This window comes from Falco cherrug, chromosome 3 (assembly GCF_023634085.1).
Source record: "Falco cherrug isolate bFalChe1 chromosome 3, bFalChe1.pri, whole genome shotgun sequence".
Lineage (NCBI taxonomy): Eukaryota > Metazoa > Chordata > Aves > Falconiformes > Falconidae > Falco > Falco cherrug.
The window spans coordinates 40,204,115-40,276,203 of NC_073699.1; the positions used below are offsets into that span (position 1 = coordinate 40,204,115).

Here is a 72,089-nt window from a genome sequence, read left to right on the forward strand (position 1 = left end):
CAACTGAAGTACTCATTTTTCAAACTGTAGTTTAAGTTTGGAAGTCTTATTACCTCCCAGCACTTTTTATTTCTTGAGCATCCTAAAAGTAATTACTATTACTACAAATTCTTAGGAGTCTCTCAGCCTTTGGAAGTAATTCCAAAAAGATATGCAAGCAAATCTAATGCAAGTTCTTGTACTTATTCTAAGATGATATTCCTAATAAGGATATTGTCTTATAAACAACATTCATTCAGAAATAACTGCAAACACACTAATTAAAGTTTGTTAAACTGCATAAGCAGTCTTTATATTAAATACAGTTTCAAAGAGATTACTGTTAATATTGCTGGGTTTAGCTATGGTAATTTCTGTTCAGCTGAAATATACGTGAATTCTTTGAACAACTAAATTTCTTGTGAAACAGTGTGTGCTGACATTCTGATTTTGTTATAATGCCTATGTTTTAAATAAAATTAGGGCATTCAAAAGTCCAAGAGTTCTTGCCATTGGCAACTGAAGTCTTTTGTGTGTATATTAAAAGATACGGTATTCCTGTTGCTTGGCCACTGTATCTCAGTTCTTAACCAGTAACTTTGCTTCTAGCCTTACCCCATTGTTAGTAAAGCCAAAAAAAAAAAAAAAAAAGATACAGCACTGGGGGCACATACTGAATTGAATAATTAGGGTAATTATTACAGAAAACAATGTGAGATAGTAAGATATGGAGCATCATGACTGGCCATTTTGCCTGCATGTTCTTTACTTCCCTCTTTTGATCTCGTATTTTCCTGTGCCTTACTATATTGAGCTCATCTGACTGGGGGGATTTTGCTAGCTTCTGAAAATTTAAGACTCATTATTAGTACTTTTTGCAAAGTGCTATGATGGTTCAATGATGTAGGCATCTGCCTCCTAGCAAACAGGCTAAGATAAACAAGACATGTAACACAGGTCATTGAACAGCTGGTGGCAAATTTCAGGTGTCACATTATCATCCTATGTTGATATCATCCTATGAAGCAGGAATCACATTTTATTGTATCTTCACAGCCACCCAGTACATTACAAGGACTTCTAACTTAATAACAATATCAGTAATATCAATAGTGACCATATATAAAATACTATTCCAATCATTTATTCCTGAAAGCAAAGACATGCTCAAGCTAAGGCTGACAGCATGGCTTCTTTTCCCATATGCACAATGCATGTCTTTATATAGCAATTTTCTGAATACTGAAATATGGTATCATTTGTATATCTAAAGCTCTCTAAGATGCATATTATACACTGAATGAAACAAAACTCTTCAGGCTCTTCATTCCTTGTATAATTCCCTAGAGTTCCACAGATGCTATAAAAAGCCTTAAGACATAGAAGTGTGACAGTACAGTATTTCATACAGTATTTATATAAATTTCCAAACAGAATATTGCACTGTATGAAAAATCTTTGTAACGTCCAAATATTTATGTTACTAAACCTGACCCTTTGTATGACTACAGAAACTGCAGGAAATAAACCTTCCCTTGTGTATTCACAGGAAAATGGGTTATCTGAGTTTTCAGCCAAATTCAAAACACACTTCAAAAGCAATTGCCACACAGAAGACACTGTTTATGTGAGTAACTTGGTTACATAGCTGCCATATGAAGTGAAGTGCAGTGCATTTCCCTAAGCACATGTATCAATACATACAGAAAAGTGATGTTTTCTTCTTTTAAATCCACTGAGAATCCCTACACAGCTGACAGTCTGACATTTACATAAAACCTGAAACCAAGTACTTCATCAGTCAAAAACCTGTAAACTGACATAGATTACCCCAACATGTGTATCAGGCTTGGCTCTAAAAATACTTCATGTATAATTTCTAGATCAGACTGTCCCCTATGCAGAAATCAGACACAAGGAAGTCTGTAAACTGTCTAAAATACCTCAGTATCCACAAAATTTAGGATTTTTTAGTTTCCTTAGTTTATGTCCAGCTAGTACTATGAGCTGTCTGCTGACATGAGTATGGGTCCCCAGCTCCCTGTAACTAAAGTATCCTTATAAAGCTATCAAAATCACAGGAGACTGTTAAAGAATTATCTGTTTGAGTCTGGCCAATTTCTTTTGTACCAGCTCTTGTTTAGTTATGAAAATAGCTGCTCCAGATGGAAGGGATGCAGCGTTGCAGAGAAATGCCTTAATTGATCCTTACTAAAAAGCTCACCAGGCAAGTGAACTATGCTTGACAAACATTTGACTTCTCTCCAAATGATCCCTATGCTTTTCTTTTAAAAAGATTCCTCATGGAGCAAGGGAAATACCACAGCACTATGCAAAAAGGTTCAAATGTACTCTACCCTGCTTCACACATGCTTTTAAGGGCCTTTCTGTATTTAGTGGGTTTACATTTCTTGATATTTTAACCCTTTCAAAATTATAAATGGCATGTATCAAAGTCCTAAAACAGCTCTTTTTTTTTTTTTTTTTTTTTTTTTTTTTTGGCAGAAGATTGTGGTGTATCAGTTGTAGTAATTCTTGTTGGCTACTTATAGGTCTTTCCTGGAAGCAAGCTAAATATTATGACTAGCATGAATTAAGCTTTACTTTCTAATGGATTATCCCTTTTTTCTTTTTTATTTCAAGTTGAGAGCATAGTTTTGTAACTGTTCCGTTAACCAAACAATTCTTCAGCATTTAAAAGCTGACTCTCTTTTATATTTTTTTTCATGAGGCTATAAAGAGTTCTCTGATATTGCTAGTTACTCATTTGGGCTTTCCGTTAATTAGTTGTGACCATTTGACATAGAGTTGCCTCTGGTGCGGACAAAAATACCGATGTGTAGCTCCCACTCCACAGATGCTTGGAAATGCCTACTCACTGACTAATTACTTACAGTAAATACAGAAGATAATTTCTCAAAAAGCCGATGTTAGCTGGAATATTTATAACATGATAGAATCATTGCATGTGGAAAAGCAACAGGACTCCAAAATTTGTCCAACGGAAGATGAGGAGAAAGTTACTTACCTCCCTTTCTTCTTGCCTGCTAACTTGTTGGTTAGTAGAGCTGCTCACAGCAACCATTCACACACCCTGGAGATAGCCCCCACTTCTCCTTCCACCAAGGACTAACGTTGTTGTTATGAAACCAAGGGTCCACCTTTGCCCCCTTGCACAGGAACTCCCAGCAAATGTAGGCTGGGCTTTACAGATGAAAGTGAGGAGAGGAAGCAAAGATACACAGAAGAACAAAAAAGTCATCACGAACAAATGGAAGAAAAAGACAGAAATTTGGTGTGGCAGCTGTTTCCACATGGGACCTCAGTCACCCATCTACTCAAAGTGAGGAAGCTGTGGTTATGGCTGAAGGTGCAACCATCTTGTCCTCCCCCTCACCCCAGGCTCTGCACTGCCCAAGGGAAGGGGTGCGCCCTACTGCCTGCTCAGCACAGCAGGGAGCTAGCTCACCACCCAGCCTGTGCAGCACCCAGTAGGCTTCCCATGGGCTCCTGACACCACTGCTGGGGACCATGGGCCTGGCAGGGGACATAGCTGCTGGATGGCAAGGCCAGGCTGCATGAAAACATCTCACCTGTATGCAAAGGAACACTACTGTTGCATTCACACTGTTTTGTTTCAAATGTCTCCCTCAGCAGTTCCGCTATATGTTCTGATAACCCCAGCTGTAGGTATTGCCAGGCTAGAAACACAGAAAGTGCTGCTGTTTTGGTGCTTTTAAGGAAAGGCGGTGCAAGTCCATCTCAAGCCTTTAAGTGACTTGGAGACGCATCACAGTCAAATTCTATTTGCACTTTGGTTTCAACTCTGAAAAATGGTTAATGCTGGTATTTGCAAAATCTATATAAAGCTTCTTTCAATGGCCCCTGCCACCACCTGCAAAAAAAGGGGTTATACATCAAACACTCTTTGTCTCCCTCATCAATTAAAAAGATTTCCCAAATGGCACTCCCAAGTTGGCCATTAGTCTTATGAGTGAAAAAAAGAATGTGTAATACAAAAATCTGCTTGTTTCCAACAAATGTAGCTAGGAACGTTCACACTAGAACACATTTATCACAACAGCAAAGAGTTGTACTGAATAAAAGGTAGTGGCTGTTTTGCAATCACTTCCTGACACAGAATGCCCCATTAAAATGAGGCAGCAATCTGTTCCCAAAGACCCTGGTCAGAACTTAAAAAAAAAGACCATAAGATTTATTCATAAAACTCCCAAAGCAATTAATGGAAGCTGTGTGCTTTAATTGCCTTTACAGCTTTTAGACCTCAGACTATTGTCTACTGCTTGGTTCTACACTTGCAATGTTTAGGTCAGTAAGAAAAAAAAAAAAAAACAAAAAAACAAATGGAAATTTTGTGTGGCTGTTATTTTTGTCTTCTTGAGGCAGGGCAAACAATTAAAAAATAAAGGCTGTCAAAGGTACTCTTACGATGTAAATTAATTTTATTCAAAACAGATTAAAAAAACTAACAAAGCTTGCCTAACTACATGAGGTAGTACATGTAGCAAAATGGAAGGAAGAATAGAGTATTCTGAAATATGAAGAATACAAGTAAGTTTACAAGTTGGAAGGAAATAAATTCAACAACAGAAACAAAATATACCAAAAATAAAGTTTTAACAGCTTTTCAGTCTTAAAGCACCAATACACTTTTCATAGAAAGAAACATAGTATCACCACTACATGTTCTTCATATACCATAATATGGTAAAATTAATGCACAAGGCTGTTCACCATAAATGAATTTTTAAAAATAGTGAAGCAACAAATGACATACTTGTCACTGGGCTCCGTACCACTATACTTCCTGGCCTGCAGGAGTATTTGCCAGGTCATGAGGAGCAAAGTTAACCTTTGTTACCATTTTCTTTAAGGTTTTTTTTAAACATTTACCCTCATATTAATGTAATTGATGTATAGTATATGGATACCATGTACAGCTTAAGGTCTCAAGCTTGCAAATTTTTATGTATGTTTACAAGTCTACACTTCTGCTGAAAACCAATTTAGGTAAATTGAAGGAGTCACATGGCAAAAATAAAGCATGAGTATGTGCAGAATTACATTGCAGAACTGATGGCTTATTCCTTAATTTCAGGTTACTCCACTACTCAATACAAAAATTTTATCAGACCCTTCAAAGTTACATACGTCTATCTCTCACTCACCCATCCCAAGACAGCTGGATATCTGTGAAGGACTAGGCCATAATGAATTGGTTATTCAAACTAAAGAGCTTAGCAGCATCCAATAAACATTTCATCAACATATTTAAGAAATAATAAACATAAATTGCCCAGTCTCTTAAATTAGAGGAAAACATGCTAATATGACCCAGGACTTCCCTATATTTTAAATTTTCTATTTTATTTCAAAATATGTATTTGTACGTGTTATGATTAGTATGAAATTAAAAACAGTCTAGCTCTTAATTTATGCTTGCATGGCTAATGCTACTGCAAATCATCAAGAAGTTATATCTATTGTAATTTCACTTTAAGGCATGATTTATTTTATTGAATTATTAGGATGGCTTCTTTTATGTACACTGGAAATAAAAATCCAGGCCTCCCTATGGTCTAGTTTTAAGGTTACTGTTAGTGGCATATATAAAGCACCATACAATAACATATTCAGATGAAGAAAACAAAGAACATTTATGAGCTTTGAATTAACTGTATAGGAGTAACTGCTAAGAAAATATAGCAATATTTAACACAGGATTCAAAATACTGTTATATATCATTATAGATTTTCAAATGAATTTTTCTCCCATGTTTACTTTTACAGATTTTTTCATTAAGATATATATGTAATTTAAACTTTTTGGTGGAAAGCAGTATACATCTTCTGTACAGTAATGTTACAGCTTTATACACATTTTAGGAATTATAAGAAATGGCCTTTATTATTCTCTTCCAAGTGCTATCGTTTCACTTGCCTGTTTTACATTTTACTTGCTAGACTCAAACAACAGCAAATACTCTGAATGCCTTGCTTCCTGGAGGATTCTGTAAACTGAAACATAAAAACATTCTTGATGTTATTTTTAAGGCTGCAACAGTCCAATGACAACTTCTTTGAACTGTTAAACACAATTCTAGGATCCTGCAACATTTCTTGTGTCTACTCATAACTAACTAGACTTTTTTTTAAAAAAAACCTGTTAGAAATAAAAATTACATAAAACTTCAGATCAATTTTTCTTCCAAGCAGCTTATTAGGAACATATCATACAATAAAAAAAATCAAGTAATCCTTTGTGATGAGGGATTCTGGTTTAAAGAAGAAAGCTCTGTTGAAGCAAAATAGTAGAAAAAGTTTTTAGGAAAAAGAGAAAGCATGCATCTTATGCTCGCTCTTCTAATAACTATATTTGGACAGAACTTGCACGCACAGCAGATCACTTGTTTGTTAGTTGCTTGTATGCTAATGAATAGATTTCTAAAGAGAATTCATATTTTACAAAAACAGAGGAAATGCTTTCTGAATGGATCAATATCTGGCTTCAAAAGAAATGAAACAAAAATACCCAACTGCAATGAAATTTTGTTAGAATAAATATTTTTGTCTTATGAACTGCACTAGGATGTCATATTTAATGGCCCCATTGTCTTCTCTTTTGCAAACCCTGCCTGAGGCGTATCTGGGAAGGAAAGGGACGTGGAGGTGAAATTAAGGGTGGGCACAATGAAGCAGGTTGCCTACGATGGCGCTACAACTGGTCATCTGCTTCACAGATAACTTGCATGGGACTCTTTTCCAGACTGCTGTCCTTCCATACTTTACCACGGTAAAAGAGAAATAATGATTACATTTTCAACACTCTTCCTGGTTCTACCTCTAGTCAGTGAGCAGATCTATATGGGGAACAAAAGTATCAGTCAGGAAGCACTCTTTCTGAAGAAACTGGGTGGTCATGGGGAAAGGCCAAAGAATATGTAAATTAATCCATCCACTAAGCAAAGGAAATCTGTATTTTACAAGTTTCCAGGTATGTTGAAAGGTTTGAAGGAAAGAGGCAAGACATACCCCCACGCCTAATTAAAAATAAGAAAAAAATACTCTAACTTTTCCTACTTCCAAGTTCTCTACAGAAACTTTTGGAGGTTTTTCCCAGTCAAATTTATTGAAAAGCCTATGGTTTTAGAGGTAACAAACATTTGCAGGACTAAAAGACTGGAACAAGATTTTTTTAAGGTAATTTTTCCTTCTTCCTTTAGAACCTGGAGAATTCTTTCAGGGATTAAATTTAATCTGCAACATTCAGCCATTTGTTATCATCATAGAACACATGAATACACTGAATACAGCTAAATGAAATTTCAAAGCATATCCATGTCTTTCAGAAAAAGTTTAAAAAATCAAACCATTAAAAAAATTTTAAAAATATGTTTTAACAGTTGTGAATTTTCAAGTTTGTGAACACTATTTATGATCCAGGTTCACTGGCTTGATATCTTGTCAATCAGTAATGAACATTTCATCATGAACCAATGAACCTGCACCAGCTACAAGTACCCGCATATTGCAGAACCTCTCACTTGGACGGAATAAATCAATAATGTAATTTTTAAAAAATCCCAAAGAAAGCAAAGGGAATTTTCTTATCAAATATTGTGTTAGTTGCAACAGAACCAGCAAAGTAAACAAGAGAGTTATTTTATTTCATAAGCAGCTTTTTAGAGTAATGATTTATGAGCTTAGAGGAGGCAGGCAGCTCTGGTACCACAGCTTCTCCAAAGTCACCACAGCTGTTACACAAGCTCTGTAAATCACCCATATATATTGGTCTATTTGTTTGGCTTCTAGCACTGCCCCAGGTACAAACAGACACAGTGCAAGGCACTGTAAATCTTATTAGAGGTGAAGGGTGTAATCTTTGAAATTGGGCTCTGTACCTTTCTGAGTATATCCCATTTTGAAAGGAAGCAATGTACACCTTCCTTTTGTCTACTGGCATGACATCAACATAACCACCCTGGTTGCGGACTACACCAGCATGTACTGCTGCCCGGCAGATACTGGATATCTAAGAAAGAACAAGGAAAAGATTAGTTTTCATTCATCCTTTCATTTCAAAATTGTTTAAAAGAAAACTAATACAGACATTTGAACCAAGTTCTAGAAAACATACAGTAATTATATTTAACGCATGACTAGTTTTATTAATCTTACAGTATTTGAATTCTTTTCATAGGAATTAGGCCACTCTATAGGAATACAGACACCACCTCTTCAAAGATCTCCTGCGCCATGACCCCAAAATTATTTATTTCAGGTTATTTCAGGTCAAAGAACCTGTTTGAATTCTTGAGCCTTTCAAAATGAAAGGCTCTATCAGCCTTCACTTCAAAAGCAGAGGTAGTAAAACCCAAACTTTAGTCAATTATAGATCAGGAGATTCAGTTCAATCTCCAGCCAGAGCCAAACAGGGGAACTGTAGAACAGCAAAGGCACATGCACTCATACATTTCTAGGATGATGTCCTACCCCAAAGATGAGGGATAGATGCAGTACTTCCATCTCTAGGTGCAAGACCTCAAACAGCAGTGAAATGATCCACGTTCAAAGGGAACATCACAATTTCCTATCCAGGCATGGCAAATACTAAAAGCTAATTAGATTAAAGGCATAATGTGAGCATCAAACAGGAGACAGAGGTCTAAAATCATTCCCTGGATATGACAGATGATTAATGGCAGACTAATGGCTTTAGCTCCTCCACTCTGAGTGAGGAAATAGAGTCAGAAGGTGAAGACTCTCCAATTGCTTCAAAAGAAGAATTTTTAAATCAAGATCTAATTCCATAGACTTTACACAGCCAAAATTACACAGCACTGTTAGACCCCAGGCCTTAAAGAACAAAAATCCAGGCAGACACAAACACAGACTCACTGTCAATGAAGGAGGAGTTGGCATGTGAACTATTAAAGGAGTTTGACCGCTACCAATCGATGAGCCCTGACAATATCCACCAGAGGGTGTTAAGAGAGCTAACCGCTATCATCGTGAGGCCGCTCTCCATAATCTTTGAGAAGTCACAAAGATCAGGGGGACATACCAGATGACAGGAAGAAAGCTAATATCACTCCCGTCTACAAGAAAGGCTTAATGGAGGATCCAGGAAATTACAGAACCATCAGTCTTACTTCAGACCCTGGGAAAGTTACGCAACAAATCCTCTTGGGGGCTATCACAAATCAAATGCAGCGTGTGATTGGGAAAAGTCAGCATGGATTCACCAAGGGCAAATCATGCTTGACAAACCTGACCACCTTCTATGACAAAGTAACCTGCTCAGTTGATGTAGGGTGAGGGGTGGACATTGTCTACCTGGATTTCTCCAAGGCTTTCGCTAACAGTTTCCCACAGCCTCCTCCTAGAGAAACTGCCGCATTATGGTCTAGACAAGTGGTCTGTGCAGCAGGTGGGGAACTGGATGGCTGCCTGCACCCAGAGGGTGGTGGTAAACAGCTCCTCTTCAAACTGGAAACTTGCCACAAGTGGGGACCCCCAGGGATTGATATTGAATCCAATGCTGTTTAATATCTTTGTAAGTGATCTGGATGATGGGATCAAGTGTACCCTGATGAAGTTTGCTGATGATACCAAAATGAGTGAGGAATTAGACACTTTGGAAAGGAGAGCCACCCTGCCGGAAGGCTGAAAGAGTGAGCTAACAAGAACCTTATGACGTTCAACAAGGACAAGTGTAAGGTCTTGCACCTGGGAAAACATAATCCAGGAGTGCAGCACTGACTGGGATCTCCCCAGCTGGAATGCAATGCAGCTTTCTGGAATAGAGACCTGGGGGTCCTGGTGGACAACAATCTCAATAGGAGTGAAGTGTGCTGCTGCAGCGAAGAAAACTGACAGGATGCTGGGTTTCATCAACAAGGACATCACCAGTAGAGATAAAGAAGTCGTTATCCCACTCTGCTCAGCAGTCGTCAGGCCACAGCTGGAATACTGTGTTCAGTTTTGGTCCCCAATATACAAAAAAGACATAGACAGGCTGAAGAGGGTCCAGGGAAGGGCCACAAAGATGATCAAAGGACTGGGAACCTGCCATATGAGGAAAGGCTGAGAGAACTTGTTCAGCTTTGAGAAAAGACGGCTTAGGGGAGATCTTACCACAATTAAGTATTTAAAGGGTGGCTACAAAAAAGATGGAGACTCTCTTTTTACAAGGAGTCACATAGGAAAGATGAGGGATAATGGGTACAAGTTACTCCTGGGGAGATTTCGACAGAACACAAGAGGAAAATTTTTCACACTAACAATCAGCCATTAAAATAATTTCCCCAGGGAAGTAGTGGATTCTCCAACACTGGACACTTTTAAGATTCAGCCGGACAAGGTGCTGGGCCATCTAGTCTAGACCATGCTTTTGCCTAGAAAGGTTGGACCAGATGATCCTTGAGGTCCCTTTCAACGTAGTATTCTATGACTCTATGATCCTGTGAAAATTCTCTCTGAAGTTAACAGCAGTTTCATCTGACCGAAACCTACATTCTCTGGCCACTAATTCCTCTCATGAACCTATGTAGCATAAATAATATCCACAGAAGGATTGCTCAGTGACAATCTTGATAATGTTCTTCTAAATAATTGATGTAAACTTGCAGTCATCTACTATTCTTTCAGCATTTAAAAAATTAATCGCCAAAAGAATGAAACTTCTTAGACACTCAAGAATGTAGGTCCTTATCTTCAATACACAGCACAGCAAAATGTACTTCCAGCTACAGTGAATCTCCACTTACAGCCAACTTGTTTTGTGGAAAAAGTCTTCACTGAAATAGGTCTCTCCACATCCAATCTTAAAGACATAGCCAACAGAAATATCAATAGCTGGTCACACAGACCACTATTTAAACAAGAATTGCATTTCTTCCAGTTATAATGGGAATAATTTATATCTGTTACCATAGTTATTCTGTAATCTCAATATTATAAAATCACAAATTTAAAATAGCAATGATTTTCCTACTCTCATTCCAAGCACAGAACTTGCCAGTTTCACTGTTTATAGTTTGTCTTTTAATGTTACAATATTCCTAGGAGTAAAGATTTGAAATTGTTTATGCAAAGAATCTTTTGCAAAGATGGTTTAGGGTTTTTTTTTTTTTTTAAACTGCTGGCTGCAGTTTTTGAACATGCCAGAAGGGATGTCATTTATGTTCATCTGTACTTTTTCTCCTCCTTCCAAGGCTGAAAGACTTTTATTATATCCTGAACACCAGCAGTTCCCTTATTTTTAGAATTATAGCATCCTTTATGTACTCACACTATGAGAGTAACTCAAGAACAGACTCATCATGTGCAATTTCAAACATACAGGGGGAAAAATACCTTCTGCAATACAGGATAACAGTCTAAAGAAACAAAAGATGAGGTTTACAAGCAATTAACTACAGTGAAGAACTAGAAGAACGCTATTAATTATTAGTAACATAATATAGCAACTTTGTTTCAGTTCACATTGGAGACATAAAAAAAAGCTATAAGTATAATTGGGGAAAAGAAATATCAAAGCTTTTCACCTCTGTAATAGTAAACAAAATGCTACATTTTGTGTACGTCATGAGATAGGTAGTTACCTTCATAATTACATTTGAAGGTAGCTATTACTAGTTGTTCCAATGTCATTTGGAAGTTTCTAGTCAAGTTTAAAAGGAAGGAAAAGTCAAAGGATGAAAACTTTGACAGAGGAGGCTGACTACTTGTTGGAAACTATCTCCAGTAAAGGATGGGTTCATTGACAGGGTTGATACCACAGTTCGTTTCTGGATCAATGAAGTACAGCTAGGCTAACACAAAACGTTTTTAAAGCTAAAGGCAAGAAGCTTATACAGGAGACGTGAAAAAGGTGAGGTCAGAAGAATGGGGTTGATGAGGCCAACCCAGAGGCTATTGTCAGATGAAAAATAACCTGATATTCTAATGCTGTTTTCCAGATGAGACTGGAGAACAAATGTGCATACTTTTTAAATATATAAACAATTAAAGGAGTATAAAATCCTAACTATGAACTAGCTTGTAAGAATAGAGATGAATAAAAGCATATAGTTTTATCAATATATGTGGAATATAATTTTTTTGATAAAGTATTATCTGCTTTGAGCTTTCAAGAACTTCTCATTGGCTTGGCAATCTTCACCTAAATGAAATCAGATTCCAGTACTGATACCACAATATTTCCTATACTTAATAATATTATGCCATTCTGACCACACTTCCTTGAACTGCTAAGGTGAACGTCCTGTTGATTTAAGCAGAACAGGATTTAACACTCAGATCTATCACAAATTTCAGCATATTATCAGTATTTTACATAAGCAGACTTATGCCACTTTCTGGAAGTCTTCATCAGAGATTTGTGTTTGTTTCTTAATTTTCATTAACTCATTCCAAAGGATATATAAGGCAGTATTTTTAAGTTAACATAAACATTTCATACAGCATTATATGACCCTGCTTTTTGCTGTGCTTTGAACCCTCCAAAATTCATTACTATTTAACAGGTCATAGGATCTGAATACCAGGTTGCTTAATTATTTTCCCTTTTCAGCTACTCGGAAAAATACCAAGTATCTACCACAGCACAGCAGTACTCTACAAAGGCATTTTAACCACAAATGTCTCTCCCTCACCATCACAGGATTATAGAACTATTTAATAGCTTTTTTACATTGCATTGTTTATATTTTACCACAGCAGAAAATTATGAGTAATTTTGCAGAATTGTATTAGGGATATTAGGGATACATTATATTAGGTTATATTATTATATTATAGTATTAGGGATATATTTCCATATATGGTTACTGAAAGGAAAAATTGATATAGCCAAAGTCCTCACATGGCATGAAATTATACAACTCCATCAAATTCTTTAGATAAAAGACCTTTGTTCCTTTCTAGCCCCCAAAAGGAGTCTCAGGTTTTTTCTAGAATTGCTCAATCAACACCCATAATGTAGTCACTACCAGTAAGAGATTGTCTTTGGCAAAATGCTGCCTACTGTGAAAACAACAGGATAAATATAAACCTTAAACTCTTCAGAAATTCTTATAAGACAACTGGAATGTAGTTAAGAACTTCTATCATATACACATCTAATGTGTGTCCATTAAAATAAAACGTTACCAAAAAAATCTGCAGGTGAACGAATTTTCAGCTGAACTATCGTAGCTTCTCCTTCTACGAAAATGTTTGTTATTTTGGTACCTTGATAAGCCAGGGACTAACAGCAACAACAAAGGACAATCTCTGTCCAGGCTGGTACTGCAACATCATCTCCAACAGAGTTCAGACAATCACATTGGTCCTGACATGGTTCAGTTCTTGGGAAGATTTTTATTTCATAAATGAGGTCATATTGGAAAGTGTTTTAAAAATACATATATTGTTAAAATGCTTTGTCAATATCACATGATTCTGAAATTCCAGAAATAAGACTCAAAAAGTTTTAGACAAAACCAAAGTTGAAAGGTGGAACCAACTCTTCAGCACGAGGTAGAAGGAAACTTTCTTTTTTTCCTGGTCTGCCAAGAAGACAAAGCATTACCAGGTGGAAACTCTCAGCAGTGGGGCCACCAGGGAGACAAAGCATAAAGGTAGCAATGCGTTTGGTCCATATAAAGAATGAGTAATTTATATTTCTCTCTGCTGAGAACACCACATACTATAGTTCTTATTCACACCATAATAGCTCTCTTCAGAAAAGAAACTAATTGTACCATAAACTCAGAATAAGAGATGCTTTTGTTGCAATCTACCTCAAGACAAGTGAAACAAAAGGACATCAACAAGACAAGTGAAACAAAAGGAGATCAACTGAAAAATAGAAGGTATAGAGCACAGAGGGATGGGTATTACATGAACACAAACACAAGTTTATAGATGTTGGCTGTATGAACCATGGCTGTGATTTATCTGCCACAGACAAAGAGACAATAGCTAGCAGACTGGAGGAACGGTGGATGAAATAATGGGGAGTTTTGTTTCAATTGAGTTAGGGATAGTCATTGCAACATCAAAGGAAAAAAAGAATGGGAAGAAAAAAAAGAGTAAAAATTCTGGGGCACTACTGATAAACCAGAGAATAACCTTTCTCAGGATCAGGGAGGAAAAGATACCACCGTAAAATATGAAATGAGTTTAAGAATGAACGTCTGATCAGATCAAAGCCAGAAGAGGAACGGTTTAACTAGATTCTCATGAATACTACAAAAATGGTTTTGTAAACATGTATTTTTTGCATTAGTGGCATCTATTAATGCTATTTGCTTTTTCTTCTTAATATTTCTACAAAATCTTCTTAATATTTCTACAAAATCTTCTTAATTTACTGAATGGAAGTGGCCTAAGCCATAGTGCAAGTAAACAGTCATGTGCATATATGCATACATCCATATACATATATATGCATTCTGGAAACGAAAGAATTTGCACAATGTCACAAAAGCCCCATCTGATTTGTGGAATCAGCCAAGTAGATCATGAACTGCAATTTCAAATACATTTTGCTATGAGAAGTAGCCAAATGAATTATCTGTATCTATGAAAAAATTTGCCTGTGAATACATGAAAAATTGCAAAAGGGGTTATTCTCTATAAATACTTCACCTGAAACTACACTATAATGCACAAAATAACCAATCCTATTATTTAGTGAAAATATCAATTTAAAGTATCTTAGTTATAAAATAATTTAAAGGTTAGCATCAAAGGAACACTGTAGAAAATCGCATAATGCTGATACCATTGATGGGAACATCTGTACAAATATAGGTAGGACATATCTGTCTACATCTGAGCTAGATGCCCTAGGACCCTTCTGCAGGAAATGGAGAGGAATAGACATCTCTGTATAGGCAATTCATCTCATACGGAGGTGGACACTGAAAAGGTCAAATGAATTCCACTCTGCAGATGCCTATTTATCTCCTTTACAACTATATGCTGTTGTAGATAGTAGATACCTACCCTGACAGCACCTGAAGTTGCTAAGAAGACTCCCATCCCTGGTTTCTTACCTGTATTTATGTCCATTTTTTCCTAAAAGCAGTATGGCTGCACACATTTCTATACAATGGAGATGAATAATGAGATGGTACAACTAAAATAATTTTAAAGCATAGCCCTATAATATTAATTAAAGTTATCTGGGACTTCTCCAATCAAAGCAAATACATATTCTGGGATGATCTCCCGTGTGAGTTAAACAGAAATTGTTCTTTCTCCTACAGAAAAGTCTTTTCTAACTCACTGAGAAATGTTGGTTTTGCTTGCAATCGTAGAACTGAAAGAAAATTGTCTTCCACCAAACGGACTTTCATTGAACCTATTTTCACTGCCCTTCTTAGACACATGAAGAACTCATGCACAAATCAATTACCTGCCTGAACTGGAAGTACCTCTCACACATGCAACACTACTTACAGACAAGAGTATTTTCAGGACGGGTTACTCAGGGAATCTGATGGGTATTAGTTAGTTTCAAAATAATGATGAGTAAATATTTGCGTATTATTTTCACACATTTCCATGTGCTGATAAGTAGTAAAAACAGTCATCTGACCCAGCTGGTTGCCAGCATCCTAGCTTCTCCATAGAGAGATGACAAAGGAGAAGATAAAGAAGAACTCTCTCTTCATCCTTTTTACCCACTTCAGAACTAAACATGATGTAGAAAAGACAGGAAAAGAAAGCTGACTAGGAAACAAAGCAACACCACCCCCCACCCCAACAGCAGTCTGTTAAAATAATATGACAATGTGAGATACTTTACACAAATATATCAAAATCCTGCTGCAAATATTTAGCTATCTACACAGATAAGAAATATCAAAAATAAAGAGACTGTGGGCATTTATTTTCAGAATAATTTTTTCTGTTTAGTTTAATCTGTCACAAGTTATGGTGGCATCAGGATCTAAAGAGCAAGGGTTTAAATGAGAACACACTGTGAATACAGAAGAAATCTGTGGGAATTTTGATAAAAAATTGAAAATATGGGCCCTGAGCCTATTGAAGTTTTCACCAAGTTTTCAAATAACTTTCTGTATCTTTAGCAGCCGAGTACTACTAATTTAAATGGGAGCCTCTGAAAAAGAACTTTTCAAAAGACTGTAAAACATCAGCATATAGAGAAAAACTGGATATCTATATTATATCTTACTATATGTTATAGGTTTTCACAGAATTTGTATTTCATGATATAATGCAAAGTAAATTACCATACTTACATCAGAATAAATTCGTGTTCCAATTACACGAGCATAGTGCGGATTTGCCTGCATACAGTTGTGAGGACAATACACCCTGGAATATCAAAAATAAATCGCACACAGTTAGGAAAAATGGTATCAGAGTATTACTATATCATATTCAGCATCAGCATTATCGAGTATAAATCAAGTAGATGATGCATACATATGAGTCTATACCGATACTAAAAGGCTGTCAGTTTTTAAGGCTTTGACAAAATGAGTGAAAGCATTACTGATGTAAGTTGTTGCAACAGGTCTGGTCTTCTTCCCTTCGGATAAGCAGATGGTATTCTTGTTCAATGAATGTGAGACCACTGGAAAAGCCAGTGAGAAAGACTCTTTACTCTCATATTATTATGTTTCTACACCACCCTGAACAAACCATACAGCTGAATGCCTTCTCAGGAGGCAGATCTGAATGAGGACCTGCTATGATCCTGATGACCTGGTGATGCAAGCCAATTTAGAAACTTACAGTGAGGGTCAGCACTTGGCATCTGTGGCTGAAATGAAAGACTCTGGAAAGTAATGAGATTCCTAGCTGATACTAGGAGATCAGAAAGCCACTGAAACAGATTGTCTTTATTCAACTGCGTTTTGTTAGCCTTTGAGAAAAACTCTCTGTGATTCATGGCTGCTACAGCTCCAAGATGCACAGAAAACCATGTGGGAAGCTAACAGTAGTATAGAAGGTGTCAAGCATCTTATTTGGTAATTGCAATATGCTACAAGGAAGAAGTGTCAGTCACCTCTAGGTCTATTCTGGGCCGTTTCATTTATAAAATGGGTCATGCCCTAATGGCTTTGAAGACACCCTACACGGGGCAGCCCTGGGCAAGCGTTCTTGTCCGGGATGCTATCCATGTTCCAATCAATACTCAGCATGTCACACCACTTGGGCATGCTACAGTTGTACCAGATGGGTAATTCAAACAGGCTGATGCAGCTAGGAAAGAGACTTTTGTCTGAAGGAAGCAAGATGTCAAAGAGGCCTTTTGAAGACCTGCTGATTTATGATTAGGGCATGAGAGGAAAAAATGAGGTTGTGCAATCAATACCATAGCTGACTACTGCTTGTAACTCCCGAGACTACATTTTCAGATTTAAAAGCATGCACAGTATCTTGAATGAATCACTGCTGTTGTGATGTTATGTTGCTGCATCAGAATTAATCAGTCATTTTTAACCTTATTTTCATTTTTAAATTTTCTTAAATACAGACCCTTTTTTTCTCTTAATACAGCTAGTTTTATTTTTTCATAATGAAGAGAGAAAAAAAAGAAGTATGAGATTGTTCCCACCCATTTCTGCATTCCACTCCTTCGCTTAGTTCACATCTTCCAGCTAGAAAGCCAGAAGTTATAACCTAACACCAAACAAGTCCACGGACCCAAGTGCTACATGAAGGGATGTTTTCCTAACAGTTCTGGCTTTGTACTTGCTTCCTGCATTGGCTGTAGGATTGCTATGAAAGTAATCTTGTGGATATCTCCAGCTCAGTTTGCGGTAAATCATGCTGCAGTGTATTTACCTTTGACTCATCTATGGTTTTAAGAACTGTTACCAATTTCCTTCCTCAAAATACTGTGGCACAGGCTCCTTTAAAGGGTTAAAATGCAGGCTTCAGAGAAATGGCCCATATATTTAAAGCTGTTAACTGACCTGCGGACCACACCCTACCTTACCTTAACCATACATACTTCAATTTTTTTGCAAACGTATTTGCTCACTCTGTCCTCCAGAATTCCAGAAAACTCCAGAAAAAACAAGTCAATAACTTATACGAAAGTTATCTGTACCATATTCTTTTATTGTATCTGTTTTACTAGTAAATAAACTTAAATAAAGTGTATTTTGCCCAAGATGCATACATACAGTAGTGGACAATGAAAAATAAAAATGCATTTTTCTTCATAGTCTATAGTCTAACTAACAATGATTTCGCTAAGATTTGCCAAGGGATCTATCTGTATGGGTAAAAGAAAGTGAGATTCTCATAATGAAAAAGCCTGTAGATCATCTTTACCTACCTGGCCTTCTACTTAGATCAAAGACTGAAATACCAGTAAAACATTTCTCACTTCACTTTTCCAGCTACTGCTGTCACCTTCATCAATGACAACTACAGATAATTAGTAACTGACAGGAAATATGGCAGCACTTTAGATTAATAAAAGTCAAAGAATTTTACCTTGGACAGTGTGAGGCTGGTTTTTTAAATGGGCAAAGTTGTTCCACTGTTGTTTCACAGGTGATAGCTTGAACTGAAAAGTAAAACAGAAACAAATAAATGTGTGCTATTGAGAAGAAACAACTCAAAGTAGTACTGGGTTTATAAGAAACAAATGCTAACCTGTTACTTTAGACACAGTGAAGGAGTTAGCAGACTGGTATTTTCTGAAGAAGAAACAATAGAAATAATCAGTAAATAACATCTCTCAGTGATTTCTTTTAGCTACACGAATTTTTTTGTTAGAGAATCTAGAAATAAACTCAAGGCGTTATCCCCAGTCAAATTTTTACTCACGGCATCCCCTCTCCCCAGCTGTGAATCTATTGCAATGACACATTTACTTTGCAGTCCCAGTGAACCTGTTTGAGAAACAGGTGTGCGTGGTAAACTCTTTCAGTAATTAAATTCACTACGGAGTAAGTGTGTTAGGAACAAATCATGCAATTTGTCCCTCAAAATGCAGCAACCAAAACCTGTGCTTGCTCAGAAGCATCCACATACCAGAAGAGATCATCCACTTCCCCCTAAAGATTCCTTCCTACAAACAGCTCCAACACTGAAAAGAGTTTCTCCTGGCAGCCTTTTTGAAAAATTTCATTTATTTCACTTTTGTATCTTGTATCCATGTTAAATTATGACCAGTATCACTAAAAAGCCAGTATAACATGTAAAAGTCTGCGTTTCTTGGTAATCAAACGGTACCCAGATGTATCCGTTTCTTATTATATGAAGTCAGGTATATGCATTCTGTTGTTACATTGCAATTGATCAACTCTTCTATTTTATTCCTCTCTATCACCTATTTTCCTCCTCTTTTAATTCATTGGATATGGCTCTGAGACTAGCATTTTTCATCTGTAACAAAGAGGCCAATGATCCTTTTGGCACTCATGAAGTTATTTACTATTTTAAAAAAATCCAAGGAAATTATTCCCTATTCCCTACTCATGACAAAAATGCACCAGGTGAAAAAACATCTGTATTAGCAATTTTGTTTATAAATCAAAGGAGCTGAAGATTAGGAAGTTTGCTGTATGTTGCACTGACATTCCATTTTCTGTCTTTCTGTTTTGCAATATGCACTTGAGTGAGATGCGCTGCATTTCATCTGTTCATTCAATAGGTACGTAGTTTATGCAAGGCTCCATCTAGACACTGGTGAGTCAGGTAGCTGCAAGGTATCCTTAGCCTTATTGATGGACCTTATGAAGATTGAAACTTTGGTAAATCATCTTTATTTAGCCCAAAGACTTTGATTTTTATAGACTGACTTATGAAGCTGATGTCTGATCACAATACGTTGTAAATTCACTCTGAAAGGTGATGTCCGAAATACTATACGATGTTAATGAACAATTATGTCACCTGCACACACACATAGTTGACAGGAGTTTCTTCAAATATTGGTTGTAGATTGGAAGGTATAGATTTGGTCCTTTAAGTCTTTTCTCTATAACATAATTTTTATTTTTTTTTTACAACCTCTGAATCACAAAACCAAACCCATTGGCCATTACTGTTCAGCAATGATACAGTTACCCATGCCCATAGTAAGAAAACCAAGTGTTAATACCTCACTCTGAATTCCAATTCTCAGAAGACAGGTCCTAAACACACTCTGTAGACTGGACACTCATAGTTATGTCTCATATGGCACAGAAACACAGAGATTTCAAGTGACAGGAAATCAGTTCCCTCTAGTCCGAAAACTTTCTACAGTTTAACTACTCCTATGTTTGTTAGAAAGCTGGCTTTAGAGATATTTGTCTGCATCTTCATTTTTAGGAGGGGTAACTTAAACCACAGTCAGATCATCAGATGACCCAAAGGAACAAATTGATATCAATGCCTTAAGTGCTACCCAGATTCATTGAATTTAGTCTACCTGGTCAGTGTTTCTCTCTGTTCTGGGTTAGGTAAATCTGCTGAAAAGAGAAACTATGACAAGTGGTGTAGCAGGTGGCATGCACAGCACAGAGTGAGAACACAGCCTGTACCAATTACCTATCTCTTTATCCTTGGGTTCACACCTGAGCCAAATACATCACTCAGCAAAATTCTATGTTCTTTCAGTTCAGTATTACTCCTACATTAACTGTTACACACATACTGCTATTATAAATATACTAAATATAGACAGAAATAAGGACAGCAACATACAGCTCCGCAAAACACATTTATTTGAAAATACTAATATAGTCTTATATTCAAACATATCAATATTGATGTTGCTCTATCATTGAATAATTACATATGGAAACAGTCAAGTATTCTCCACTTTTATGCACTGTTTTAATGTTTTTTTCTTTTAGCATGTCAACAGGCATTTGGATCTGTTATCACATACCAATCTTAGGGCAAGCATCCAAACCTTCACATGAAGTTTCCACAATATGCACTATTATTCCATCACTGGCCAATGCAGAAATTGTACAAAATATTGGCGTAAAATATTGTAATGTAAATTGTGTAATTGTGATGAAACTATCAAACATATAGGAAGAGGTGTATTTTCTACTTGGTTCATATTGTTCGTATGCACAGTACGAGTGGGTCACTTCCAAACACAAACTAAGATTATTGCCCTGTTACCTGTCATAGATTGCTGTGTCCATGGTTCAATCCTGGAAATATTACCAGTTTTGTTGAAAACATGTACAACAATCTACTTCAGTGCCAGTATTCACTAGTTTTCCACAATAAATATATACACTGAAAAATTAATTAATTGAATACTCCAAATATTGAGATTATTTAACTAAAAATACTAATTTACTTATTTTAATTTTTTTTAATTTTACTTACTAAGCCCAAGTGATTTTGTAAATTATTTCCCCTTCTTTCAAATCATTACTGTGCCACTCTTCTGTCCATCATTAAACACTGGGTAAAGTTTCAGAATGGATACAATACCTGCATATGCACATGCATTGTTACAGAATTTTCATATTCTTTATGATCAGAAGTATGAATAAAATGTTATTTCTGTGGTATATTTTGTGTGAAATAAAAAGAATCAAGTGAAAAACATTCCATTAATTTTAATCTTAAGAAAACTTACCCAATTGACTGAACACCATTTCTGTAAGACTTGATAAAGTAATTTTTCCTTCCTTGCCTAGTGACGTCAACCCAACCACCTTCATTGTCTAGGATGCCATAATGTATGGCAGCTTTACAAATACTGGATTGCTGAAAAGAAGAGCAGGAAAAGCAATTCCATGTTAGACAAAGTCACAATTTTACAATATAATCTATTTGTGGAAAAAAATAGGTTTTAATTACAATGTGTCATCAAAAACTTGGTAGTCTATTAAGTGTGATGTGGTCTATATAGGTATTATTTCAAACAAAGAAAACGCCACTTTGCCTTGCTCAGAGATAAAACTATACTCATTTACAGTTTATTTGTTTACAGTAGCTGTTACTTCCTATATTGTTTTTCAGTTCTACAGAAAAAATAATTTATTTTCAGTTAGCATTAAGCTCACACAAGTAGGCCTACCTTACTGAAACAATTTCTGAGTGTACCCACAAATTGCAGTATTTCTCCTTAAGTCACACCTTCACATGTGGACATGAAAATTCTACTGCTGTGCATGTGTAAGTAGTATGAAGTCCATTCAGACAGTACATGCAGAACAGCAGATTCAAATGTAGATCATCTGATGCTATCTTAAACATTTGGGGTAAGCTTTTATTTTTGGTGAATACTGATTTCTTCAAAATCTCTTCTTAATACGATTTTAACTAGTATTCCAACAGAAAAGACATTTTATTGAACATTCTCTTGGTATAAAATCTGATTTTAAAACATTTACCATTTCATAATGTACACTGCCAATAACTTTGGCTTTACTATCCAAACAGCCAGCAGGACATTCATACCTAAGAAAATAAAATACAACTTGGTTTTAAATCCTGGGATTACAAAAAGAGAAAAATTCCAGCTCACATACAAATATAGCCTTTTAGAATAATCTCAGAATGACAACTGTAAAATTTACCATACCTATTGCAAGTTGTTCCTTTGCACTGATCTCTTAGCCTTACTTCACATGAAACAATCTGAGCTAAAACAAGCAAAAAGCAATTTCACTGCAATGAATTTGATACTATATAATTAAAATTTGTTGACCACTTGCAAATCACGTAAATTCCTTACACATTTGCTGTGTGCTTATTACTTCATTTTTCTCACTGTCATCACTGCCTGTGGAGCCTGAAGGTGAATGAGTTCTTGGCCGACTTTGTGCCGTTGCATCCTGGGCTTTGGATCGCTGCCGTTCAATCTCATTGGTTTCCTCTTCTGGTTCGTGGGGAGAATAAGGCCTTTCTGAATCCTCTGTTTCAGAAAATGGGCAAAAATATAATATCTCAGAAAAAAAAAAAATCAGTGTTGGTGGACTGTAAATCCTTTACCATGTTTTGGTAACATGGCTTTGTTCTCATAAAATAGTGGATGAATAAAAGCAAGAAAGCACGGGAAACTTTCCAGTACTTCATGAGATGAAGACTTCAAGATTAATAATACATCTCAAGTATGTTTCTGATGCTGACAAAAGGTAGATTTTTTTTTTCTAGCACAGGCAGTGCAACTGAGGTATGAAACTGCTCTTAACATTACTGGTTTAGTATCTTTATGACATCAGAAAACCAACAGAAGAAAGCTGATACTTCTATTATACACTGGAAGTATTTTACCAAGTTCACAGATAACTGGTAATTAAGGAAGCTGATTTCAGAAAAACATATCTGAAAATGAGGTCCTTTTATACAAACATAATGAAAATAATTTTGAAATATTCATGACTGAATCTACATTTCTTACTTAACCGAGAACCACAAGGAAGGTATTTGGGCACACTCGTGCCGCTTTTACAGTCCATATGAACTTTCTAAAGTTATTAAAAAAAATTGCAAAATTACTTGTACACAAAGAAAACTACAAAGAAATAGCAGCTTCATAACATGCTGTGTGTCAATGCCGGAAGCATGAATAGCATTACAAAAATTGTAATAAGTTAATAATTATCCTAGCTGACATTTTGTTTAATTAATAATGTCTTCTAGTCTTGTTCTTGATTGTTCCTATAGTAAAGCACATGAATATGTCACTGAGATGTTTCCCAACAAACAAATGACTGTGTAGATGTCCACTAGTTACAGAAAGACATACAAATAGCACACGGCAACAGTCTACATCTTTGTGTACCAAAAGCCCTCAAACAGCACTCAAATCAGCAGGAGTTCAGTACGCTCCACTCCCTCTGGCGAGGCTCAGCCTCATGTATCACAGGTACACGATCTCCTTCATCTCAGCAAAGTGGGCCCCTACCAGGTCTTTGGGCACACGCATAATATATTCTATCCCACTATGTTGAAGCATAATGCAGAAAGAAAGCAAAAGAAAGGTTACATTTCCCATTTATAGATGTACTGTTGAAATAGTACATACCTCTGTAACAAAGATTTTCTCTGCAACCTCCTCCAAAACTAGGAGGACATGCGGAACATGGGCGGCCGGGTTTATAAGGAGCATGACCCCACCAGTTCCCCCTTTACACAAAATAAATTAATAAATTAGTGAAATACCCCTTAATAAATGAACATATAAACATTAAACAGCATTTAACATGTGGACAAATAAATGATGAAAACTAGCAGACACTTATTCTGTAACTTTATTTTGATATTCCAAGTAAGAAGTGATGAGAGGAAATGACCTCAAGTTGCACCAGGGGAGGTTTAGATTAGATATCAGGAAATTTCTTTTATATTAGATTTTGGGAAAAAATTTCACCAGAAGGGTTATCAAGCATTGGAACAGGCTGCCCAGGGAAGTGGTTGAGTCACCGTCCCTAGAACGACGCGTAGATGTGGCACTTAGGGACACGGTTTAGTGGCAGACTTGGCAGTGCTGGGTTAGTGGCTGGACTCAATGATCTTAAAGGTCTTTTCCAACCTGAATGATCCAATGATGCTATACCAAATGCACAAGAAGTAATTGAAAAGTCCATGAAGCAAAAATTGAAGTACAGCTGTAAGCTGCTGCAAAATCTAAGACTAAATTTTTCCATTATATGAGAACAGGCTCTGCTCTCCTAAATGGAGTATACTATAGAATTTGATCTTAACCGTGGGCTTCAGTGTCACACATTCCTTAAAGCCACAATGGGGAGATGCATTTATTTTGGGGGCAAATACCACACTACAACAAAGATCTCTGATGTTGTATTCTAAAACACAAGCGAGAAAACTGAAGCTCTAGAAAATCACAAGAGTATTTGTGCAGCCAAGGCTGCCCTGGGAACAATGCTTTACTTTGTAACAGTACAAAGTAGAAAACCCAGACTGATTACCTTTCAGATTATTTCCTGTATTATTATAAAGTATCTTACCCCCTCAAGACATTTTTGGGTGTCAGCCTACTTACTTAGGAGAATAATTGCATACAAGATAGACTGCTTTCGGCCATATCTGCCCCCAGATGTTCATGTTATGACACAAATTAATTGCACAACCAATTCTGCTACTTGTAGCCCAAACAACCTATGGAAAAGGAAAGAAAAAGATTTGAGAAAACCAAAGCTGATTAACATGAAATCAAAACTGTCTCCAAACTTCAACATACAAAACTCAAGTAATGAAAGTGATGTTATATTCCCCTCCATTATAAATGGGTTGAAGTGAACTAATTACAACTGTCAAAAGGCCATGTGGTCATACTCCTATTAGAAAGAAAAGCTTTACCTTAATACGAAAGATATGGCTTTAATTTTATATAAATGGTCTAAGCATGTACTTGACAGTGTAGTAAAAGATTTACAAAACGTGGCCTGAAGAACTGATTCTTGGGATTACAATTAACAGATAATCATGAGTTAGAAGCAGTTAGGTTCCTGTGCATCAGTTCCTAGTTCTCAGCACAACCTAAGGACCCAGAGGGTTTAGCTAGGTTAGACTGAGAGGACAGATATTTGTCAGCAGTGAAAGGAGGTAACTATAAAACTTCACAAAACCCTGATATACCGAGAACACTCAAGTAATGGATTTTAAACGAATATGCTTCCATGTCATCGTAGTCTAAGGTGCCTGTGTTCCTTTATTCATCTGTTGAAAAAAATTTCATTGCAGATCTCAAAATAAACTGAATGACAAAGGCTGGAACATTCAAATTAGAAAATATGACAGGTGGTAAACTTATACTAATTCAAGATAAGCCAACTGTCTAGTTCCAGCAGGATTTCAGAGTTGAACAAGAGATGTACTGTGAAAAATCAGCACCGCAATATTTACATGTATTGTGGATCTCGCGTGTAATAGGCAAGTGTAATTACAGGTATTTTTACAGAAATGGTAAATAAGAATATGGAGTTAATTCTGTCTTAACATTAGATACAATTGTAAAGTATGCTAGTAAACAGAAAACAAATGTTTAAATATCAATCATTTTGAAGTTTTCTAATATTATATAGAAAATTATACGTGGATTTTGGATTTTTATACGTGGAACATGGTTTCACTGAAATGTAGACTGGTTTCCCCCTGGAAAAATTCAGGCTAGATACACAGATTTCAGAAGCACCAAATAAATTAATTCTTATGCAATTTCAAAATCTCACTGAACTTCAAGCAACATGTTAAAAACTGTTTTTTGATCCGAGGAATTCTCTTAAGAAAACTTTTTTTTTAAAAAAATGTGCTGTTTCTTCAGCATGCCAGCACAGAGACTGGATTATTCAAAGTACACTGAGCAGTAATACTGAAGTTTTACACTCAGCTTTGTTGAGTTTTTACCTTATTCCTGGTAAGGAAGTGATATATATGAGGATGAAATCTGAAGATTTGCATGACAACCCTACTCTATGTCACCAATATCCAATGCTTGTAACTATGGGGTCTAACAACAACATGCCCCTTTTGTCCTTCAGTGCTATGGTATAAACTGCAAGATTAACACATTCTACATGTCATATAGCAACCTAACTGGAGTCTTGACTGGTTTTTTTCCATAGCTGACAAAAACCAAATCCATCTACATACCTGTGTGTAATGTGTACAAACAGGACCCGAGCATTTGTAAGGACAATATGGGTTGCATTCGTGAGGATGGGGATAAGTGAAATCTCTCACTTCATCATACCATGCTTGGACATGAAATGTTGGAGGTCTGTACCTATGAAAGCCAGTGGTAGTCTATTAGATCATTCAAAAGCTGTAGCTTCTATCATTCTTCCGTTAAGCAAATTTTGTTAGATTAAAAAAAACCACCCAAACATATATATTATAAAACAGTATCTTAAACTACCTTCCCCAGTGTGCCCCCAAATTCTGTCCAATGGACGGAAGAAGGCTTGCAGGCCCATGCTCCCATAGACAGGTTTCAGCCCATGACTCTGCAGATCTCTCCAGTTCTGTGTCCCATGTCTGAAATTTGAAAGAAAATACAGGGACATCTTCTTAGAAATATTTGGTGTGTCTCTCTCATACTACTTAAAAGAAAAAAAAAAAAAAGAAAAGAAAAAAAAGGATTGCCCATTTTTAAAGCTTCGGTTACCAGGGCAGAAGACTGAAGAAAAAAGTGAAACTTGACAATTGTATACTCCATTTGTGTTACACAAGAAAAAACCAACACGTTTTCAACAAGGGGGAAAAAAGTTTTAATCCCATCACAGTGTTCCCTTTAGAAGCATGTGCAGCCATGCTGCAGTGAATAAAGCACAAATATGAAACCGAAAGGCTTAGTTCAACTGCCCAAGCTAAATTAAGTGCATTTTCTGTCTTGTGAGATTTCCTTTTAGTAATAGGCACTTTTCTTAGCCAAAAGAGTATTATCCAACATACTTCCAACATAAGGCTTTACTTCCTCTAAACCAATAGTTTATCTGAAATGAAAGATATTTTCTCTCCCTTTTCTATAATCAGCTTTTTCTGAAATCTTACACAGTGAAAACACAAAATATGAAAACTTAGAGTAAGGTTGTCCTTCATTGATTTTATGGCTAGGCTGGCAAAAAAATAGGCACTCATGTAAGTAACAGTCAGGCTTAGGACAAGTTAAAGAAAAAGAATGTGAATTATTGTTTACCACAACTGTTTATATTTATTTTTTATTCTTAAGGGACATGGAAGAATAGGCTTGTACCTGAAATGCAAATGCAAGTTTCTTCCTTTCAAAAGCATAGTAAAACCTATTCTTCTTGAAATAAATTATACCATACTGTGTATGCACAGTTTTTACTGCGCTAAGCTGGGGTTTGCTCGAAGTGGTCCCTCTTGTACAAAGTAACCATACCGCTGCTTGACTTTCTCAGTCTTCCGATAGTTGCAGAAATTGTTTCCAGACACCTGACTCTCTGATACCAAGGCTCAGGTTGGGAAACTCAAAATATTTCCAGGAAGGAAACACATTTCTTGATACAGCCTCAATTATTTCACCATAAATTCAGACTAAGTTTCTTAGAGTGAGCCTGTGTTATATAAATAACAGTAATCCAGTATTTCTAAGCCCAAATTCCCATGCAGACACTGGAGATCATGTCTAAAAATTTTTGGCACAGATTAAACGTAAAAAACTCCTTAACACAGCCAAAGAATACTCAAATATAACAGACAAATTCCACATGCTAGAATTTATTTTTCTATTGATCTTGACATGGAGTTTTCACCGTCTAATCAAATTACTCATTAAAAACAAATATGTCCTTGGTTATGCAAGACCATGATTATGCAAAGATGTTAATATCAACTTAATCCTAGAACATCTGTTCTTGGTTCTCTTCTTCAGAGCATTGAATTCCATTTTGTCTGTTATTATGAATATCATCGGCAAGTAAAAAATTTATAGGGTACATTTTGACTCCCAAAATGTAACATTTATTTTGACAGAATTACTCTAACAATATAATAATGACACAATAAAGCTTTTAACCCTCATATGGATACAAACCCCACTGACTTTAGGAAACAGTAGGGATTTTCTATTTACCCTACTGGGCCAGTATTTCAGTGTCATAAGCCATAGCATTCTTTAATAGCCATAAGAAAATATTCTAATCTTAAGTCAGGAAGTTTTATATGACAGTTTGTAAAATCTTTTCCTCTTCCATTTTCTTGTCACATTATCATAAACAGCTCTTCTTCCAATTGTACCCATTATAGAAAACAAAGATTAACACACTTCTTCCACATGTATGTTTTGTTCTTATAAATTGTCATACAATTGCTTCATCATTCTACAATGGAATCATGAGACCATAACATTTTAAAATAAAAGCCACCATAGTTTGTTGCATATAGTGTGCGACATTAAGTCAGCTCATACTTAGAATTAGCTCTGAATATGAACAAGTTGTAAAGTTAATATATTTCTCAAATAATTTTTGTTAAGAACGGTTTTACCAACTGGATTCCGGCATACAGATTTAGAGTAAATTGGACTTATGCTAGATCGAAATGGAGGCACCTGATCACTTTTAGAGCTTCCTGCCTCTAAAGCCAGCTAAAATGTCTTGTAGCTCTTATGAACCTATGAGCCTCAGAACCCCACAATACATTCTCTTGTAAAGGATCTGCCCACATTTTCAACTCTTAAAACAGCTGTCATGGTTAAAGTAATTGTACAGTTGTTGTGTTGGTTTTTATTTCACGCAAGTTTCAAAATACATTATGCAGCTATTTTAACTGAAATAATGAATTTTTTGAAGATCAGAGCTAGCCCGTCAGTAGTACCTGCTTGAATCTATTCCTCAAGCTCATGACGTAATCTTTAACAAAATTTTCTTTTAAAGAGTGATGATGGCTATGCATGACAGAGCCATCCAGAACTCTGCAAAAATATCCTTTTTGATGAAAAACTTAAATTCATCATTAATCCTCCTGACAGATGAACACTCACACTCCAAGGTACTGTTGAGATTGGATATGGTCTTCAAAAAATTCCTTCTTCCTTAACAATTTCTCTGCCTTCATCCACAGTATAAAATACTGTCTTTACTCCCCACTGCTTACCTAGCCAGAGATGAGCACAATTCCCAGTTTCTTGGCCACAAGCTTAGCTGCAGCAAAGAAATAATCTTCATGGCTGAGCAGATAGGACGCAGCACAGCTCTTTGCAGGAAGCATAGCACAGAAGACAGTTATAGCTATGAGGAGCTTTGTGTGTTTGGATATTTTTGCCAACTGCACAGTCACTCCTAAATCCAGGAAAAGTTGGTTTATAAGCCAGGGAGCCAACTCCACTCTCTTTAAGAAAGGGTTTATGTGTCCAAGATTATCTCAGGCAGGAATCTGAAGAATTAGTTAAGGGAAAGAGGTCATAGCTTAAGGCTCATCATGAGGTAATCACCCTATTTCTTCTTACGTTACAGAGTTTAAATCTGCCCCGTTGGTGCTTTCCAGGGTTTTTATTTATTATTGCTTATAGTGAAGTGAGCCCCATCATAGTGCACTTTCCTTGGAGCAGATTCATTTACGATTCTGCTCTGGAGTCCTCTAAGACAGTGACAGCATCAGCCTTCCTTGGTCACTGCCCTTCCATATCAATCATAATGACAGGTCTAATGACAGAAACTCCACAGAGTCATCAGTTTATGGCATACAGGAAAGAGGAAGAGGAAGGAATAAAGTAATGGGGTTGTTAGAGCTCAGCTAATCACAATTTTTGGCAGTTTTCATTGAAAGCCAATAAATGTAATTCTCCAACAGAGGATTAAAGCAGAATTTTGTTTTAATTGAAATTTTTCAATTTTCCTTTCTCTAATCAAAATTTAAAAGTAATCTAGTTAGGACCAACAGGCTAGACAACTGTTTATTAGTGTCAAAGAAATAAGAAATCTTTAAAATGTACTAAGAAAGTAATTTTTTAGCATCATGAGATAAATTGCTTTAATTAGCCATGGTAATTTTTTATATAAAAATATTTTTACATAATTTTTTCAGTTATCAACTGTTCTCTAATAACAGCTTTAGCAATCTAATCTTTATGACACCAGAGAAAGAATATGACTTAAAACCTGAGTAATTCACATTTCAGTACCTTTGTAAAATGTCTGTGATAATATCTCATGGGAACTGTCTCCTATATCAGAATTTAGATACAAAAATTAAGAGACAGGTATCTTTTTAGAAAAAATACACTACAAAATATCAAAGCAAAAAACTCAACTATTTACTTGCTGCTGCGTAAAGATTGAATTCACCCAATCATACTGCATAACCCAAGCACACAGTAGGCTGATCAATTAACAGATAATCCCAACTTCAACATGTTGTGAGACATGAATTGGATGTCAAAACACCTGCATATATATATATATTGGGTTTGCAGCAAATGATGTGGCATGTCTTGCTTTTCTCCTCAATGCATGTATCACACAATGAAGTGACTCCAGAACAGCCAGCTGTCCACAAAATTCTCCCTGTGTGCCACACAGGAAAGGACTCATACATTTGTTCCTCAACCTCTAACACTGAAACCCTTTATTTTTAAAGCCAAATATAAAAACTACCTAGCATGGATATCATGCACATACCTAGCACAGTTTGTTGTCAGAAAATGCTGCCTGTTATCCTGACACCCAACATTTAGTTTGATCCAGGATTTTTTTGGATGAGAAAAGATCATGAAAAAATATCAGCCTAAAGTGCAACTTAACACTGCTGCTTCTTCATCAAGGCTATGTTTCAGTTCAAATGTGCTTAAATATACAATGACAATTGTTGCTAATGGAGTCAGTTATTTCAAAGCTACTTCAGGTGTCTCAGTGCCAAACTGCAGTCCACAGGATGGAAGCACACCAAGCAGATTACCAGGATATAGCTTAATTTCTTCTTCATTTTAATTAAGTATTGTTTTGGGGGGTGATGGAGTAAATACCAAAAGCATACATATTCAGATGTAAAAAGTCCATCAACTGTAAATTGCACACAGGACACAATCTCTTTAATTGCAGTACTCATCATCCAACTGTCTCATTTACTCATCCAAGCCACCACTTCTGAAGTGTCTGTAATAGAAGTTAGAATTACAATAAAACCTGTCTTAAATTACATCAAATTTAGGAAATATCCTAGAAAAAATTACCCAATGACCCAGTTGTAAAGAATTTCCTAGAGAACCAAGTTACCTTCTTGATTGCCAGTGACTTCCAAAGGCAAAAAAAGGCAGTAAAACAGTGCTAACCTCCTAGAGCCAGTAAAAAAAAAAAAAAAAAAAAAGAGGTAGAAGGGATTAGAAGTCACAGTTACTTGGGTCTCCAGCCCTTACCAAGGCAGAAGCAACACAACACAATCACTCTAATGATGTTTAATAAAAAAGGGGAAACATATCCTAATCCCTGATGCAATTCTTTGGAAAATTTTATCTTGAATTTATATCTGACTACTCCAGAGTGATGCAAAAAAAATTTACACACGTGTTAATAATGTTATGAACAGGTATAAAATTTCTGAAAACAAATGAAAAACTTGTAAAAGAAATCTGACAGACTGCAATCCCATATCACAGTTAACATAAATTAGCTTGAAGGTACTTTTAAATGTCATTTGTACAGTTACATGTAGCTGTAATTTAAACGATTCAAAAGGTTTTCTACTGCTTTGCCAACATGCCTAATCATTGCTTCAGAGACTGCACCAAGAACAGGAAAAAGCTACTTTACACTAGTGATGACACCTTGATTTTCATCCTTCTCTTCCAGTAGTTAAAATAGGTGATCCAAATCTCCCTTCTAAATTAATTGTTCTGATTAAGGTTACATGAAGAATAAATGTGTATCTGATTTTTAAGGATTAAGTAACTTAATTTTAAAGTATTTTCTACCAATACAGTCAGACTAGTTCCAAATATGATGCATTTTACCATATTTGCTCTGTGTTTGCTCATATAGCAGGGTAAATGAAACAAACATAAAATAATCTCTGTAAGTATATAAAAACTACCTCCTCACTAGAATAGGAATTTATTCTTGTGCTCTTAATACCATTCCCTTGTTTCACTTACATGATGGCAAGCTTTTGGCTTCCAACAATGAAAGCACATCCGCATACAAAGATACATACACAGGTTTTCATGTTTCATTCAATAAAATTTAAAAGGTTTTTGTTCTCCTAGTGTTCCTTTCCTCCTTAAAACAGTAAAGCAAAAAGATAACAGCAGGAAAGCAAATGTATAAGGAAGGGTTTCCAAAACCACATTAAAATGTCCACTCAGAGCAAGTTACGCAATGAGGACCTTCAAACAAATGTAGAACTAATTAGTGAATCTTTAAAATGCCAGGGTGCTTGGCTTCTTTTAAAAAAAGCCAGAATAAAAATGAAAGAATATGAAGTCACAGCAACATAGGTATTTCACATCCTACCAATGTAGATATTTCTCATACCTTAACCACAATATCATTACTGATACTAAAATCTGGCTACCGAAATGTACACTAGGCTGACATAGTTCTGATGCTTTAAACTTAACTGAAAATGTTCTTCCACAACATTCATCATCAGCTTGTATTTTACATATTTAAACCAAGGACGTTTCTAAAACAACTCTTTGAAATAAGTGGTACAGAAAAAGTTTAAAAGAAATCTCTGTGTAGCTATAGGCAATGATCCTTTTGCTTGCTGATAATAAATAAACCCTTCAAACATCATTACTTAAAAACAGGAAGTTGTTTCTTTTCATAAAAAGGGTGAATCTGGTCTTCTGAAATGTAGATACATGCAGCACCTGATTCCTCATCTGTGAGTTCCCTGCTTCATGCGCTGACATTACCAGCTTTCAATGACTTTGCACTACCAGGTTTCTTTGGTAAGTGCAGGGTGCTGATGGGAGCACAAGAAGCTGCAACTAGGCAGCCGATTCGCAGCTCTGACAAACATTTTGACTGGCAATTGTGTGGTACTATGTGCAAGGTAATTCAACCTGTCTATCGAGAAAAAGTATTGCTCACATTGTGGGAAAACTACATGTGGTCTACCTTTTGGATAAGGGATCATCATCAGGGTTGGCTTCCTACACTGAGACAGGTAGACACTGAACATATCACCAACTGCTCAGCAACACAAACCTCCTTGATTTCACACACAAACACACACCACCTCCAGAACTCCGCTGAGTAGCAAAAAAATGCAAAAGGAGCTGCTAGTATGTCTTAAATTGAAAAATCTCCTTCTACTTTCTAAATGTTACTTCCAAGAGAAGATCACTCAGTGATGCTAATTATAAAGATCAAAAGATGTCACCTAACAATGGGAAGACACAGTACTACTGCAGAGATGGGGAGAAACTAAAGAGGTTTTATTGCCTTCTCATCCATCAGTAGTCATAATATCAAAGTGGTTGCAGCTACCAAGTTATGTACCTCTCCTTCCCTCCATCTCATTCACATCTGCACCTGGCTTGAGAAATGCATGTTGTACTCTTCGGGTTTGGACATAAGAGAGCAAGGCAGGCATAAATCAGCGCATATTCAAGTCTAAGAACATGGTATATGCTGTACCATTTTGTGTGCCATTATGTCTTCAGTGCCATAGTTTCTTCCATGATACTACTGAATACGGGGTTATCATAACAAAACAGCTTTCTGCCTCATAAACTACATTTCCAAGAGTGAAACTTTCAAGATGGCCTTTGGTTCAGTGCTTTCTAACCTTCTGCATACATAAAAAACTGTGCACCAAAGCTACAGAAAATGAGTGACTGCCCTTTAAGATGTGAAATTTCAGTCTGTGAAAACTTGATCCCACTGTTTTAACACTTGACTTTACTATACTTAGGCATTGAATCCTTCCTAATTTCAGTTTTCACAGATAACTGTTTGTATCTAACAAATTACCTTCTTTACAACTGCAGTCTACAGACTTCAACTATCTTACAAGTCACATACATGGCTTTTACAAGTCATGTACCAAGTTTTACAAGTTTATGGACCTGGCCTCAACCAGAAAGACATTATCTCTTATCTTTCAATCTGTATCTAGTTTTTAATCTCTTTGACATTTTTCTTAGACTTTTCTTCACATCTGCTTTAAGGATGAATTATAATTAAAAAACCCTACTATTTTGATTAAGCTACAGATGGTGGTATCACCACAAGTCTACATTTGCTCTGTGAGCATACAGGCATATATTTCTTCGCATTCATGCAGCTGATTCAGATGTCTGGTACATTAAATGGTGCGAACAGGAAGGGGGGTTTGGGTGCCATTATGCTGACAGATTACAGCTCGAGTGTAGAGTACACACACGCTCCTTGACAACCGCAGCAACAAGTGACTTCAGACATCTAGGTTCTTACGAAGGCAAAGGATGATGTTCCTCCCTCACCCGTCATTGCCTACTGGTCTAGTTCCAAGTGGTGAAGATTCATTAATTCAGACCTTCCTCTATAGAAACAAATGGTGTTTTTTATTATTCTAATTGTTGGTTGTTTGTTTGGGGTTTTTTGTGATGTTCACAAGAGGTTGTCTGTGCTCTGTTGAATAAAATGAAAAACTGAAATGTTTGGCAGAGATTGCTGAGTGATAGCATAGTGACACCGACTGTAATTTCAGAGATGCTCATTGTGCATCAGATTTTGACATAAGAACTTCCAAATTCAGAAGGAGAGGACCAAAAAACAACAAAAGAAGAACAGCTAATATTGAGTTTACTGACATTCAAGATCAACATTCTGCAAGGTAGACTTCCTCAAGCAAGTGCTTCATTCAATACTTTAGATATTATCTTGATTAAGCTTTTAACCTTGCTAAACGTACCCTTCCTAAAAGTTATGCAAACACGACGAATACCCCTCTCTACAACAAACAATCTTTTCTTCTAATGAAACATGTACATTCAGAACAGAAGATCTAGACACTGGAAACCAGCTTCTTAGCCATCCAAGAGGACACATCTTTCTTCGTAGCGATCCAAGAAAACGTATCTTTCCCTGTAAAAAGTTAATGGCATAACAACTTCCCTTTTACTCACATATCCTCCTCTGTGACAGAAATGGTCTACATTAACTTCTTATGTATCATCACCGTGAAGCATGTTCCTCCATTGGTGTAATTTACCCCCACACACAAACCCTTAGTTCAAGGCTCAGTGCTACTCTATCTTTTATTTCATCATCTACTCTGAGTAGTCTACTACTGACAAGGTGGCATGGCCTATAGCTCAGATGCTTTTGCTATCCATAACAGTACACCTACACAGTAAAACTGCTATTTCAAACTTGTATTTGAGCCACCATTTACAGCAGGAGCATTGGCTAAACTTCCAGCCCTGCAAGCATCTATTTTTTACTGTAAGAGAAGAAAACATTTAACTCTACATACTTCAGCCTTACAGTCTCAGTAGGGTTGTATACTTTTATTTAGTGTCTTCCTGTTTCAGCTTTGGAAAACAACTTGCATATCATCCGAGTATGATAATTATTTATGCTATTTCTGCTGTATTTCTTAGAGTTCACATAGATCTACTATCTAAAACATTCCCTTTCATGAAGCCAGCAGTCAGGAAATGACGCTGATCTTTTAGACTGGGTTGCAATACCACCATAACAGAACTCAAGTGGATTAGGGATCTTTTTTAATTTAGATCTGGAATATACTTTTGATGATGAAAGTTCTGATCACTCCCACTTACTGCATATCACAGCGCACTCTTGAAGTACAAACTGGATACTTCCCAGATAAAATACCAGGAATTGTGCTCCAGGAGTGCATCTAACACTTTGCAGTTGTTCACTGGTACTCAGTCCACACAGATTAGACCTAGTTCAAAATAAAAACCCCGAAAAGCAGAAAGCATTAATGTCAGATCCTCAGCACCAGTTCTTCTGCTCTACAAACCCGCTCCTATTGCGCCACACTACTTGCCAACACAGGCATTGCCTTCATCAGTATCCTGTTAAAACCTAGCGCACCATCAAATACATTCACACAGATAACGGCACTATCAGTGTTTCACAAATGTTCCACAGACACCAGACTATCTGAAGCTAAAACCCAGGTGACAGATCAAACTGAATGGTGGTAGCAGTTATTGTCTCCACATGCTGACTCTTCTTCTACCGCAGAAGTTTACAAGATTTGCAGAAGGTATGCTGCATGTAATACGACTCTTCTGAATGCTTCTGGTTTACAAATTATCATATTAAAATAAACCACAACTAACACCAGTTTAACTTTACAGACTGGACTACAAATTGTGGTATTTAACCTCTGTCAACATGGGGTTTGAGTATTGTGTAGACTGAAACCAGTGTTCTGCTTATGGAGAAGCTGATGTTTCAGTGACAATACTGCAGCTTAAACTGCAATTCCTAAACAGCCCAGTTAATCACACGGCATGGGATTAGCCTCCCCTGAAATTAAACAGCCTCAAAGCAGATACCTACGTTTGAGCCAATTACCTAAATTACCTTTGCAGTTACATAGACAAATAAGCATCTATAGAGAGGGAGGTAAAATTAGCTACCCACCTTTGAGATAAACTGTGTGTTGAAAATTCTCATTTTTCTCTACTAATTATAAAGGCAACTGGCTCAAATGCAGACATCTACACCCCAGACATTGAAAGTTTGGTGAGATGAATCCAACTATTTGTGTTGTGTGGATGTTAAATCAAAAGAGTTCCTTCTCACCCAAGGTAGACCAGCACAAGTGAGTCTAACAATTATACCAATCGGTATTGCAATAGAGCTGGTAAGCCCAGTAGCTCAAAAAACATTTTCCCGTAAAAAAAAAAAAAAAATAATTCAGTGATTGGAGAGATTTTCATAGACACAGGAAAGCAGAAAAAAAAATCATATGGAATGGGACTATATGGAAAGAAAAAAAAAGCTAAAATTTAAGCTCAGTAAGGATGGAAAAGTAAGTACAGTGGGCACCACTGAAAGTAAACATTTACCATGGCATAGTATAAATACCTCATTGCTGTATACATTCTAAATATAGGGAGAGAGTGGTAAAGTAAATACCACAGTACAGTATGGGTATTTATTTACTTTTTAATAGAATCCACTGTATTCTTTAAGGCTAATGACACGGAGAAGGAAAAAAAAAGGAAAGATGAAACACAGAATGAGAAATGCCATAAGCAAATAAGCCAGAAATACAGTTAAGAACTAGAAACCCACTGCATGGCAGCAGCAGAGAATGAAACAAAGGTACAGCTGAAAATGACTTAAAGAGACTGATCTTCACTGTAGTGTATCTAGCTGCTTCCACTGAGCCAGAATCAAATATCTGTGTATTATCAACCTTTTCTTTAAATTAAAACCAGTAACAGTAGTTTCAGAGTAATATTTACTGTCATTTTCTTTTACAGTTTTCTGACTGCAAGAGTCAAGAGGATTTTCTTGGTATGCAACCTAAACCACTGGCCCTGCAATGCTGGATGATGTTTTATTGCCAAGAAAAAAGAAATCACTCTCTTTCCTGTAACAACCTTTATTTATTTCCCAGATTAAACAAATTCAGCTGCTTTATTCCTTCAATCCTCCTCATAAATCACATATTCTGTGTTTATAATCAATCCCATTAATCTCTTTCATTCCTCCTAGAATGGCTAGACCATTCTTAAAAAATGACCGAATCTGGACATTGCATTTCAGACAAGGTCTCACCACTTTCACACAGACAAGTCTCCTTTCAAAGGCTGCTGCCTCATACTATTTTTTAACTCAGTGCAACTCCTGCACCTTTTTTATTGCAGTGTTACCTCTACATTTTATTTCTTGTATTTTACCTGTTTGATTTATTCCATACCTTGCAGTTCAAGTTCATCATGTGGATTTCAGGCCATTACTTCCATCTGTCAAGTTCTTCTGTTTTGATCGTGTTGTCTAAACCAACCCCAACCTGTGCCCACATCAATGTATTCTGCAGTTTTCAAGTGCATTCTTTGCTCACACAAGTCATAACCTAAGTGCTTAATCAAAAAGGGGTGAGCTCCAACAGCATCACCACGTTCAGTCTTCTGGCAGTTCAACAGAGAGCTTCTGTCAATTTTCACTCACAAAAACCTTGGGGTGGAGAGTGTAAAAAAATTTCCAGAGTCAAAAATATCACACCAGCTACTTCCCTCTGATACATTATGCTGGATAGTTACTGGGTCGTAAAAAAAAAAAGTAAAATACATTGGTTTGACATCATCTCTTCCTGACAAACAGACATAGGCAGTTTTCATTGGCTTGGCTTTCAGTTACACTTAGGTGAGGCACTTTCATCTGTACCAAGGCTGCTGAAGGAAGTCCATGGAAAATAATGATAACTAGCACATCTGAAAAATCAGTAACTTGCACACAACTGAGATGCTTACCTTCAGTTATTTGAGTCTGAAAAAAATGTGGCCTCCATACTAGCCCAAGGTCCCTCACAGCATACAGCAGAGTGACCACAAAAACTGAGGAGTACTGAAAAACCAGACAACTCTCCTTGAAAATACAAACCCAACCATACTAACTAGTAGTGATATATCTTTTAAGCACAAAGAAAGATGATAGTTAAAATTGTTATACTTTTCATTACCAAGAAAGTTAGGCATCCAGTTTCCATTGGAGAGCCACTACCTGTCTAGAAATGAAATGGTAAGGACCTTACATGCTACCATGCGGTAGACTGGAGTTTATAGAGCTTTAAACTGGGCAGAGATTCCTGAACAGAGCTCGAGGTTTCAGCTACTCTTTTGGAAAAGAGTAAAAAGCAGGAAAACTGTGGCTTTTGCCTGGAAACAGGAAAGCAGTATGAGGCCAAAAATATTGTTCCCAGACACTGAACAAATTGCACCAATATTTGGAAGTATCTCCCTATTACAGTTTCATGTGTTTGAGCTTTTTGTGTTCAAAAAGTAAAACCAGGAATAGGAACCAGCAGACATGACTAATCACATTTAATTCTGTATGTACTCTAAGCATGTTAAAAAAAATCTTGCTGGAATATTCAGCTTGCCAGGGTGTTCTGAAACAGTGTATTTACTCTGCTACTTTTTAAAGGCAGTGCATAAAGACTTTCTATTAGAACATGACTAAAAATCATGTGTTCAATTCTATATTCTGACATGAATGGAAGAGACGCAACAGTGTAAAAGCTGATCTTGATTTCTGCATTTTGTCCATTGTCAAATTATGAATGACACACATTCATTACAAATAGTATTAATAAATATTTATAGCTAATTACAAATTAACCAGAGTACAGGCCCTTACTGCAAATCCTAATAGTGACTACCACAATAAACTAGCTGTAACTGATTGCTTTCATACAGCAGTTTCAAAGATGCTACAGAATTTCCTGGACTTTGAAGTGGAATTAACTGCAGTATCTCAAATACATGTCACAGTGAATGCTTTTAAAATACGGCCACTCTGATTTGACGCAAGTGAACTGAACTTACTGCCGGAGACTGCCAACTGACAATATATGACTTGGCACTACTGTTAGAAACATGTTTAAATATAATCTAAAAAAAGAGAGCTGAAAAATGCATTAAAGGATTTCCTGACCATTTGCAGATCCGACAAGGAAATAAGGACATATATACTGTGATATGTATATAGGCAGCCAAAATTCTGGATTTAATGAGTGAAACAGCCTCATTTTAACAAATTATCTTCCTTCATAATAAAATAAAAATTGTCCTCTGTATCAACAGAGGATCGTCGTCTCAATGAATCACAGAGCCACAGAATGGTCAGGGTTGGAAGGGACCTCTGGAGACCATCTAGTCCAACCCCTGCTAAACCAAGTTCGCCTGAGCAGGTTGCACAGAGTCACGTCCAGGTGGGTTTTGAATGTCTCCAGGGAAAGATACTTCACAGCCTCTCTGGGCAGCCTGTGTCAGTGCTCTGTTAACCTCAAGGTAAAGAAATCACACTCTTCTAACTATGACAGTCACTCTACTTATGCCAAATCTAAGGTTGAGGACTATATTTACAGATAACAGGATAAATTCATATCTAGCATTTCAATGAAATTATGCTAAGAGAAATACTTTTTTCTCAATTAAAAAAACAGCTGAAGTTAAAGAAGATTCCAAGGTGGATATCATGAAGATGACAGTCTACATGGAGTTACTTTTATAAATCTCATTGATTCTTTCTGTGTTTAGTTGCTGTTTTGTATTTACACTTTGATTCTGCTACTACTGATTAATTTTTAATAAAATTTTTGATATGGGGGATGAAGAAGTTCTCTGATAGCAAAAATAAAAGGTGAACAGCATCTGTCCTGTATTGTTAATCATTTTACTTTGGGAAGGCTCCCTTAAATTTTGAGACAGTGAGCCTTTCTGCTACTTTCCGCTTTCAGTTTCTTTACTTGGAGTTGCTTAGTTGTTGTTGGCATTACATCAATAGAAGTCATACCATAGACTTATCCACTTGCTTTCTTGGCCACTTCACATTGCACAATCCTTTGCTAAAACTGCCAGAGAGAATAAGAGGATAAGTCAATGTCACTGTGTTCTTTGATGCAGTGTCAGGAGCCTTTGAGCACAGGCAAAGGAGCTGAAGCACTTCCACCAGCCTTTGAAGTGGAGCAGAAAAGTGGAAAATCAGAGGGAAGGCAGGCAGGTTCACTCTGAAAAGAGCTGCTCTGTTCTTGGCACCCAAAGTGCTCTCCAGCCACTTAAGGGATTCCACAAACCGAAGTTCTCTGCTCAAAGGGAATGGGAATTGTTTTTAACCAAGAGTCCCTGAAGAGTTTTGGCAAAACGGACAAGATACACTAAACAGAGACATGAAAAAGTTCTGTCAGAAAGGTCTAGGAAATTTAACAGGGCACTTTCCAGCACAGTAAAATTCACCAAAATGTGTAAGTCCACCACAAGGCTTTCCTTTATGTTTCCTAATGCTGTTTCAATTCTCCTAAGTATATTACAGACAAAAAACCTCAGCTGGGAGCTGACAGATATGCATAGAGAGAGAAACTGCTACATCCCGACTTATGCAGATCATAGAATCTAAAAGCATCACAAAACAGCCAAAAATTTATTTCAATCCCTATTCAGTCTCTATCATGACATGAACAATGTTTTACTATTATCCATGAAAAAGCTCTATCCACTAGTGGGTTCATATGATGCAAAGTCCAACGATTTGTATTTAAAAACAGCAAGAATTTGCCTGAGGAAAAATTAAGAAATTGATAAATACTTAGAGTTGTTCTTAATTTTCCTCTTCTGAAGTCTCCATGAAGTTACTGAAACGGGGTGGGAAACCTTCAAGCCTCCCAAAATACAAGGCCCCATAGAAGCCATGGTTATCAACACCTTCAGCACATCAGTATCAAGGTTTTCAAACTAAGACCTTCAGAGCTATTATACCAACACAAAGAATAGATGTGGGGTTTTTCCCCCCTGTGAACAAAATATGGATCTAATACTGCTGCCAGATACACATCCGTAATTGTCCCTAACAATCATGCAGATACACAAAATAATTTATTCTAATCGGAACTTTTTAAAGAGGATCTCTAGAAGACTATTTTCTTCACAAGTTTGCAAAATAAAACTTGACATAAGCTAGGCACGTGCTTTGCAGTGACATCCCAAGTTTGCATTTATTGCCAGGACCTAGTGAAAAGGAAAACTAAAAATAAATAAGCAAAGACTTCCTTTCCCTAGAGGACACTCATGTTCTCCAATTACAGCAATTACAAAATGCAGTGTGTGGCTAGGTGCCAAGAAATACCAGGTTGAGATGCATCGCTGTCTATCAAGCTGGGAACCTGAACACCTTCAGTACAGCAACGGGACATGCATGGAATGAGGATCTCACATGACCTATTTGACTTACTCATTTGTTTGGGAAAATACGTATGAAATCAAGGAATGAACACTAGAGGAATGGTTTAAAATGGAATCCATTATCAATTCATTAATCAAAATGTTTTTTGTAAATATTGCTCTTGGTGGGTCCTTTCCTTTTGCAGTGTCCTTTACTTTTGCAGAGTACAACTGTTTGGAATAGAAAGGAACTAAAAATTTCCACTATCCAAATAATAATGACTATTTTTAAAGTGTTGACCATGATAATCATAAAAAAATTCTCAGTTTCTCAGTTTTCATTAATATGTTCAGATTTATTAAGGTGCAATGCTGCCAATGAAATTACTGGGGATATAAAAAGTTTTCGAAAATTCAGTCCATGATACACAAATGATGCTTACAAAAAAAAAGACCAAGAGGTTAGGAAGTTGCAGGGTTATGGTGCCTAAAACAAGTTCTTCAAGTTTTACAATCTGGTAAGAATGTATTAATAACGCAATAAAACGCTTTCTAATGGAATAACAAAGAATAAGGCCTTCCACATCAATCCACACCAAACCAATGTACTGATTTCCTGATTTGGTCACAGTCTTTTGTATGATACTTTTTAAGGGTTGGACTGATGGCAAGTAGAGTGCATAAAATTGTGCAAAGTCAATCCACCAAATAACAATTTTAACCACAGAAAGAAGGTACTGCCTAATATATATATGTATATATATATACACCAAGATTATTACATACATGGACAAGCATAAGACAAAGCATGATGGTTCACATTTTTGTCTTAAAAGACGAGGTCTTTGCCAAGGCTGGGCGGGCACAGGCAGCTCCAGCATCATGAAGGAGTACGCAGGGACACACAGCAGCTGCAGAGCCACAACAGCACACTGCTCTGGTCAGACCTGACTATGCCAGCACCAGTTGGCTTCAGTTTTCAGTACTAGCTCAGATGTCTCTTCCATACAGATGTGCCCCAAGTGCATACCTGATGTGAAGGCCACACGGGTGTCAATGGCCCAGGGTGGGAAATGTTGAAAACATGGCATTTTATACAGTGCTCTGATAAGCATTGTTTGGGTGCTTTGGAAGGGCAGCAGGGAAACGTCATCCCTCTCTGCTTTCTTTCCAATGCTGTTAAATTCTTGTACACACCAAAATGAAAATGTACCTTACTCCTTTTTTTTTTCCTAGGAAACAACCATGTGCAGCATATGGCAGGATAAACAATACACACAGCTTGCATCTGCCATAAATTTTCATACCAAACTGTTCATCACAACCCCAAGGAAGATTATTTTTTCTATTTAAGTCATAATGATGACAATTCAAAAACTCTCTCAGCATTGAAGATGTCTAGGAAATAATGATCTGACATGCAGTCATAAGGTCATATAAAGCCACGGTGGAGTTAACTGAATTTCTTGAACTACTGCTCCCTACAGAGAATTTTAATGCAAGTTCTCACACCAGAATCCTTCTATATGGAGAAAGAGACAGAAGGCAAGTAAAAGGATCTATATCAGACTTGAGAAACATTAGATGAAACTGAAAATATTAACAGTCTCAAATTTCCAGGACCAGACAATAGCCTTCAAGGATCTGGATGAACTTGATCATGAAACTTCTGAATTACTGTGTGGTACAAACCTCTCTTAAAATGGCCTCGTTACCACAGTAACAAAAAATAGCATGTGGGTGTTAATATTTCAAAACGCTTCCAGTAGATCCTGAGAAACTGCTGACTAAAACCTGACTTCCATTGGTATGATTTCATAGGACAAATTAAAGAACATTAAATATATGGATAATTCTAATTCCTCCAATATATTGGACTTTGAAGGTGTCAACAACATATGGAAAATGGTTAAGTACAATTAAGCTTTCTACAAAGTTCCTAAGTTATTTAAAATTAATAAATGAGTAAAATTAAGGTATCATGAGATAAAGAAAAAAATGAAAGACAAAAACTAGATTTAAGAATATGAAATCAGTTTTCAAACTCTCTGGAAGATGCGCCCATGGTCCTCTGCTATATACCTTCTTCACAATAACTCAAGAACAGGGAATGAAAAATGGTATTTACTATTTAAGGTAGTTAAAAACAAGACAGGAAAATAAAAGACAGGAGATAAGAAACTCACTAACACTAAGTAACTGAAAGACAAAATAACAGATAGCATTCAATGTGAACACAGGCAAAATAATGAGGACATTGCTGGAGATTACAGCCGACTATACAATGTACTGTAGTAAATGGCGTCCTCTTAGAACATTGGAAAGATCTTGGAGTCATCGTGAATAGCTCTATGAAAATGTCATCTTTAGTTTAGCCACAGTCAAAAAGTAAAAGAATGTTGGAAAATACTAGGAATCAAAAAAAACCCAAAAACAAACCCCCCCAACAACCCACAACTATATCAAGTTGCAGTGCTGCAGTATGCCATACCTGTCAACAGTTCGGTTTGTTCCCTTTGAATTAAAAGGAAAACAGTAGAACCACAGCAGATAGAGAAGGAAAACAAAATGGAATAGCTCTTCAGATAGAACTGTTTCCAAGAAAGAGGAGCAGAACTCTTCAGCTCAAAGATGTGACCACTGAGGAAGTTTTTTTCTCACAGTAAAGAAAAACAAGACGTCAAATAAAAGAACAGGATTTTTTTCAGATCCTTTTAAAAAAGCAAAAAGAGTACTTTTTCACATAGCATGTGATTAAAATTATAGCGCTCTGCAATGATGCCATGGATTCAGAAAATACAAATGGACTCAAAAGCATTCACATTCATAAAAGAAAATTCCATCTGAGACTACTGGACACAAAAAGTACAACAGCCTATTTTGGAAATCCCTAAGCTGCTGTTTGCTGGAAGCTGGGGAGTTTCATTGCAGCACTTTCTCTTTTCACATGCTCTATTCTTACTCTCTTACCCTAGGAATCCATTACTGCTCACCACCAGAGCCACAGTGCTTGGGAAGATGAACTTTTCATCTGGTAAGTTCAGCCAGACAACCATGAGAACATTCTGTTCATTAGACCAGCCTACTGTGAATCTTGCTGCAGCTAGTAAATTTAGGTCTCTGAACTGTGATAGCCCAGCACACTTTTTCAACGCGTAAAGGGACAGTATATAGAAAATCAGTAATTCAACCTTTTAATTTTCCTTATATGTTTTCCTTATATATTTTCCAAGATCTTATATGCTGGAGACCATTCTCAGAAGCTTTTCTCCTCTGCACAGCTTGAAGCAAAATGTGGCATTAGCCCTGTGGTTCACTTAAAGTTAAGTCTGGACTTTGGAAAGAAGGCACATAACCAGTATCTCCTACCCAAAGTGTGGTTCTTCATCCCTCCTACTCCATAGCTATGCATTCCCACCCTCTTTTTATCAGCACTGCTACTCAGCTGATTCAGCCAGGTAGGGAGCCAGTTTCATGGCTCAGACTGGGAAAAAAGTTTTTAAATTCATTTTAAAAAATTTAAATCCGATTCTTTAAATACATGGATGACTCGCATTATCAACTCAGATACTGCCAGTGGCAGGAGCAGGACAGAGGCATTTCAGCCACAGCCGCCTGTTAGGTTAGCTTAGCTGCTGCACACCAACAGTGCAATGAGAGCACACAGCCCCCACACACCCTTCTCCCAGCTCCAAGCACTCTTGGAGATCTTAAAACTTCTCAGCTCTATGACAGACTTCTAGAGAGACGGGTGTACCAGTGAGGCACCTGGACCTTGATCACCTTCATTCACATTCAGTAAGACATAAAACTTCACCTGCACAAGCAGAGCTAGCTCTGTTTACAAGGGAAGGTTTTACTAGTACAAGGGGCAGCTTACAGTGACATGACTGTGACCATAGCAGGTGATTTTTTTGCCGGCATGTCTATACTAATAAAGCACCTCAAAAGTAGACAAAAGTATTTCAGCTGTACTTATCTAGCTCACTAAGCATCAGGCAAACATTTAAAGGGACTGTTTCCCTATTCTGAAGCACTGGAACTCACCTTTGGTATCATATTGCAAGGATTTTTTTTAGTGGTATGGGTCTATCTGCTAGAAACTTTTTTTTTTTTTAATTCAACATCCCTATTTATCCCCATCCTTTATTTTACCAAACATAGTCAAGTACAGTTTTAATTTTATCAGTACTTGGGTGTTTGAGCTTTTTTTTCATTCACAAAACTGATCCAAAGGTCACAGACCCTTGGAAAACCAGATATATGAGTTCTTATTTCTTTATCTGCAAAAGCAGAACTTGCCCATCCTATTATTAATATGCACCTAGAAAAATATGTAAGTATCAAAACACGCATTTGTTTTAATTATGGTCAAAAAGACAGCTGTATCTGTTAGAAGTTATGAAATGATAGAATGTTTATCTCTCCATTTTATTTCTTGCACATATGCATTATGATAATGACCAGATAATAGTTTTTCAAAAGGAATCCCTTTGCACAAAAAAAATCATGCTTCCTTAATAACGTATCATTTCTTCTTCACTATTCAGTCTGTGGCTCGACACCACATTTACAATTTTGTACTCTAATTTCACTCTTATTAAGCAATAAAACAGCCCTGATTCCTTTGACACCTCATATAGAAAAGAAGGTGGACAATCACATAATCACAAACTGTATCATAAAAATATATGTTCAAACAATCAGAAATCCAGTCAGTTCTTCCTTCTGTTCAGGCAACCGAGGGCTGGAGGGCTCCCATGGTCTCCTAAACCATCTTGTCTCGGTTCCCAATACTGACTCCTGCCTGCTTCCTCCAGGTACAACCTCCCTTCCCACTCACTCCCAGGTTTAGTCTTTTTAAATAGCCTCTTAGCAAATTTCTGTGCTCTTAACCTCCCTCCATAAACTCTTGCTCCCAATTATTTCTCTGCCCAGAGAGTCACAGTTCTTCCCCTAACCACATCTATTCATCACATGCCCTTCCCCTCCACACGAATGATTTCTCAACACCTTCTTGACCAGATTCTCAGCATCTCTGAATGCCCTTCTCATGGGTCCCCATCTCTGAATATGTACCCACCCCTTTGACCAGACCCTTTACATTCACAAATCCCAAACTCTTACCCACCCCAATCCCTGATTCACTTGGATACTAGGCCAAAACTGAATCCCACTCTCTTGAAAGCTGCTGTCCCATTCCGAGTAACAGGACATAAGAATATCTCCTTGACCTTAAAATCAGGGCATCTCTTTTCCATGCTACTTGTAGTCTGGGTCAGGGGTCATTGGAGAGCACAGAAAGAACAACAACAACAAAACTTGTTCCAGATGTAGACCTATCACAAAGTCTCAGCCAAAGTGTGTGCAGTGCAGGAGGAATCTTTGAAGAATATATATGTCAAAAATCTAACTCTGTTGAGTACATCCAGATTCTTTTTTTCCAGGATATATAACACAGGCAAATGTAGAGGGGATTAGGAACAGGAAAAGGCACATAACTAAGAAACAAAGCTACCCTTTTGCAGAATCTCAGGAAAAAGTTTTGTGGTATTTTAACATACAAAAAAAATAGTCTTCCCTATTCTCATTGTAACAAGGTCTGAAAAAGTCACAACAAAACAAAGTTTAAGGATATGTGCAGAAAATTGTAACTGAAAGGGTTAAAAGGGTTTTAAACATTATCATCCCTTTTTTTGGAGATGAAATGTGGTAATTAATTCTCTGATAGCTCTTAGTCTAATATAGCAATGCTCGTATAAGTAAACTTAAGCTAAACTACTTTTATTCATGATTTAAACAAGCATGGTTTCTCCAGGACACATGCTCAGTTCAATCAGATCTCCAAGCCGAGAGGCATCACTCCAAACTGGAAAAGACACCTGCATCTTGAAATGTATTAATATGATCCTCTGTCATGACCTTACAATGGAAGGTGTCAGGAAACCTGTGTAATATTTGGTATAGATAACCCAACCTACAGTAATGCTATTTCTCTGGTGTTTGGAAAGACAAATAAAAAGTACACAGTGTGGACACAAGAAAAAGGTTTGAGTTTTTCTGCAGAAACAAGAATACAGGAGAAAAGTTGCATATTCTTGTCAGACTTCTAGACTTCTTAAAAGCTCTAATGACCTGATTTGATCTAATTAGCAAGGAGACACAGAGTTAACCTTGAACTATGGCACAAAATCAAAGTTCAAAACCATGGGAGATTTAAGGCTACTAATTACAAACCAAATATTGAGGCTTCTTAAGGCAAAAACACCAACAGAAATTATGTATTACATTATTAATCTGTTAAACACAGGAAACATACAGGACACCAGTAACACATGCCAACTTAAACAGACTTTCTTGTTAGAGAGGCCTCACTTTGCTGAGAAATTCCATCCAACCTAGAAGCATGGGAGACAATCCATGTTATTTTAAAACTTCATAGTTCAGTACTCTTCTTAGATGGTAACTCCTTAGGCCATAATCAACTATTTTGCGTAATGCAGTTTTGGAAATTGGCCCCCAATACTAAGGAATTGCCACTTAAATTCTGAAAAGCTGCGAGAGATTAAACCTGTTAATATCAGTAGAACATGACACTTGATTTGGACCACAAACAGGCATTTTTATCTCACAGTTCACCCCTGTATAAAAAAAAAGATAAACAAGTAACAAGTGCCTTAAATGAGAAAACAAACAAGCTAGACTCAAAGTATGCTTGTTTATAAAGTGACAGTAACTATACTAAGAACATTTCTTTCTGCATGTCACTATCAGTTTTTCCTTACCATATATTCCATATTGGAAGCTGGTGGATACACCTGACCCCGTAATTTATTATGAAGATCCAAGATACTTTGCATATCACTGTCTGTGATAGCCCTTTTCCCTCTCTGCTTGGCGATCCACCACTCACCATCTTCATCCATGTACTTTTCCAAAAGTTCCTCTAAGCGCGTGGCATTGGGAAGAGCCATTGCAGAAACTGCTTGAGCTATGAACAGCAAGGTAGTTACTCTGAGCCATTCCTGTACTACATACTTCATGATGAATGATCTCAAAACGCTCAGGAGTTAGCTCCAAGGCAAAGTCTGTCTTCCAGGTTTGTTGGCTGTAAATGCATAAGAGAGAGCGATGTAATTTGGAGGTTGAGGTACTGGCCTGTATGAGCTTATTATGCAACAAAACCTGTAGTTTGTACAGTTTGCCACTGTTGTTTTAGGGGGAGAAACCAGGGCGCAACATTTTTTACTCCAGCAAGTATAAGCTATCATCCCAGATCAATAGGTTATATCACCCTTACTAACTTGAGTTTGTTCAAGTGGTTGTATATGGCACACAGGCAGGCACAGGTCACTGCCTGCACGCCAGAAAGCAGGCTGTTCACATCTGCCTAAAGGGAGCCAGGCACCGAGGAAGATTAGACTGTAGATAAGACCTCCCGGTATTAGTATTGGAATTCAAGAGCAAAAAAAGTTAAAAGGCCTGCACTCGTTGCCAAAATGTGAACTGAAAGACACAGTAAAGTTGGTATGAAATATCCCCTCTTGGTGCATTTCAAACCACGCCTTTGATTAAAGCTTTTGGTTTCTGATTTCCAAAAAACTAGTAAAACTAAAGGTATTCAACCAGGACAGGAAAACGGGGGGCGGTGGGGTTACTGCATTCGCCAAACAAAGGAAAGCACAGAGAACTCTCAGGAAAAGTAGTGCCGCTTGCAAGAATACAACAGCCCGACACTGCCCAATACACGACCGAGGGCGTCAGGCAGAGAGCCGGGGGCACCGCCTCACCCCGGGCGAGAGGCGCGACTCCCGCCGCCGGCCGGGAAGCACAAAGCCGCCAAGGGGGCAGAACCGGCGCCCTCCAGCGCGCCGCCCGCAGCCGGCGGCCCGGCCCCGGCCCCGCTCTCCGCGGGGACCCGCTCCCCGGTGCCCGCGTGCCGCCGCCCCCCGCCCGGCCCCCGCCGCGAGGAGGATGCTGCGCGGAGCCCCCACCCACGCCCTTACCGCTCCGGCGGCGGCCGCCTCCGCCCTCCGAGCCAGCTCCGCTCCGCCGCCCACCTCCTCGCCAGGCCCGCGTCGGGGCCGGGACCGGGGGTTGCAGGCGCGGCCTCGCCCCGCTCGCTGCGCCGGGCGGGAGCGCTGGGGGCGGCGCGGCGGGGGCGGACGTGTCCAGCAGCGGAGCCGCGGCAAGGGGCTGCCGCCGAGAGCGCCGCCGCCCCGAGGAGCTCCACGCTTCTCCTCCTGGCTCCCGCCCCGCCGGGCATTTATCGCGGGCGGCGGTGACGTGCGGCGGACACCCCTCCCCGGCACCCCCGCGGGGCGGGACGCGCCGCGCTCCGGGCACCGCGCCCGGCCCCGGCACCCGCACCCGCACCCCCGCCCGCAGCCGCAGCCGCAACTCCCGTCCTCGCCCGGGGGCGGCGGAGTCGGCACCAGCGCCCCGGGCGGTGCCTGGAGCCCGCGGGCAGCGCGGCCCGGCTGGGACCGCAGCCTCCGCCAGAGGCTGGCCTCGGTCCGGCAAAAGCCGTCGGCCGGAGGAGGCCGAGGGGGTCCCGTCCCCTGCCGCCCCAATCCGTGGGTGGCTGGCGAGGGGATGCTAAGCCAGCCCGCCCCTGCTGAGACAAGGCAAAGAGAAAAAGCTGGGTGTTCACACACGAGCACCGCATAAGTCCGGGACACGTGAGTGTGGCTGGAGGTACCGGGACAGGAATGCCATTAGGGACGCAGACCAGCCACACGAGACTTCCTTTACGAGGTAGAATTCAAAAGCTTGTAACCACTCGTTTCTGTTTCCAGCAAGACTAGGCATCAGATACGTACTTTTTGGCTGTATTTCCATCAAAGGCCTCTAGCATGTTTGTTGTTTTTTTTTTTTTTTTAGTTTGGGTTGTTTGTGGTTTTTTTGTTTGTGGGTTGTTTTTGGTTTTTTTTTTTTTTTTTAATGCAAGCAGATTGGGACAATGTTTCATTTATTTAGTATAATTTGGTACATTGAGGTAACAGCAGGATTGACCAGCTTCCAGTCTTCACAGGACTGCTGTACCAGCCTGCAAAGGTTTTCTGTATTTTCATTTTCAGAAACTGTGAGGCTGAGGTTAAAATTCATCAGAATCCAGCTGGCTTCAGACTGGCTCTACAAATGCTTCCAAACTTCATGGGCCCAAGAGAAACAATGCTGTGCAAGTAACACACTGCTTCTTATTGTACTCTCTTTCTCAGTTTTATTTGTAATTTACATAAAGACTTTGAAACTAACCTGTCTTGCAGGATGCCATACCTAGCTACCCTGCTACTTACGCACTGTGATATGCAAAAAATTGTTATGTGCTATATTGGTTGATCTTTATGACTTTCGCTTTGCAATGCTGGGAATTAGTCTTCTGCACCCAAGTATTGGGCACCAAACTTTTCCTAGCAAAACTGTGTGAGGTAAAATGCACTCTGCAGCTGGATACACAGACTAGACACAATTTTTTTCAGGGTTTATGCACCAGGATGCCTTAACATCTGTAAATTTTGGTATGGAAGAATGAGCTTTACTTATGTATGGTCTGGCCATCCTAAAGATTTTGAAGGAAGGGAAAGGAAACAAAGGAACTTGCTGGAGTCTACACGACAGATCTGGATTTTTGTAACACTCACATCCCATTTGTCTTGCTACATGGACTTCCATCCTTTTTAGACCTCTGTAGGCCAAGATGTAGGCTCTATACCATGAAGGCACAGCTTCACCATCATCACCTAGTAAAGAATATATGTCATACCGAGCCATTTATTCTGTATACAGGCACAAGTGCTACTCCATTATACAGCAGCAGAAATGGTTTGCTGTTATAGCTGTTAATGGTTGCACACAAGAAACTGAAAAATTCAGGAGTGAAGAAATTCATGGGGTTCCCATCAATCCCTGGAAAGCACAGTAGCCGCCCTTTTCTGTCAGCACTGGACATCTGCTGGGCTTCAAACAGAATATGGATCAAATGTCACCTTCCATTGTTCGTTTTGAGTATTCAGCATACTTCTTAGCACTTGATCATATTTGGTCTTTGTCGGATTGAAGACCTTATTGTATTGTAATGCAGGTTTACTAACACAAGAAGAGATAGGCCTCATTGAAATTAAGGGGGTTTTGTTATCAATTAATTTATCAGCAAGTGAATAAATCCTTTACACTCTGCGACTATGTCCTTTGTGTATGGTTTATGGCTGTACGTTTTGTGACCATGTAAAAGTGTTGTGACTTCAACAAATGATATTTTGACCTATGTGCTCATTTTGTGTATGTAATTGAACATAATTGCCCTGATCTGTTGTCTTAATCAGCTTGGAGGAGACCCTTTTTTCCTTTTTTGTTGTTCTGGATTGGTTTAAATCCTCTGACACTGAGGATATAACTGCCATCCATAATTTAAAATTGTTACAACAAACAGTTAAGCACTATTACATCTCCTGAAACTAAACCTAAGTATTCTTCCTTCCCAAAGGCACATGCAGAAAGGGCATATGCAGAAAGACAGATTCAGTAACTGTTTTCTGAATAGCTGGAGCAACAACAACAGTAATTGAAAAAAAAGCACCCAACACTTGAAATAAATTAGTAAGGGGTCACCAAGTGCAAACTGGATGAACACTGAGAATATGGTACTAAGAAAATCATAGAAAGGAAGATGTTTTGCCTACACTTTGGCTAGAAAATGATTTAAAGTTTAAGGGAAAGAGTACCTTCTGCTGTTTGAGTCTTCCTGGGGTTGAGGAGACAGAATTCCAGCAGTCTTTGTAAATAAACAAGGGTCTGAATGAAAGTTATTTTACTTCATCATCAATTTGTTTTCCTAACAGAAATAATACACAGGGCCCCCATGTGTGGATAATTGGGTTAAGAAAGAGTGACATCACCAAGTAAGAAAGACAGAAAAAAATACTTTAATACATATAAACATATATTTAGCAAATCTGCTAAACTACAAGTGCTTGGCTTTTAATTGCAAACAGAAGGAAAAAGAAAAATCCAGGCCATCTTTCTGTTGATTTTACACATCTCTAGTTAATATACCTGCTGGTTTGCTGCTTGACATTACAGTATCACAGCACTGCACTGACCAAAACAAACTATTAAAAAGTCTGATCCATTACAGGATGCTGTTGCCTTTTTTTTGTTGTTCTTCTTTTTTTTCCCCCTTCCTACAAAACTTAGACCTACAACTAGTGTTTAGTTGTTGCCTGGTCTGATAGGCAACTAATAATCATGGGAATATTTTTGGCCAGAAAAACCGGCTGTATACCCGAAGTTCAACCGCTGGAGGTGTATGTTACAGCACATTTCACAAACCTGCTGTCAGGCATGTAAGCTCCAGTGACTTTCATAATCAGGCTTCCCTCTGCCTATCTGTCCTAACCATGTGGCAAATTGCTCCAGACTCCCACAAAAACAGCCAAGGAAACTTTTCAGGAGACATGTCTGTAAGGTGGAAGACCAGTTTTCAAATTTAATCTTCCTGCTGTGGAGCAGGCTCTTGAACGCTCCTTTGCTGAGATCTAATATGTCCACCATGTTGCTGAGTGGTCTGATTTGATTTTGCTTTTGGTGACTCCTGTTTAATCTGTTCCATTTTACAATTAAATATACATAGAGCTAGAAAAGGTAAATATGTCCATCTGCAGGTTGGTGGCTAAAATGGAGGAACTGTGTTCAAAGTCTTGCTTTGAGTTTTTGCCCAAAGTGCCCCTACAATTTTTTGATTTTCTGCTTAGTCAGGTTTAAAAAACTGTCACAAAAGGCTTCTCGAAAGGACAACAATTGAAGTAAAGAGATGATGGGTGTTGGTATTTATGCTATTCTGGGTGTAGTGGGAAACCTTTGTCCAAAACAAAATTATCCCAGTGTTGCAAGATCTTTTGATAGATTGACTCCTTCAGCCAAAAATATCTTGCCCACATCCATTGTTGAGGACCTTGTGAACTGTTTTATTCATGAGCAGCACAGCTATATTGGTAATTCAGAGACAGAACTCAACAAAAAAGCAACGGGCTATAGCTTTCCCAAAGATGCGTAAAGATCCCATATCATCTGTCAAAAGTTATACAACTGCCTGGGCATTTTGCATGAACCTGATAGCATTTCCAAGCATTTCCTTTTATCAACAGCCATCATTATGCATTTTCTAGTACAGTTTGTGCAACATGCTGTTCATTCAAGCATTGGTCATCTTTAGATGCTGTACCATCATAGAGAAAATTTTATATCCGTTGCTTTTGGTATTTCACTAGCAGAGTTCACAAAATTCATGGTTTCCCGTTCTGTCTCTCAGAAAAATATTTGAAAGAACAGCACTTAACAAAGGTATTCATAGCACTCCACAGTTCCAGTCCTTTGGAAAAAGAAGCCATCATTATCATCATGTATTATCCATCACTATGATGAAGAGCAAAATTGGCAGAGGTGTTTTTCTGCACCATCCTCAGCAGCTACTTCCCACAAGTGACTGAAAAAGCAATCACAAAGGTCTGTAAAAGTAGTCAAATATAAAATGGGCTATAAAGATACACGAAATATATGAAATAAAGTCATGCAATTATTTTAGAACAATTACTTGAACCTAATTTTTTATAGTTGTTATGAATAGATGGCATGAAGATTTTACTTTTACATTACTAGTTTAAAAAGTCTCATTTTAAAATTTAAATACAATGATTTCATGAGGACAGAACTATATTATCATTGTATTACTTTGCAAAAGTCATTCTCGTATATTTATAGTAATGGGAAGCAATTATTTCTGTTAAGGGGAGCTGCTACTTTGCTTCTAATTGAGATTAAGAACAGTTTGGGATTTAGTTTGATTTTGTCCAAGATCAACGATGAACAAAAGTTATCAGCAGTTAACATTCTGCAACTAATATGAAAACCAAGAAAGATTTTAACCAATGGAGAAATGTCAGAGCTGCAGGCCACTGGGGAGCTGAGGTGAATGGAAAGCAGGTTATCATTCAGAAAAATAATTTTAAATACTTTGAAGATACTTTTTAAAATAAAGATACAGGAAATCATTCTGATTTCTGAACTGTTGTTTGTTACAAACCTGGTGAATTTGCTCCCTTTTACTCTTAAGCATACAAAGATCAAAAAGTATTTTGTTTACCAAACAAAAAAACCTCTTGAAATGGAGAACAATTGGACTCTCACAGAAACAGTCTCTGACATTTAGATATTAGTCCATACACTCATTGTTTCAGTATGGCCATTCATAAAATATAACAAAAGACAAATACATACTCCCCTTTCTTTTACACAGTACCACAAGTGATAAACAGCCAGCATCTGAAAGAGTACGTTTGCATTTCCACCGCTCTCTAAAGGAATATGAACTTGATTGTCCTTGATTAGTTCCCCCAGCCTGTACATTGCAGTAAGTCAGGATGGCATTCTTTGTCACTTCTATTTCACAAAATAATCAAGTATACCTTGAGCCAGGAAGATGTGTAGTAACACTTTTGTAACCCAGTAATGAGGGCACTTCTGGAAAAATGAAATCACACTGAAGAACAATATTTACATTTAATGTATTTGAAATAAAGTGATAATTGGGGCAGGTGTACAGTACCATTATATATTCTTGTTGATTTAGTCTGCTGTTTCTGCTCACTGCCAAGCTCACACCATTTTTCTGTTCTGGGGGAATAGGGGACTTATGACCATGCTGTTTTTTTCCTTCCTGAACAGATATAAACAGGCAGCTTCAACAAATTCAAGCCTTAAGCAAAGAAACACTTTGTTCTAAGTCTCTTTGCTGATGATTGATTTGGAATAGGACTGAGAACTTTGTTGGTGGTTTTTATTGTCTCCAACTATTTGTCCCATAAAATTAACTTAGTTAAATGTTGTTCTGTGCTCAGTGTTGCAGCAGACAAGATTGAAGCATTATGCCCCAAAACCACCTTTTATTCCAAGATAGGTAGATTTTGTCATCATAACTCCTGAACAAAACCTAGTACTAAATGACATGTCTTTTTCTTATTGTTTTTTTATGAAATGTGACTGACGATTATAAATTTATATGTATGAATCATTTGCTCTGCATGTATGAGGGAGCAAACCAAAGTCTGAATCCCTTCTTGCCAGTTAGAACAGAGCATTTAACATTGCAGTGGCTCGATGGTTTAACAGTTTAATTGCAATGGTGCAGTCCTGTCCAGTTTGACCTTGTGAGAGTCATTAGTTCCTTGCTTACTCTCTGGAAAAGAAATGGCTTGACTTAGTCGTATCAGCCTTTCTAAAGTGAGGTAGGACTATTAGTATTTTTTCAGCACCACTGTTAAAAGTAACATCTTTATCAACATATGATTTACAGTAAGGAGTCAAAATAAAAAAGGAGAAAAATATTTGAAAATGAGAATTTATGCAGAAGTATGTCCCTGAACCAAGACCTTTCCAATGAAACTGCTGGAGATTGTTTGGTCTGGTTGCCCCCGCCCCAGGAGTAAATTCCATCTCCCCAGGCATCCCAGTTGTTTGTCTGAGCTGGCTGGCACAGTAACAGTACCACAGAGGCGCTATGCAAAGTTGAGGCAGTTGGAAGCAATTTTTTTTTTTTTCTTCTGAACATCTAAATCAAAGCATAGGAGATCTTTGAATAGTAAGAATAAATGAAGGACATAGAGAGTGCCCTGCTGGGTGAGACTAATGGCCCATCAAGACCAGAGCCCTGTCTCCAAGGTAGGCCCCAGAGGAGGCTGCGCAGGGCATGCAGGTGAGCTGGCCGCTTTCTGCTCTCTGTTCCCCTGGCAGATGGAGCTGCAGCCCAGCAGAGGCCAGCCAGGGCAGAAGAACAAGCCCTGCCCCACTGCCTGCATTCATGGCAGGGCATGCTGGCCACAGCAGCACAGAAGTGGAAAACCCTGCTTCCTCACAGGGGCTGAGGACACGGTCAAGCATTTACCACCTGAACTGCTGCAGCCACTGTCACTGTTGCCAGGAACGGTATCTCCTGCTACACCTAGACTCCTCAGTTTACCCTACCTTGAAAGGGGAAGGACAGAGAAAAGTCCTGCCTTTTGGCTTCTGTCGTGCTCCCCCCATGCTTCACCTTGCTCTTTTGCTCCCCTGGAGCAAATCTAGGTAATTTTGTTTGTTTGTATGTGCCAGTGGTTTTAAGGCAAATTTTTACCCTTACTGATCGTGTTGTCTTGCCCCAACCTGAGACCCACACAGACATTGCAGAAAGGATGGGGCTGGCAGCTATGGTGATAGTTCTCTAAGATGTAGGAGGTGGTCTGTTTGCATTGGGAAGTAACACCCTGGTAGCAGTGGAGAAGGCAATCTCAGTGTATAGTATATCCCCTTCGAGTCTCTGTGGTTATAGGTAGTCTTCACCCCCTCTTCTGCCTTTTCTCTCTCCCTTGTGCTGCCTTTCTTCTTCCCTTTTCTAGCCTCACTAGGCCAGTTTCACTGCCCAGCCCTCTCCCACAGGTGTGCAAATACAATACCTTCTACCACATGCCCACTTGCTGCCAGCAAAACATCATCCAAATACCAGTAGCAGCACACAGCATGACAGAGGAATAGAAACATTCTTTGACACCCTTCTTTGTCAATGAGAGATCCCTCTACCCAGTGAACTGTTCTGCAAGAGCATCTTGGTGGTATTTGTTCTGGCTGTTGAGAGCACCTCAGGACGGACAGCCCTTTGGTGTGGCAAGGAGCAGCTTTGGTGCCCCAGACTGTGGGTAGCATTGACTACATCATTACTGTTGACTCACTTCAGCTGAATGTCACCTTTCCTTTATAACATTATCCAAAAAGCCCACCCAGGTGTGAAATCAAACACCTACACCCTTCCCATTACACCCAGCAAAGCAGACTGGAGATGACAAAGCCACACAGGGTTCTTTAACAGCAAACTAGGGGAAACTGTGGCTGGCGTGGAAGAGGATCATTGCTAGGGGGTACACCATTTCCTTCCTTCCCCTGCCTTCTGATCCTTTCTCTTTATACCTTGTCACATGGCTCAGTCCAGACCCCCAGCCAGTTATCTTGGGGGAAAGGACAAGACCAGCGAGTTTAAATCATGGACCTAGCACATTCTTCAGTAAGGTGGGAAAAGTCTTGAAGCACCTGAGAAGGTAACCTGTGGGCCAGTGGCTATGGCCCAGGAGACAGAGCTGGCTACAGAGGCACAGAGTGCTGCAGGGAACAACTCCTCTGCTGTTCCTCCAGTTGTGGAGCTCTTGGCTGGGGAGGCTGCAGAGGTGCTTCCCTCACCATTGTGTCATCAGCACCTCCACTCACCATTGAGGCACTGACCGACTGACTATCAGCTGTCTGTCTGGTCTGCCAGGGAGAGACTTGGTCCCCACCTTGGGGCTCTGCAAAAGACACAGAGGGATGACAACTCTTTCCAGTGGGCCTCTATGTTTGCACTGTTCCATCTTCTGTTAGAGCATCAAGGTCACAACAGCACCTGGGTGTGATGCCAGAATGGGGCCCCACCACCTCCACCCCTAATCTTCCAGCCCCTGTGCTGTTTTAGCAACACAGGTACCGAGGTTTCCATGCCTCTAACCTACAGCCAAACTTAGTCACAGTGGGGGAGCAGAGCCTACTTCTGCCTCCTGGAGACATCTTGGCACAACTGGTAACCTTGTTCCCTCCAGCTGGTCACCTGTTATATCACCAGACCCACAGGGATGGGTCAATCATTAATTTGGTGGCGAGAGTTTTGTAGACTTTGTAGGTTTCCAGCATGGCTTGTGCAGTTCAAACCGTGCACAGCTGTGGCACATGCAGTCTGCAAATATGCTTTACCAGTGATGGTATCTGCAGGGCCTCATCTCTACTCCCTATTAAAAGTGTTTGGATACATAAGGAGAGCAATGACTGGTGACAGTACATCACTCTACAATGGTGAAGAGATAGCTACTGATTGAGAAAAATGATACAGGCATCTGTGCTGAGCTACTTTGGCCACTGAACAAACTAGCAGTCCCACTGACAGTGAAGAAGATACTATTGGTATCTAGAAGACATCAACTTTGGATTCTATATATTACATCACCATTAAATTCCAGACTAGCCTTTATTGAATGACTGTATATGAAATATGCACTTTGCTTACTGGAAGGAAGGCAGAGATGCATTGATATCAGACTTGATGTCCTATTAATGTTTGCTGCATTTATCCTTCTCAGTTTCAGTAAGGCAGATAGTGACAAACCATAATTTCAAATGAAATCATCAGATTTCAGCAGCACTATCACCCTGCAAAACTAGAAGGTCCCAACTCTGAGAAAAGAAGCAGCTGAGAACTGCAGTGAGTTACATAGCACTGGTATGGCCAGTGCTGTGATGTACCTTGAACCGTTAGCAATTCAGTAGTCCAAATCCTGCAGGTTCAGAGCTCTTGTAAGTGATGTACAGCTGGTTATGGGGATGAGAAGTATAGGAAGTAGTACTGCCCTGGCCTCAGAGCTAGAAATGGTGCAAGGCATAAAGGTTTGCCTTTCCTGCTGACAGAAATGCTTGGGTCCGGTTTGTGCCTGTTATGTACACAATTGTTTGTTTTTTAAATCAAACACATATGAAAAGGGACCTATGGAACTGCTTCTACACAGGCTGCTTTTCTTCTTTACTCACAGTTTCCTGCAGCATAACCAGAAGACTTCAGATGTCTTGACTGGCCTGGAGCAATCTAGCTCTAAGAAACCCATTTTCACCCTGGGACAACCTCTGTCATGACTGTACCCCTATTTTGAACTTAGCTTCTGTTTCCCACATCCTCCTGGGGCTTAAAAGCTGTGCACCATGCTGAGGATGAGAGGTGGAGGAGAAGAACAGGTCTGCTTACTTACACCAAGCTTCTTATGACTGGAAGAGAACAAGGATGACAGTGACACTGGTACAGAATTTTCATCTGAGAAGCATGGTCTTGTGCCACTACAGAATCATCTGCATCAGTATCTGTACTATCTCATACCATCCATGCCACCCTAGTAAGCAGCTCCGTGGCAGCAACCTTCCTCCTAGAGATCTGGTACATCCAGCACTTCTGCCTAGGTACAGATGTGCGATGTCAGAACCTGCAGTGAAATACAGAATGATTTACAAGTCTCTGGCCTTGCTTGGGCTGAATCCCATGCCTTTTTAATGTGGGCAGAATCAGACAGAGGCATCATAATTCCACTGACCACAGGCTGCATTCCCCTAGAGAAAGGATTGATGCTTTCAAGGGATCTGGGGGGCAGAAGCCCCCAGGAGCACCAGAAAGCAAAGGAACCAAAGGAACAGTGGAGGACAGCATGCCTGTGGTACAGCTAGTACACCTAGAGGACAGGGTAGTTTTAGCTAACACAGAATAACATCTTGAACAGTTACCTCAGGGGTTCTTTTTTGGTTGTTTTTTGGTTTTGTTTTGGTTTTTTCCCTCCAGAACAAATCTGAACTACAGGCATATAGATCAGACAGGAAAACTGTATTATTTAGCTATTACAAATCTGAGTTGGTGCTGGGAGTCATTTAATATCTCGTGATACCATGGCCTAAAGGTCAGGTGAAATTACCTTTATCCACATCCCTATAGTACTATAGTATAGTATAGTATAAATTTTTACTATATTATATTTCCTGTAGATTTTCAGATAAATGTAATCAAGTATATGATTTCACAAGCACATGAAAGAAAGGAATGCTTTAAAAATTGATTCATAAAGGAAGATTTAATTCTAATTACAAAGGACAATGAAAGCAATGAACTTTGTCAGTTTGAATATGGCTCTTTCATAAGCAGATCTTTGAAGAAGGTGCTTATTAGCATATTTCTGTATTTTGCCCGGGAGCACTTCAGCCAGACTTATTCAAGTTTCATTAATATTTTAAAATTTGTGGCAAAAATGTAACTTTAATTATAGGGTTGGATTATTTGAAAATTAAAATACTGCCTTTAGCTGTACTAAAAGAGCACTCAGAAGAGACCTTGTGAGAATCTTATTTCTCCTTAAATCCCATAAGATGGAATCAATTTCTATTTTAATTAATAGCTTATTTGCCAGTCATTTACAATTCAGTGCATAGCCTTGACTGTTAGCACCTCTAAATACTCCATTCCTCACACTGGGTAAATTATTTTCCAGTATCAGGAAAAGGTCTGTGATGCCATATCTCTTTTTGAGGCAATGGTGGCTTGGGGAATTGATCCATATGGCACATTTGGTTGTATCAAGGAGAGACAGATATGATCATAGAAGAGTAAGACTGTCACAAGGATAATGTGATGTGGACGGGCTGCCACCTTCACCAGCAGCAGCAGCTTCCAGCTCTGTGCCTGGAGTGCAGGCTGTGCAGGAAGCACTGTTCTTCCCCCATTTCTTCTTTAAACTTAATGGTGTCAAACGTTGATTGAATGAGATCAGGCAAGTACCAAATTCTCCTCTCTGCTTCCTTCTGTCCCAGTCCCACACTTCCCCCCTCCCTCTACACTTCTACTGTGTCCTTCCACCAACAAGCAACCAGACCCTCCCCTCCCTCTCTCTCACAGCAAGACCCAGCCCTTTATTTTCTGTCTCTTCAACTTTGTTATTGCATTTACTTACCCGCCTCGTATAGAGACTTCTGACTCCTCCTCAGGAGCAATCTCTTTACAATTCCCTAACTTCCTACCTTACCTCTCAGAAAAACTGAGCACATATTTCTAAGTAGATGTACCATTTATTTACCACCTTTTTGCTTCTGTAGCATGGGTTATGCATCAAAAAATTCTACATTTGGCAGCAGCATGGGCATGGGTATACAGGTGGCTGAAAAATATAAAGCGATGTTTATAGAGAACTCCTTTTTCCTAGGAATCTCCTGTATCATCAGTCTTCCACACTCTGCTGTTCTGCATCCAGTAATTCCAAATCTCTTTCCTCTGATCCAGAGGAAAAACAGAGTTAAAACAGAGCACAGCTGCCAAGGTCTGGAGAATATGCTGCATCCACAGCTGCTGCAGTGGATGGCAAAACCACACAGCTACAGCTACAGCTAAAGGAGGGTATGTGAGGATTTGAGTTGCTGCTTTGAAGGAATAGCACCTTTAAAGGGGTGCAGGTTATACACATCAAAACACTGACCTGTTCTCTGAATGCTTATGTTATAAAACATAATTAATTGCTTACAGAATGTGGGGCCCCAGAAAAGGAAGTTCAAGCAAGCAATATAGTAAATGTTTTGCAGAGAAGCTTTCGGATTTGAAGTCTATTGGCGCTTTCCAAAACAGCGTCGCCAACGTCAGCCGAGTAGGTGCCATTGAAAACACCACCAGGGTAAATACTGAAAGGTCAGCTCCCCTTTTGTGCCAGTTGTGTGTGCCTGTTCTTCAGCCTTCTTGCTCTAAACAGACTGTTATCTGTATGTGCACAAATATTAAAACATACATTCTTACACTGGTGCCAGTGTCTGTTTTTTCTTAAAGAAGCAATATTTATATATGCAAACAAGACAGTTACAGAGGGTATGGACTGCAATATTTTCACACCACAGTTCCTTCTTGCCTTGAAAAAAAAAGGGGGGGAAAAGGGACAGGCACTGGGTAGATGAGAGCTTTGGGGTCTTGGCATATTTGCAGTAGTACCTGACCAATCTGAGAATAAACTTCATGAGCCATGTGGTCTTTTGCAACTGGTCCTCCTGAGGATGCTATAAATTCAATGCAGGCAAGTGGAAGTAACAATGTTTACTCAGAGCTTGCTTCCTTTGGAAAAGAAATTTGATGTGGCTTCATTTTAATTAGTCTGTACCATGCGAGAAATACACTGCCTACAGAGGAGGTGTGAAATGTTCAAAATGCAGGAGGACTGCTGGAATCACAGTCTGAATCTTGCAGGGCACAAATACTTAGAAGGCTTCCTCAGGGGCTTTTGGCCCACATCAAAGAGGATGCCAAGGAGTCTGTGGCCTGCATGGTGTGATGGTGCAATTGAGATGTATATCTGGGGGTCAGTGAGATGGACACTTGTGCTACATGGGGAAGGTGTCACAGTCTGCTGCCATTATCACTAATGAACTAGACCTGTAACTTCCCCACATGTGAGCGCATGGGTAGAAAGGGGAGATTATGATTCCTTCATTTCCTCTGCGCAAATCATATCAACTCAGTAATGGAGGCAAAAAGGACTTACTCCTCAAATATTGATGACAGTCCATGTGTCCTTTGCAGTTAGCAAATCAAAATACTGCTGTGTTTGTGTTCTCTGCTGTTGCTTGTCAGTAGCACATAATTTCTGGTGTCTGATCTTGCATTAGGAAAGTAAGGTTTTAATAGTTGAATATTTGGGTGTTTGTAATATATTCTGTATTCTATAACAAATCTGGTAAGTGTGCAGCAGGTTTGGGGTTTTTTTAAATAATCTCACCATAGCACTTTGAAAAACAGTGAAATGGAAAAATACTGCCACTTATGTGCAAAGTTGTCAGGGTGCATAATAGGGGGGGTTCATTAAAAGATGCTTATGCCTGGGGTAAATATGCTCAGACAATTTTCAGAGTTTGAAAGTTTTTTTAGGAAGATTGTGAAACCTGATCCTTGTGGTTTCGGTGAAAACTTGTAGATGACATTTTTTATGTATTGTGGCATTTTTTTTCTGTAACTATTTCATAACACATGACTTTACAACTGAATCACTATGTATGAATGATAGCATGCCACATAATCAAAATAATATTACCATAATAAAAAGCCACACAGCATTAATGTGGTGACCCACCTGACACTGGGCAAATTTTAACTCTATGTGCTTTCTCCTCTCAGCCAGGTTTCCCCTTCACAATCACTTCCTGACATCAGGACCACCCATTCACTGTCATATAAGGTTTTGAAAAATGACCTGTCAGCAAGACTCACATCTATACTTAACTTATCATGATAAAAATAACTGAAATTTCTAAGGTTCCCACAATATAAATTAGAAAAAAATGGTCTTTGGGAGCTATATAATGCATTATTTCCAGATGTATAATAAATAGCATATTTCTTTAAAAACTGCTAGGAAAGCAGTTTCTTCCAACATTTAAGACAGTTTAAGGGACAAAGGCACCTAAAGGAAACAGTGTTAAAAGCAGGAAAGATGGTTTGGCATTGGTAATATCTATAGAGACTGCTGTAAGAAACTAAAGGTTGAAGTCCTTCCAATTTTAAAGTGTTTTTATAAGAATCTTTAATTATAATATATATTTCATGTGTAGAAGGGTGATTTAAAATATCCAAGTGAAAATATTTCTGTTATATTTCACAATTCCCATATCCAACTGCTTATCCAACTTCCATTCGTCGCCAGGCTGCTGTTCTCGGTACAGTGCCTTTGCCAGTTCTTAGAGGTATCTTCATGCCTGCTCCCAGTCTTTCCTTCCATATAAGCTGCTACTCCCAAATATTTTTGGGAAGCCTGTATCCTTTCTTGGACTGCAGATATTCTTCAAACCAGGCCTGGGACCTCTAGTGATTTCCCTAATTTCATGGTATATCTGGTAACACAAGCCAAGGCAAGATGCACACATCTCCTGTCAGAGTGGAAAGTATCCAGTTGTCCTGGGGAACCCTCAAGAAGGCCATCTGGCAGTTCACATCTTGTGAACAACCATCTATTCTTGATAGAGTCTAAAAAATGTCTAATCGGGACTGATACATTTTAAAGCATTTCCAGAGGGCTTGTGTAAATAGCTTATGAACAGTTACATACCATGTACAAGGAATTCACGAAGTTTAACTAGAATGTATTGAAAACAAAATTAATTTTGTGCAGTATTTAATACTATATCCCATATTTTGTGAACTTACAATCACATTTTATCAAATTCTGTATTTTTCTTCAGTTAGCCCTTTAAATATATTTTCCACAATTTGCTCACCACAATATTGTTTCAGCCATTTGTTGCCTGCCAGAATGATTTCTCTCAGTCCTCTTCATTTCACAGCTTTCTTGTTCTTTTCTGAGCCTGAACTCTTCTTCCCTGTTGCTTTTCTTATTCTCACTGTCCTTTTCCTTTCATTTGTGGAACAGGGCAGGCATTTTTTTCCCTGTCTATATTTTCACTTTCCTTGCCTTTATCATCTTCTCCCCACTGTCCTTCCCTCCTTCTCCACCAACCTGACATGGTAATTCAGGCTAATACCATTGAATGAGTCTCAGAAAAACATGTCTTCTCCAGTTATAAATGCCAAATATAGCAAAGACAGAAGACAGCTGGGTCCTGTTACACAGATGACAATTTTACAAAAAGTTCAATTGTTAAATGGCAAGTGCCTGTATTTTTTTTAAATGTCTACTTTTGTCTTTACTCTTCAAGATGCAATGCAGTACAGTATCAGTTTAATATCACTGCTACAAAATAGTTAATAAACAGAAGTAGAAGCTGCATAGCATGTAGGGAAGGGATGTAGCTTCTGACAGATAACACTGTGTCTCTCAAGTGTCACCACGTTCTCATGTCATGCCAATTCTCTTTGCCTGCTTGACTGAGACCCATCTCTTCAGTTTCTCACTAGGCTACAGAATATAATATGGAACCTGGCTTTGATATTCTTGACTTTTGATTTCTGTTATTAGACATACTATGGAATATCAGTAAGTGAAAAACAACAGCAAGCACCATCAGACTTCTGTAAGGAATGGAAAAAATTTAGTCTGCGTTGGGTTTTTTTTCAGATGTTTTCATTCTCTGAAAGCATCTTCAGTGATCTTACATCTATAGTAACAAACTGGTATGGTTGTTATAATATTTCTACTGCTTTGAGTTCCAGGTGTGCCATTTAATTGTACCTATTTCAAAGATGATTTTTCTTTGAAGAAAATCCATAGATTTCTTATTAAGCTTGGAAAACAAGATGGATAGAAGAAAATTCTTTGGTTAGCCTTTAAATCCACTAAAAGAATTGTTGATGTTTCACAGGTAAATGGATGCACTGGTGAGAAAAGGCTGATGAAAACAACCCGTGATGAATTAAATGTCATTATTTTTAAGCCAAGTTCTCCTGGTGTGGAAACTGATTTCAATGCATCTCAATTTTTTTTCCCCTATTAAAAGAAAATCTGTAATAATATTTCATTAATGAGATAATCCTCACTTAAAAGACTATCTTAGATCTATGCAGATATAGTTTCAGAGAGATACTTGTTTTTGGAGAATTAATTGTAGTTATCAGAAAACTATTAATAGAACCTGGATTTATAATTTGCCATCTTTTAAACAATCTAACATAGAACTCTGATTTTGCATCATCATCTTCTTTTCATACCTTCAAGAATATTTTCCTCCAGGTCAGGGCTGTACTATAGTTGGTAATTCTTTGTAGTTTAAAATAAAAGGAACACTGTCACTGTCTGCCACTGTTCCTTCCTGGAGTGTTGAATAAGACACCTCATTTGCATTTATTAGTTGGTGCTACTTCTCTGCCTTTTCATTCTGTCTTCCTTTATATAACTTTTTAATTAAATCTTATTCTGTCCTTTCATTACATATTAATGTTTTCATTAGGGAAGCATGGTTGTCACTCTCCTCACAAAGCGGAGTCAATTTATTTCAATAACCTAATTTAGACTTAGTTATCAGTAATAACACAAATAATCCATTTGTTAATTATGCAAATCAAAGTGACAATTTCAGAACACAAGTTGCTAATACTATGTCAAATGGTCACAGCTGGAATGTGGTTTCTGCTTCATAAGCAAATGGGCTGACTGTTCATGTGACAGCATCTGATAGAGATTATTCACAACTAACTGAGAACACTTGAGACAGGTAGCTAAATAAGGCTAAATTTCCCTATTTCACCAGTTATGACAAATACATCTATTATGAAGATGACTTTGAACATCAAAGTTAACCTCCTCATCTTGACCAGTGTTCTAAAGAAGCCTGCACTGACTATACAGGAGCTCAGACTCCTAGTTTAGGTGCCTGAAGTTAGGCAGCGTGAATAACCTCTTCATGTCTCTACAAATAGCCAGATCTCCTTAAACAGAGTATTCACAAAGACATTTTAACTGTAGTTCTTGTTTTAGCCAGATTCCCCATGGGACAGTTTCCTGGCGATACCTCCAAACTTCTCTTACCTGCAAACCTCCGTCCACATTTCTTCCTGACTGCTACATTTCTTGTAAATTTGCCTTCACTGAGTAATGGTTTCAAGTGAATGCCAGTATTTTTTGTACTTTGTGTCAGTTCCTCATCTTCTTTACATTGCCAGGGGACTAATTTCTAGCACTTTCAGTCTTACCACATGGTGGGTTGACCCTGGCTGGATGCCAGGTGCCCCCCAAAGCCACTCTGTCACTCCCCTCCTCTGCTGGACAGGGGACAGAAAATACAACAAAAGGCTCCTGGGTCGAGATAAGGACAGGGAGATCCCTCAGCTATTACTGTCACGGGCAAAACAGACTGAACTTGGGGAAATTAATTTATTACCATTCAAATCAGAGTAGGATAATGAGAAGTAAAAATCAAAACTTAAAAAAACCTTCCCCTCACCCCTCCCTTTTTCCTGGGATTACCTTAATTCCCAGTTTCTCTGCCTCCTCCCCCTGAGCAGATAAGGGGAACGGGGAATGGGGGATTACAGTCAGTTCATCACAGGTTGCTTCTGCTGCTCCTTCCTCCTCACACTCTTCCCCTGCTCCAGTGTGGGGTCCCTCCCACAGGAGACAGCTCTGCATGAACTTCTCTAACGTGAGTCCTTCCCATGGGCTGTAGTTCTTCATAAACTGCTCCAAACTAGGTCCCTTCCATGGGATGCAGTCCTTCAGGAACAGACCGCTCCAGCGTGGGTCTCCCATGGGGTCACAAGTCCTGCCAACAAACCTGCTCCAGCCTGGGCTTCCCACGGGGTCGCAGCCTCTTTCAGGCATCCACCTGCTCTGGTGTGGGGTCCTCCATGGGCTGCAGGTGGAGATCTGCCCCACCATGGACCTCCATGTGCTGCAGGACAGCCTGCCTCCCCATGGGCTTCACCATGGGCTGCAGGGGAACCTCTGCTCCAGCCCCAGAGCCCCTCCTGCCTCCTTCTGCACTGACCTGGGTGTCTGCAGAGTCGCTTCTCTCACATATTCTACCACTTCTCTCCTCAGCTGCAGTTTTGTTGCACAGATCTTTTCCCCCCCTTCTTAAATACATTATCCCAGAGGCACAACCACCACCACCGCTGCTGATGGCCTTGGCCAGTGGTGGGTCCATCTTGGAGCTGGCTGGCACTGGCTCCACTGGACACAGGGGAAACTTAGCACCTTCTTACAGAAGCCACTCCTGTAGCCTCCCTGATACCAAAACCTTGCCATGCAAACCCACTACATACCGCTATAATCAACAGTAGATTGTAACATCCACAATTTCCTTTAGAAAATACTTAATGAAAAAAATGTGAAAGCACCTCACTCCACAAACTTCTTTCGGTTTTCTGATAGCTTCCCTTATGCAGTGAGCAATTCAAATGACATAATTTCTTCCAGTATTGACAAAGACTTGGCTAATTCTTCATAGTGCTATAATGCAGAAGAGTACAGGTGAATGATTGCTACTTTTTTCTTGGCTTGAATCATATGGCCTAGATGAAGGTGATAGGAAATTTTAGCAGTATGACATCTGTCACATAGATACTGATAAGTTATGATTCCAATGGCTGCCAGGTTCACCATGGCTTGCTGGCACCTAAGTCTGAAAGGAAAGAGCACACAAAAGATAATTTGCAAGTAAGAATCCCTTGTTCTTAGAAAAGCTGCAACATAACCCTGAAGGTTATCTGTGGAAGGGATGTACACACTTTTGCCACTCAGAGGTTGAGCTCAAGCACCATCAGTAGCTTTACAGTTGTAATCCAAATCAAAACAGACTGAGAGTGAGGCATAAAAGTAGCTCACACCAGGAAAAGGTAGCTAAGTATTGCTGAGATATGTGGGTGTGTAGGTATACAAGAGGAAATGGTTTGCAAAACAAAAGATTTCAGTGCTTGCATGAAGGGAAAGGTGAACTTTTTTAGAGAGGTTATTGGAGCTATGAACTATCCTTTCCAGCTGACTCAATGCTCTGTTTCAAACTTGCCTTCTGTAGCTTAGTGGCTCTTGGCTAATTATAGGTTAATATGTTAAGAAGCAGTTGCACAGAATCGCCTTCTGTATATTTGATTTTACATTCTACCCTTTGGCTGCTATCCCCACCACAACATCAGGCTGCTTGTATAAGTGGTAAAAAAGACACACTGGACAGTGAAGACAAACAGTAATCACCACTGCAGCCACAGCCCCACAGTGGTGCAACCACAAAACTAGCAATCATAAAATAAGAAACTACATACAAAATGCTGCCTACACTGAAAAAATAAACTTTTCAGGTGCTAGAGGTGTTAAATATAAGCGTGAGCACGTTTTCACCAGGGTTCCGCAGGAGGTAGCAGTGATATCTCAGAGGCTGAAATATTGTGATGATATGACGTTTTATGGCATGTGGCATTATAAGTAAACCTTAATTTTCTTGAATCAGCTCAAAAACTGATGTGGAAAAGTGAATATTGTGAAGACATGTTGCATTTAATTGCTGTATCTGAGAAAAAAAAACTTTCCCAGAAAAGCAATTGCACTTACTGATACTATAGTGCTCTCACTTTCCCAGAGATGCTCTGTATAAAACTGCACACAGTGGGTTTTGCATCAGTACAATCAGGTGAACACAGGGTCCCCCAAGTCCCCTGGCTGTGTATAATGTCACACATGATGTAGCATCACATCATCTCTTGTACTGAGGCACTATCTCTCGGTTGGGATTAGTGGTAGATGACAGAGCCAGCCAGGCAGCCACACTGGGATGTGGTATTGCAGAACACGAGAAAGGAATTGGCAGTACAGACTCCAATGTAGCACAGGCATCGCAGAATACAAGCTTGGGAAGAAAATTAGATAGTGTTTCTCATACAAAAAATCTTGCAGTTGCTTCAAAACTTTTCGTCAGCCTCTCTTTGACTAATGCAGCATTTGTGCATTTCCCAGTTTTGCTCAAAGGTTCATAATATTTTCAAGTTTGTGTTGGTACTGGGGTATAGAAGCAATTTGCATATGACTGCCCTTTTCTCAGTTTTCTCTCCCTTGCACCTTGCAGTAGGTAAATGTACTCTGCATGAATGGTTGTTGTTTGCTGTTGTTCATGATTTTGTCCACTAACAGTGTAGTATGCTTTTCAAGAAGGTGACATAAGCCACAGTTTTAAATACAGCCACTGATTTTTCAGTGCAATTTTTTCTAAAGCCCAAATCTTGTTGTATAGTCATCATGAATACTGCTCAGCAAACAAGAGATTTCTTACTGCCTTCTTTCCCTGTCTAGTATATATAACCATGTAGAGAACTTCTGAGCAAGAGAAAAGAGCAAAGAGCCTTTGATAAAGAGCCTATTAGCTTAGTAAAGGGTTTGGTCCTTATTTCTGTTCTTCTGTTTTAAATTGTTGTTATGAAAATATCTTTTACTAAGAACAGTTTCCTATATTATTTTGGTGGCTTGGTTACTTAATATGCTAGTTTATGAGGCATTCAACCTGAATTTTAAGAGCTGTTGTGTGGATATAGTGGGAAGGGAGTGAAGTAAAAATACATATACAGCTATTACATTTTACTTGTTCACATCAGCATCTGTCACTGATAAAACACAAAGCACAGTTTTAACCTTTTTTGATTTTGCAAGAGGGAAATGCATTGCACCAAAGTAATATTTCTATTTATTAATTTGTTGGTAAGACTGCAAGTGCAAACTGCATTGCTTTTGAAAATACTTTCAGCATTCCTTTAACAGAATTATCAAGCAGTAGATTTACTGGTGTTCCTTAAACAAATTTCCTTATTTACTGATGCAGCTAGGATTTTTAAAGCTTAGTACAAACTAATTACTTTTTAATATTTTTTTGCATTCGTAAAGACATATGCTTCTGAATTTATATAGATTTTTTTTCTCAACCTTTAAAGTGTCCACTCAACCTGAATAGTTTCTTTACAGTCAGAAGAGAATGGCAGACTCCACCCAGGAAAAGAAAAAAACACCCAACAAACAATAAAAAAACAGACCTTTATAACCAGCAGCAGTTACAGTATCTGGACAAATAGTTAGATATCTTGCTAATTTCCAGGAAAAAACCCCAAGGATATGTAACATGCATTTAAAGTAACACATATCTAGCATGAAGCTTTCATGTTGTATACATCCCTTAATTGTATACCAGTCATCTGCTAAAGTGGCTAGAGTTGTTTCCTTTTTCCTTTGAGCTTTGATTGCATTATCGTTCATATAGTAAAAATGTGGAGCCTGCAAACCTGAAAAGAAATCTTCCACAGACCCTCAGAAAACATACTTTGTCTTGCAAGTCCAGTCATCCTTTCTGCATGATCCTGGAATTGCTACTTGACTTAACTTTTACTCAACAAGCAGCAATTCAGGCTTCTCCCATCTGCTTTTCATGATTTCTTAGGCCTTCAAAAAAGTGCAAGCATACACTTTCACTTCTGCAAATAAACGCTGTGATACCTGTGAGGACTCAACAGCTCTCTTATAACACACTGGCAAGTTCAAACAAACAAACAAACAAACAGAAAACAAAAGAACCCAAAAAAATAAAGCAAACCAAATGGAGATATTTAGGTCATATTTTAGCCATGAAACTCACCATCATGTGGCTGTTTAGATGACAAGAGTTGTTTGGGGCTCAAAAAGTGAGTTGACAAATTCACAGAGGGAAAAAATATCAAAAGATATCAAACACAAACATATCTCTCATGCCTGAGGAAGTCCATGAGTCACAGATTGCCAAAAACAGGGAAATTATATATAGGAGTATATATGGTTGCCTTGCTCTTATGTTCCTCCTA

The 72,089-nt window shown here is 38.4% G+C and overlaps 1 protein-coding gene across 3 annotated transcripts; it reads right to left on the reverse strand.

Annotated features, from left to right (window-relative positions):
* Positions 1 to 4,424: 4,424 nt before the first annotated feature.
* Positions 4,425 to 50,451, reverse strand: CRISPLD1 (cysteine rich secretory protein LCCL domain containing 1). Of its 3 annotated transcripts, XM_055705338.1 has the most exons (15): positions 50,236 to 50,451; positions 49,015 to 49,337; positions 26,828 to 26,946; positions 26,563 to 26,695; positions 24,953 to 25,068; positions 23,975 to 24,075; positions 22,682 to 22,861; positions 22,529 to 22,589; positions 22,338 to 22,404; positions 21,578 to 21,708; positions 18,637 to 18,680; positions 18,475 to 18,547; positions 16,260 to 16,335; positions 7,902 to 8,032; positions 4,425 to 6,018 (listed from the first exon to the last, which is right to left on the reverse strand). In XM_055705338.1, exons 2-15 carry the CDS (start codon positions 49,270 to 49,272, stop codon positions 5,967 to 5,969), a joined length of 1,542 nt encoding a protein of 513 aa, XP_055561313.1. In that variant the 5' UTR covers positions 49,273 to 49,337; positions 50,236 to 50,451; the 3' UTR covers positions 4,425 to 5,966. The 3 variants fall into 3 exon arrangements, with proteins under 3 accessions (XP_055561313.1, XP_005443239.1, XP_027666934.1); XM_005443182.4 differs by lacking the exon at positions 50,236 to 50,451 and having other exon boundaries at positions 49,015 to 49,338; XM_027811133.2 differs by lacking the exons at positions 4,425 to 6,018; positions 50,236 to 50,451 and having other exon boundaries at positions 7,648 to 8,032; positions 49,143 to 49,276.
* Between the last annotated feature and the right edge of the window lie 21,638 nt (positions 50,452 to 72,089).

Coding starts and splice junctions, on each gene's coding strand:
- CRISPLD1 (XM_055705338.1), bottom strand. CDS start 49,272: ATGAAGTATGTAGTACAGGAATGGCTCAGAGTAACTACCTTGCTGTTC. Junction 26,947..49,014: donor CTTCCAATATGGAATATATG/GTAAGGAAAAAC, acceptor TTCAAATTTCAG/ACATGGGACACAGAACTGGA. Junction 18,681..21,577: donor AATGGTGTTCAGTCAATTGG/GTAAGTTTTCTT, acceptor TTTCTTCTTCAG/AAAATACCAGTCTGCTAACT.